The 67,132-nt window shown below is 62.0% G+C and overlaps 4 protein-coding genes, 1 long non-coding RNA gene and 1 other non-coding gene across 7 annotated transcripts; 5 read left to right on the top strand and 1 right to left on the bottom strand.

The window, feature by feature from the left end:
- The first annotated feature begins 1,572 nt into the window (after positions 1–1,572).
- On the top strand, positions 1,573–4,071 carry LOC122099889 (proline-rich extensin-like protein EPR1). The gene has a single exon (XM_042670387.1). The coding sequence runs from the start codon at positions 1,573–1,575 to the stop codon at positions 4,069–4,071; it is 2,499 nt and encodes an 832-aa protein (XP_042526321.1).
- Positions 4,072–7,214: 3,143 nt separating this feature from the next.
- On the top strand, positions 7,215–7,670 carry LOC122099888 (basic proline-rich protein-like). Its single transcript, XM_042670386.1, has one exon. The coding sequence runs from the start codon at positions 7,215–7,217 to the stop codon at positions 7,668–7,670; it is 456 nt and encodes a 151-aa protein (XP_042526320.1).
- A 2,359-nt stretch (positions 7,671–10,029) lies between these two features.
- Ccnd1 (cyclin D1) lies at positions 10,030–19,294 on the top strand. Its single transcript, XM_042670379.1, has 5 exons — positions 10,030–10,427; positions 11,751–11,966; positions 12,428–12,587; positions 15,358–15,506; positions 17,138–19,294. Exons 1-5 carry the CDS (start codon positions 10,230–10,232, stop codon positions 17,300–17,302), a joined length of 888 nt encoding a protein of 295 aa, XP_042526313.1. The 5' UTR covers positions 10,030–10,229; the 3' UTR covers positions 17,303–19,294.
- A 5,390-nt stretch (positions 19,295–24,684) lies between these two features.
- On the bottom strand, positions 24,685–30,322 carry Lto1 (LTO1 maturation factor of ABCE1). Of its 2 annotated transcripts, none has more exons than XM_042670372.1 (5): positions 30,170–30,322; positions 28,418–28,523; positions 27,076–27,146; positions 25,935–26,052; positions 24,685–25,741 (listed from the first exon to the last, which is right to left on the bottom strand). In XM_042670372.1, exons 1-5 carry the CDS (start codon positions 30,217–30,219, stop codon positions 25,673–25,675), a joined length of 414 nt encoding a protein of 137 aa, XP_042526306.1. In that variant the 5' UTR covers positions 30,220–30,322; the 3' UTR covers positions 24,685–25,672. The 2 variants fall into 2 exon arrangements, with proteins under 2 accessions (XP_042526306.1, XP_042526307.1); XM_042670373.1 differs by having other exon boundaries at positions 25,935–26,049.
- A 197-nt stretch (positions 30,323–30,519) lies between these two features.
- On the top strand, positions 30,520–35,082 carry LOC122099881. The gene is made up of 3 exons (XR_006146019.1): positions 30,520–30,659; positions 31,062–31,535; positions 33,035–35,082. It is a non-coding gene; the product is annotated as an uncharacterized LOC122099881 (long non-coding RNA).
- Trnaa-agc lies at positions 33,876–33,948 on the top strand. The gene has a single exon. It is a non-coding gene; the product is annotated as a tRNA-Ala (tRNA).
- Positions 35,083–67,132: the final 32,050 nt, after the last annotated feature.

Raw genomic sequence — 67,132 nt, 5'->3', positions numbered from 1 at the left:
TCCAGGGCCATGTTTCCCAAAGAATACTTCTGGAACATCTCCAAAGGCTGTTGTTAGCAGACAGTATATTAAAAGAATAATGGCTCATGCCTGGAATCCTAGCTAATCAAGGGGCTGAGACCTGAGGAAGGCTGTCCAAAGCCAGCCCGGGCAGGAAACTCAGCACCAGCCTGGAGGGGGTAACACTCAGGGTCAGTGCCCAGGCCCTGAGTTCAAGCCCCAGTGTAAAAAGAACAATGTGGGCTGGGAAGGTGGCTCAGTGGTAGTGTGCTTGCCGATGCCTCAGTACCACATACGCAGAAAAAGCCAGAAGTGGGGCTGTGGCTCAGTGGTAGTGTGCTAGCCTTGAGCAAAAGAAGCTCAAGGACAGCGCCCAGGCCCTGAGTTCAAGCCCCAGGACTGGCACACACACACACACACACACACACACACACACACAAAATATGTTGGAAATGAGCACTTTTACCTTTCGGGACTTCTCAGAGCCTGTGACGGGCAAAGGGGCATTGCAACTCTCCAAAAGCGCGTTACATGGCCATTACCAAATTAACCTAACCTTGGAATTTGTTTATGATAACCTTATTTATTAATAGCTCAGAGTGCTCAGACTGCTGACCATCGGACCGGAAAATAAGAGAAGTATTCTACTTGCGGCCGATCCTGGCTCTGAGTGTGTGCGGTGCACCTGTAATCCCAGCACTCGGGAGGCTGAGGCGGGAGCATCTCCACGTCTAGGCCAACTGCAATATATAGTAAGACTCTGCCTCAAAAAGCAGAGCAGAAGAAACAAAAGTTAGCTGGGCACCGGTGGCTCAACACCTGTCATCCTAGCTACTCAGGAGGCGGAGCTGAAATCCAGCCGCCCGGGCAGGAAAGTCTGTGAGGTTTTTTTTTCCTTTTGTCAGTCATGGCGTTTGAACTCAGGGCCTGGCCACTGTCCCTGAGCTTTTTCACTCAAGGCGAACACCCTACCACTTGAGCCACAGCGCCATTTATGGTTTTCTGGTGGTTAAGGGGTGCCTGGGCTGGCTCAGATCGCAGCTCCCGAGTAGCCAGGATTACAGGTGTGAGCACTCGTGCAGTGAGGACCAGGAACTGTGCCGGGTGAACTCGGTCACGCCACGTTCATGGCCCAGGCCCTCGGTGCGCTGTCCTGTGAGGTCACTCCTGTACCTTTGGGGTCAGAGGGCAGCCCCTCCACAGGGCAGAGGTAACCCCCTCTGCGAGGTCACGGGCGCCCCTCTGTCCCACTGGCTTGGGGGGAGCGAGCCAAAGCAACAGCAGAACAAAACCAGACCAGTGGTCACAAAACAACCTGGTGCAGAAGGGGGTGGCAAAGGACCCTCGGCCCCCAACGGGGCACCGCTGCCCACGGATCCGGCTAGCCTCGAACTCGGGGCCCAAGTCCAGGTATCTCCCCTTGAGGGTCCAAGGGCTGAGCTCTCCTCCTGCCTGCACACCGGCCACATTGCTCTCACCCTCAGCACGCTCAGCCCCCACTCGTGTAAGCTCAGCCTCCTGTGTACACTCAGCCCCCGTGTACACTAAGCCCTCCGTGTACGCTCAGCCCCCATGTACGCTCAGCCCCCGTGTACGCTCAGGTCCCCATGTACGCTCAGCCCCAGTGTACACTCAGCCCTCACCCGTGTAAGCTCAGCCCCCGTGTACACTCAGCCCTCACCCGTGTACGCTCAGATCCCGTGTACACTCAGCCCCCGTGTACGCTCAGCCCCCGTGTACGCTCAGCCCTCACCCGTGTACGCTCAGCCCCTGTGTACGCTCAGCCCCCGTGTACGCTCAGCCCCCGTGTACGCTCAGGTCCCGTGTACACTCAGCCCCCGTGTACACTCAGCCCCCGTGTACGCTCAGCCCCCGTGTACACTCAGCCCCCGTGTACACTCAGCCCCCCGTGTACACTCAGACCACGTGTACACTCAGCCCCCGTGTACGCTCAGCCCCCGTGTACGCTCAGATCCCGTGTACGCTCAGATCCCGTGTACGCTCAGCCCCCGTGTACGCTCAGCCCCCGTGTACGCTCAGGCCCCGTGTACGCTCAGATCCCATGTACGCTCAGGCCCCGTGTACGCTCAGCCCCCGTGTACGCTCAGGTCCCGTGTACACTCAGCCCCCGTGTACACTCAGCCCCCGTGTACGCTCAGCCCCCGTGTACACTCAGCCCCCGTGTACACTCAGGCCCCGTGTACGCTCAGGTCCCGTGTACGCTCAGCCCCCGTGTACACTCAGGTCCCGTGTACGCTCAGCCCCCGTGTACGCTCAGGTCCCGTGTACGCTCAGCCCCCGTGTACGCTCAGCCCCCGTGTACGCTCAGCCCCCGTGTACGCTCAGGCCCCGTGTACGCTCAGCCCCCGTGTACGCTCAGGTCCCGTGTACGCTCAGCCCCCGTGTACGCTCAGGTCCCGTGTACGCTCAGCCCCCGTGTACGCTCAGCCCCCGTGTACGCTCAGGCCCCGTGTACGCTCAGGCCCCGTGTACGCTCAGCCCCCGTGTACGCTCAGCCCCCCGTGTACACTCAGCCCCCGTGTACGCTCAGGTCCCGTGTACGCTCAGCCCCCGTGTACGCTCAGCCCCCGTGTACGCTCAGCCCCCGTGTACGCTCAGCCCCCATGTACACTCAGCCCCCGTGTACGCTCAGCCCTCACCCGTGTACACTCAGCCCCCGTGTACGCTCAGCCCCCCGTGTACACTCAGCCCCCCGTGTACGCTCAGGTCCCGTGTACGCTCAGCCTCCGTGGACACTCAGTCCCCGTGTACGCTCAGGTCCCGTGTACACTCAGCCCCCCGTGTACACTCAGCCCCCCGTGTACGCTCAGCCCCCGTGTACGCTCAGCCCCCCGTGTACGCTCAGTCCCCGTGTACGCTCAGTCCCCGTGTACGCTCAGATCCCGTGTACGCTCAGCCCCCGTGTACGCTCAGCCCCCGTGTACGCTCAGCCCCCGTGTACACTCAGCCCCCGTGTACACTCAGCCCCCGTGTACGCTCAGCCCCCCGTGGACGCTCAGCCCCCCCGTGTACACTCAGCCCCCGTGTACGCTCAGCCCCCGTGTACACTCAGCCCCCGTGTACGCTCAGCCCCCCGTGTACACTCAGCCCCCGTGGACGCTCAGCCCCCGTGTACACTCAGCCCCCGTATACGCTCAGCCCCCCGTGTACACTCAGGTCCCGTGTACGCTCAGCCCCCGTGTACACTCAGCCCCCCCGTGTACACTCAGATCCCGTGTACATTCAGATCCCGTGTACACTCAGCCCCCGTGTACGCTCAGCCCCCGTGTACGCTCAGCCCCCGTGTACGCTCAGCCCCCGTGTACGCTCAGCCCCCGTGTACGCTCAGCCCCCGTGTACGCTCAGCCCCCGTGTAAGCTCAGCCCCCGTGTACGCTCAGCCCCCGTGTACGCTCAGCCCCCGTGTACACTCAGATCCCGTGTACGCTCAGCCCCCGTGTACGCTCAGCCCCCGTGTACGCTCAGATCCCATGTACGCTCAGCCCCCGTGTACGCTCAGATCCCGTGTACACTCAGCCCCCGTGTACACTCAGCCCCCGTGTACGCTCAGCCCCCGTGTACGCTCAGCCCCGTGTACACTCAGGTCCCCGTGTACGCTCAGGTCCCGTGTACACTCAGGTCCCGTGTACACTCAGGTCCCGTGTACACTCAGATCCCGTGTACGCTCAGCCCCCCGTGTACGCTCAGCCCCCCGTGTACGCTCAGGTCCCGTGTACGCTCAGGTCCCGTGTACACTCAGGTCCCCGTGTACGCTCAGGTCCCGTGTACACTCAGCCCCCGTGTACGCTCAGGTCCCGTGTACGCTCAGGTCCCCGTGTACGCTCAGGTCCCCGTGTACGCTCAGCCCCCCGTGTACACTCAGCCCCCCGTGTACGCTCAGTCGCCCCCCTCCCCCCGTCCTGGATGCACTGGGTGGGAGGAGGGAGACGCCGCAGTGGCTGCCGCCAGGAACCAGGTCTTCTGCGCAGCAGTGCAGCGGCGCCCACGCGTGGTGAGCGGGTGGGCCCCGGCCAGCCCTGTGGAACGGCTTGGAGAAGACAGGACACAGTAGTTCTTGTGCTGAGGGGTCAAGGTGTGTGGCCGCGGGGCGGCGCCCGGCCTGTGAGCTGGGCTTTTTCCCTGGGAAGACTGACGGGCTGTGGAGGGTTTGGAGTCCCTGGCAGTGGTTTAGTCTTCAATGAGAGCCATTGAAGGTGCCTAAGCCGGGAGCGGCCACGCAGACCAACATGCAGACCTCAGCCCAGGATCCTCCACCCCAGCGGTGGGCCAGCGCCCAGCCCAGCCAGCGCGACGCCCGGACCAGGCCCTCCCAGCCGCCATCTGCCTCTACCCACAAGTAAGCAGGCTTCAAGGAGAAACCAAGTCGCCCAAGGCAGCACAACCCACAAGTAGAGAAGCCAAGACTTGGGCCCAAGATGGACCGATCCACGGTCTGCCTGTGAGACGGGGAGGCCTTAAGTTAGCATACCAAGCCCCAGCACACAGACACAAGAGGTGAGGAGGGGCAGAAGTGAAGCCACACCTCTCCTTTGTATTGCTCAGCTACCGCTGAGTAACAAAACCACCCTGAAAGCGGGAGGGGGGAGCAATGTAAAACACCATCCTCGTGTGTGGCACAGTGAATAAGGAAGGCGGGGAAACACAGCTCTGGTCTCTCGCGGCCATTAGGGTCTGTCTGGGGCTGAGCCACTGAAGGACGGGCCTGCGGGCTCATCCGCATGGCTGAAGGCCACAGGCATCCGTGACTTATCACTCCGTTTCTCCAGCGGCCACCAAAGCCCAGGCGTGCCTCCCCTTGTCTTTCTGACCTTGGTCCGCGGTTGACGTTTGTATTGAATCCATGTGCTTCTTTTAAAATCGACTTTTCCACCCTCCTTCGCAGGGAGAAGCGACGGAAGCGTCAGCGGAGGGAGAAAGCCGGTGGGGGGAAAGTAGCTGAACTTTTATTTTTCCTTCAGCAGTTGCTCCTCTCCCTCCAACCTCACACCCGTGAGCACCCCAGGAGTCAGCAGAGAAAAGCAAGTCGATTCATCATGAAGTCATCTAAACAGTTCTGTTTCTGAGCATAAACTGAAGCGCTTAATTAATTCCACATACGGCAGGAAGCGCAGGAAGCGCAGGGCCTTCGTGCTCCCCAGAAGAGGGAATCCATGAATGAACACATTGAGCCAGCCAGCCTCGCGCCAGCCCCGCACACATTACCTTAATTACTCTTGGCTGGGGCCTTGATGAGGACCCAGATTTCCTGGGGGTCTCCCAGCCTTATCAGAGGCCGGTCTGTCCGGAGCACACGTGCAGTGGCCAGAACAGGGTGGCCAACTTCCTGACTTTGTTCTATAATAAGCTTCTCTCTTTCCTGTTTTTGGTTTTTGTGTTTTGTTTTGTTTTTTTTTTTTTCCTTTTGGAGACAGTCTATGTAGCAGAGGCTGGTCTCAAACTCACAATCCTGCCTCAGCTCTGGAGGCATCTGAGGAGCCTGGATCTGTTCTGATAGCACCCCAGGCCCCACTGCCCACAACCGGGAGCCACTGCCAACCCTGAAAACGTGGCTTCTCCCTACCCCATTTCCCGACCTGTGAAATGCAGGAAAATGACGAGCTTGTCAAATACATGGCAAAAGCCAGGCACAGCGGCTCATGCGTGTAACCCTGGCTACTTGAGAGGCAGAGATGGGGGGATTGGAGTTCAAGGCGAGTCAGGGCATAAAACTCACAAGACTTCATCTCCACCCATGGCAGGCACCCCAGGGCAGGCCTGCCATCCTGCAGATTCACACCCACCCACAAATGGGAGGATCAAAGTCCAAGCTACCAAATGGAGACCCTATTCCAAAAATAACCAGTGCAAAGTGGAGCTGGATGTATGGCTCAAGTGCTAGTGCACCTGCCTAGCAAGCTCAAGGGTGCTGAGTTTAACCTGAGTACCGGGGGCCCATCGGAGAGATTCTGGGGACGCTGTATTTAAGGTGCACAGAAGCAGTTTGCCCTCACTGAGCGGCAGGAGCGGCACGGGTGGGGAGCTGGGGGTCATACCCCAGCCTGGCTCACCTCCTGGCCTGTGAACAGGTCAGCGATGCAGGCCTCTGGGGTGCTCTGACTGATCCTCAGATCCCGGCACCTGTAATCCCAGCTTACTCAGGAGGCTGAGTTCTGAGGATTCTGGTTTGAGACCAGACCATGCAGGAAAGTCCTGGAGACTCTTATCCCTAGTCAACTTCCCCAAACTCGGGAGAGGCGCTCGGGATCAATGGGGCTCAAGTGGCAGAGGTCTAGCCTGGGGCAGAAAATAAAAACAGAAAGCGTCTCCGTCTCAGAGCCAGCACCCAGACGCCCAGTTCCAGCCCAGGCCCAGTCCGAGGCCAGGCCCAGCAAGCGCGCAGGATCGTAGCCAGGTGGGGAACATCTTTCTGCTTTCCAAGCGCCTTCTCGACGCTCGGCAAACCGCAAGCTCCGGTGCTGGGGCTGCAGATCGGCGGAGCGACCCCTGGGCACCCCCGGGGGCCCGGCCTTCCCGGCGGGCCCGGGACTGCGTGCGCTCGGGAGCGGTCGTGCGCGTGCTCTCCGTTCTTTACGGTAACCGAAGCGCGCGCAGCGACCACGTGGCGGCGGCGGCACCCGGGCCGGGCGGGAATGCGCGGAATGCGCGGCCCCGCGGCGCGCCCCCCCCCCCCCCCCCGGCCCGGAGCCCCGGGGAACAGCTCTCGCAGGCGCCCCGCTCCCGGGGGCCCCCAGGGCCGCCGAGGGGTGCTGCCGACCCAGGGCTCTTCAGGAGGGGGGCGCGGGATGCGGGGTCCTCCCCGCAGACAGATCGAGAGAGGGGCCCCCGGGGGCCGGAAGGCCAAGGGGTCCCTAGCTCACTCTGGGGGAGGAGGGGGTCGCGCTGGGCAGCACCGAGCAGTGAGGGTTTGGGGGGACAGGCACCCCAGGCGGTTCCTGGGGTGTCACCGAGGCCGGGCCCCGCGGCCCGGGGAGTCGCGCTCGGCCGGGGTCGGGGCGGGACGAGCCGATCGGCGTTTAGCGGACATTAACCGATCCGGAGCAGAAACGCGGGGCCGGGGGCTCGGGGGTCCCCGCGGCCGGCGTCCCCACGCGGGGCTGCTCCGGTAGGCGGCCGGGCCCGGGGGGGCCGGGTCTGGGGCGCGGGAGATGGGCGCCGCGTGGCCAGGGCGGGGCCGCCGCCAGCACGTGGGCCGCCATGCGCGCCCCGAAGCACGCGGTGTGGGAGGAGGGGAGCCCGAGCGCCCCCGGAACCCCGGGCCCGCAGTCGGAAGCGTTTTCCAGGGAGACTACAGGGCTTAGCCGCGGCGCGCTCGCCGGGCGGGAGCGCGGCGCTTTCAAGTCGCCGCCAGGTATGCGGCTGCGTGACCCCACCTGGGCGCGCCCGCCCCGGGCCCGCCCCCGCCGCCCCCCCGGGGAGGCCCACGCCGGGGCCCGGCCGCCAGGGCCCCCCGACCCGGGGGCCGCGCGCCCCTCCCCGGGGCCCCCCACCCGGGGCCGCGCGCGCAGCCGCGCTGCGCCCCGCTCCCGGCTCCTGAATGAACGCGCTCCCCTCCCCCGCGGAGTGAAGTTCCCACCGCCAGGGACGGTGGCGAACTCGCGCTCCCGGGCCGGGCCCCGCTGGGGCGCAGGGACGCCGGGGACGGCGCGGTGACGTGGGGGCTTTTTGTGCTACACGTTTTTGTGCCGCCGAGGTGCTCCCCTTCGGATCGGGTCACTGGCCTTTGTTTCCCAAAGGTCACCGACGCCCACCTGGCAGGGCCGAGCGCTGTGGCCCCAGGTGCGCGGAAGGTCCCTGCCTCGGGGTGGTGTCCACAGACTGGCGGGAAGGTGGGCCAGAAAAGTTGTAAAAGTGGCTTTTTTCCTCTCTCTTGGGGCAGGGGGGCAAAGGGCCGCTTTGGCCCCGCACCCCCCCCCCCGCAAATGCCCCTCCCCAGGCCCGAAGGACGGCCGGGGCCCCGCGGGGCTCCACGCGGTCCGAGCAGGATTCCCAGGGTGGGGGCGGCGCAGCTGGCGCTTCCCGCCGGGCCCCAAATTCCAGCGCCTCCCCCGCGGGTTCCTGGACGGCGGTGCACGCCCGCCGGCCGGGCTTGCACTTTTGCGCCCGTCCCTGAGCGGGGAGATGAACGGAGCTCGGCGCCGAGATCTGCCCGGCCCGCCTAGTAACAGCGCGGCGCCCCCATTGGCTCATGCTAATTCCAGCCCCGCCGTCTTTCCCGCGGCTCGGGGCGGGGGCCCCCGGCTGCCGGGTGGGCGAGTGCTCCCCCTTATGCCCCGCCGCCCCTCGCCGGGGCGCACGCGGGGCCCGACCCCCCCCCCACTCCCCTCGGCCCCCGCGGGCGGCGGGAAACCGGGCCGGCGGCGACCGAGCGCGGCCCCGTAAATCATCTGGGCGGCCGCCCGGCCCGGATTTATGAATGAAAAAGCTGCCGGGCCGGCCTCGTGCGCCGGCGGATGCGGCGAGGCTCCGCGGGGCCCGCGGGCGTGGGCGCCCCGAGGGGACACGCGGGGGGGGGGACGTCCCTGTCGGGCCACCCACCGCCTCCCGCGCTCCGGGGAGGCGGGGGGGCCGCGCCCTCCGGGACCCGCGGTACGGGCACCCCACTTCCCCGCGGGGGTGGGGAGGGAGCGGGAGGAATGCGCCCCGAAAGAGAAGGGGGCTGTCACATCTTAGGGTGTGCAGCGTGGCGGGGGGGTCGCATCACCCCCCCTTGACTGTTGGGGGACCCGGTGGTTTGGTGACACCGAACTATCCGGGGGAAAGCAAGTGAAGCTTCCTAATTTGGGGACGGGCTTGTAAAAGATTAAATAGATACAGCGACGGAAAGCCGCGACGCTGGGCACCGCGTGCTTTTGTTTAAACGCTAAGAGGCACCCCGAGAACGGAGCCCCACGTCCCCCAGCGCCGTCCTCCGTGCCGCGCTCACTTCGCGGGATGTTGGGGGACCCCCTCCTGCCGCCCCGGCCGGTCCGCGGGGCTGCGGCGGGGCCTCAGCCGGGCGCCCGCGCCCGGGGTCGGGGTGGGGGCCCGCGCCCGCCCGCCACGCAGCCCCCGCGCGTCCTGAGGGTGGGGGCGGCCCCGACCCGCAACGTCTTCCCAACCTGTAAAGTTCTCCATTAAAAAGTGAGGGGCAGAGACGGCCTGCGTCCGCCGTGCCGCCGGGGAGGGGGTGGTGGGGAGCCCCCCCCCCGTGCGGTCCCGTCCAGGTGGGACGTAGATTCCCCCCCACACACCCCGGCCAGGACGGGGTGAAGGAAACGCCGGCCACCATCTTGAGCTGTTGCTGGAATTTTCGGGCATTTATCTAGTTTTCTGAGCGAGCACATGCCGGGCTGAAGTCCCCTTCGAGGTTCCCCGCTCTCCCCTCGGACGCAGGCCACGACCCCCCCTCCCCGCCGTCCCTGCGCACGCGGCGGGGCGCAGCCTGGACCCGGGCTGCGGGCTCGGCCCCGCCACCCCGCGCGCGAAACGCGTCCCAAGTGTCACACGTGTTCGAGGAAAAGAAAGGAGACGCGGGTGCCGCGTGGCCCCGCGCCTCCCCAGCTGGGGGGGGGGGTGCCCTCGTGGCGACGTCCGAGGACACGCGTCCGGTTCTCCCGGCTCGGATCGGGGGCGGCGCCGTACCCCCACATGGCCCACTCCTCAGCCTCCTCCGACTGCGTGTGGCCTGCCCGCCTTCCCAGTGGTCTGTCCACGAAGCCACCCCACCCCCCTCCAAGCCTGAGGGGGGCAGCCACACACACCCGCACCCCTTTCTTCCCCCCGCGGGGGGAGAAGGGCCCGCCGGGGCGATTTGCATTTCCATGCAACCCGCACTTCGGGGGCCCGGCGGGGGTGGGGGGCCCGGCGCGGCGCCCGCGGGATGGCTCCCGGGCTCCGGGCCTCGCGGCTGCCCGCGCGCGGCGCCCCGGCCCCCTCCCCCTGCGCGCGCCCCGCCCCGCCCCGCCCCCGCGCCGGTTTTCTGCCCGGCTTTGATCTCTGCTTAACAACAGTAACGTCACTCGGACGACAGGGGAGTTTTGTTGAAGTTGCAAAGTCCCGGAGCCTGCACAGGGCCGTCGGCGCCGCAGCAGCAGCGAGCAGCCGAGCGCGCATCTGCGGCCAAGGGACCCCGGGCGGCGGCGGCCAGAGCGGAGCGCGGCGCGGCGCACACCCAGCCCAGCCCGGACGCACGGCCCTCCCGCGCTCAGGCGCCCCGGCGGAGCCCCGGCCATGGACCACCAGCTCCTGTGCTGCGAGGTGGAGGCCATCCGCCGCGCGTACCGGGACACCAACCTCCTCAACGACCGTGTGTTGCGGGCCATGCTGAAGGCGGAGGAGACTTGCGCGCCCTCCGTGTCCTACTTCAAGTGCGTCCAGAAGGAGATCGTGCCGTCCATGCGCAAGATCGTGGCCACCTGGATGCTGGAGGTACCTGGGGCGCCCCTCGTGGGCCGAGCCCACCCTCCCTTCGCCCTCCACTCCTTCCCTTCCCTCCCTCTCCAACTTTGAACTTGGTTACTAGAAACCCGGGTTCTCAAAAGCGGTCGGCGCCGCAGGTATTTTTTGAACGAGAGAGGTGGGGGGGTGGGCGCTAGAAGTTCCTCCTCCCGGTGGGGGGTGGTCTGCCCTCGAGGCCCTCCGGTGGGCGCGGGGGGCGCCGGCGGGGACACCCTGCGCGGCCCCCGTTTGCGCCCCGGCCCCGCTGTGCCCGCTCTCCGGGCCGCCCGGAGCCGTCCGCTCTGGGGGGGGAGGGGGCCACAGATTTGATTTTTAAATTAATATCCATGGACACGTATGCAAGGGTTGCTCGTGCCAGTATTATGCGCCATCTTTGCTCTCTTATTCCGAAGCAAAAGTGTTTATTAATAATTGGGGCCTGGTGGGGGCGGGGAGCGGCCGGCGGGGCGCCGGGGACCCGCGCTCGGGGCCGCGCGGCCGCCGGGCACCGGAGGGAGGGGCGCGGGGGCCGTATCGGAGGGGGGGACCCCCGCTCGGGGTAGGAGGGGGGGCCCCTTTGTTCCCGCGGCGGGCCCCGGGACTCCCCGCACGGGGCACGGCCCGGCCCGGAGAGCACGCCGGGCGGCAAGGTCGCGTGGCCCCCGGGTCGCCGGGGGCTGACCCCGCTCCGCGCGGGTCCCCACGCCGGGGGGACCTGCCTGGGGCGAGCGGGGGGCCCGGGCCACGTTTTCCGGCTGTCGGCGGGTGGCTCGGGGCCCCGGAAGTATTTTTAAACCATTTTTGAAAGTGCGGCGCGGTGCCCTTGCGAGAGGAAAACGGCGCCCGCGCCCAGGGCCAGGGGGGCCCCGGAGTTTGAGTTCCTGGGGCTCCCCCCGAGGCCCAGACCGAGCCCCGGACCCCCGGTTCGGATCAAGGACCCCTCGAGGGTCATTTTCGGGGGCTTTCCGGGCCCCGGACTATTTTTTTGATATTTTTAAACATTTTTTGAAAAGATGACGTCTGGGAAATGCGGCGGGCGGCCGGGGACGCCACCTTTGTGTGCGGCGCGCGCGCGAGCGCCGAGCGCGGCCCCCGGCCGCCGGCCCCGCGGCGGGGGCTGCGGCGCGCGGGGTGCGGGGAGGGGGGCCCGCCGCCCCCCGCGCGGGGCCCCGCCCGCCACGACTTTCCCTTTCAGTTTCGGGGCGGCGCGGGGCTGCGGAAGCGCCCCCGGGGGGGAGGGGAGGGGGACGGGAAGGGGCGCGGGGCTGGGGCCGCGGGGCCGCGTGCGCCCCTCACCGCCCGCCTCGCCCGCAGGTCTGCGAGGAGCAGAAGTGCGAGGAGGAGGTCTTCCCGCTGGCCATGAACTACCTGGACCGCTTCCTGTCGCTGGAGCCCCTGAAGAAGAGCCGCCTGCAGCTGCTGGGGGCCACCTGCATGTTCGTGGCCTCCAAGATGAAGGAGACCGTGCCCCTGACGGCCGAGAAGCTGTGCATCTACACCGACAACTCCATCCGGCCGGAAGAGCTGCTGGTGACCGCGGGGCCCCGCACCCCACCCGGCCGCGCCGGGACCCCGGGGGGGAGGGGGAGAGGACGGGGAGGGGGGACAGCGGGCTCGGCCACCCCGGGCCGATCGGCCTGCCCGCGGGAGGCCCGGGAGGACCGCGGCGGGGGCCGGCGGCGGGGACCCCCGGCCCTGCCCCGCACCCGGCCGCCGGCTCCCGCCGAGCTGCGGGCCGCGCGCGCCCCCTGGCGGCGCGCGGGCGGCGGCGCGGGGCCTTTTTGTCCTCGCCGCCAGCCTGTCTGCCTCAGAACTTCTCCACTCTCCCCTTTTGTGCTTTGGTCTGGGGTCTCGGCGCACACCCCCCAAACACCGTCCATCCGGCCCTTCCCACTCCAAGACCACACCAAATGCAGGGGTTCGTGGCTGGTGTGTCAGGTCCCCCCCGGTCCTGATCTTACTCCCCATCTACCCCTGTCCCCCCCCCCCAGCAAATGGAGATGCTTCTGGTGAACAAACTCAAGTGGAACCTGGCCGCCATGACCCCCCACGACTTCATCGAGCACTTCCTCTCTAAAATGCCGGAGGAGGAGGAGAACAAGCATGTCATCCGCAAGCACGCACAGACCTTCGTGGCGCTCTGTGCCACAGGTAGGTTGGTGCCCACGCGGCGGGGAGGATCCTAGCCGGGCGCCCAGTCTCCTCCCTGGGCCCCTGGCCACCCCCACTGTGGGGGCCTGGAGCCCCGATGGGGAGAGCCATGCTCCTGAGCCTGCGGTCCCCTGCTGGCCGTCGGCACTCCACGCCGACAGGCTTCACCTTGGCAGCCTGGCCGCCTGCCCCGCCTGCGTCCTCGAGGAGCCTGTGCTGCTGGGCCCCCTCCTGGCCCCTCCCGGGCTGGGGCGCCTGCCAGGGGTGCCTGCACCACGTGCTCAGACGGCCTCAGTGCCCCAGTGCGGGGGCGGCCAGCGGAGGAGCCGGGCCTGAGGCCCTGCCGGGGCGCCTGTGGCCAGCTCCACTCAGCCCTGCCCTGGGAGGGCCTGGCCGGGCCCCGGGGTCCTCCCTGCAGTCTGTCCTCACTTGGTTTAGGCAGACACGTGTACATCGAGTCAGGCCCACGGGGGCCTGGGTAAGGGGGCTGTGTCTCAGCAAGCAAGGGCCACAGGGCAAAGTGGCACCAAACGGACCTCTAGCACCTGGCCGCAGGGACAGAGCCCCCCCACCATCTGACATCTCCACCCGCCCCCTGCTGTGTGGAGTCATCTCCCCCCCCACAGAGGGGACTCTGGTCTCTACCCTCCTCCACCTGCTTAAGGGGTGAGCCCCTCCCCCAAGGCCTGCCAAGCAAGGCATGGGGGGAGCGTGGGGCCTGGCGGGCAGCAAGGCGTCATCTGCCTGGGGCTCTTTCAGGGAGAGGAGAGCAGAGGGGAGGCCCAGGAGGCTCCGGGCAGCCTTTTATGGAGCTGAAAGTGGCTTCAGAGAAGCAGTCTCCTGGAGACAGCTCGAGGGACCCAGTACGGGGCCTCTGGGGAGGCTTGGGCCGCAGAGCCCCAGGCTGAGGGCAAATGCCCCGGGCTGCGCAAGGCTCCCCGAGCTGTCCACTCTAGGGCCGCTGGGAGCAGGTGGAGGAGGACACACGGCGTGGTGGCCCTGGCACCAACTGGTACCAACTGCAGGCCCTGGTACCAACTGTTACATGTACCACAGAGAGGAACATGGGGATGACGCGGAGGTGTGGGAGTCTGGGAAGACACTCTGGTCCCTGCAGGGGCAAGCACTCCACTGCGAGGAAACAGGAGGCTGGGTCTGAGGACCGCGGTTCAAAGCCAGCCCAGGCATCTCCAGTTAACCACCAAAAAGCCAGATGTAGAGCTGTGGCTCAAGGGATAGAGCATCAGTCTTGGATGAAAAAGCTAAGGGACAGGGCCCAGGTCCTGAGTTCAAGTCCCAGGACTGGCACCAGACAAATAAAGCGCACAGGAGGGCATCGCTCTTCTCCCTCCCTGACAGGGCCCCCAGACTTTCAGTTCCTGAGCATGTGGGTTCCCTGTTATATTAACTTGCCTATCCAAGTGTGCCCCGAGGCTGCTTCGGGAAGGCTGTGGAGGGGGGGGGTTGGTCAGCTGCCACCAAGTGCCATCGGCACTGGGTGATGGCTGAACATGCGTTGGGGTGAGAATTCCCTGTGGTGGCCACGCTCTGTCAGCACAGGGTGGGATGCTGCACCGAGGGGCGGGGAGGATGTGGCTGTGTCCCCCCCCCTTTAGTAACAGGCTTCTCTTTGGGTGAAGGATCCATCCCCAGGATTGTGTGGAGGCCTCTCTCTCTTTGTGGTTTCATTAAGCTCATTCCTGGACACTTGTTGGCATGGACTATAGCAGTGAGGGCTGACACACGTCCCTTCCCATGTCCATCCGCTCTGGCCGGGAAACCTCTGGTTCAAAACCTCCCATCATGGTGCAGCCACGTAGAGGGGAAGTAGGTGTGTCCTCTAGTTAGGGCCAGCACAGGAGACAGCCCCACAATGGCCTGGTGCAGCGCCCCCTAGCGGGCTGTTGCTTCTCCTACTTTGATGGTCTTCTGTGGGGAACCCATAGGGTTCACTGGGTCAAGATAACAGGAAAGGCCTTGGACTACTGAACAGAGAAGAGGTGTGGGGGGATCCTGGATTGGCTCTCAGTGAAGTCCAGTGGGAAAGGGGCGTGGCTGTGGAGAAGGCCTGGCACCCTGGAGGGCCCAGCCCAGGCCCACCACCCCGCCCCTCCCTCCCTGCCCTGCCCTGCAGTCCCTGCTGCTGGGCATTGGTTGCAGAGCAGCGTGTCCTTGTCCAATCCCTGTGGCCAGGCTTCTCGTTGCGGGGAGGACTGACTCCTCCTTTGCCCCATAGGGCTGGGATGAGGTGGGTGCTGTCTGCAGGGCTGAGGAAACCCAGGGCCTCAAACATGCTGGGCAAGTGTGCTCTCCCGCAGCTGCACCCAGCAGTTGGGAGGAGTGTGCTTGTAAGAGCCTGTCCTGGGGCTTGAACTCCATCTCTCATGCGTGCTTGGCTTTTTTCTCTCAAGGGTGTCTCTGCCACATAAGCCACAGCAGCTCTGTTTCTAGCATTTTTGGTGGTTAATTAGAAATAAGAGTCTCACAGACTTTCCTGCCTGGGTCGGCTTTGAACCATGATCCTCGGATCTCAGCCTCCCGAGTAGCTAGGATGACAGGCGTGAGCCAAGGTGTCAACCAAGTGGCAAGGCCCAGGGTTCCTTTCCCCAGCAGCCTTAGGCTGGCCTTGAACTACACATCCTCCTGCCTCAGCCCTCCATACTGGGGTCATAAGTTGTCCCTGGCACCCGGCACCGGGGCGGGGTGCACTGGGCATGGATGAAGTCCCCGGTTCCCTGCTCACGATCCCGTTTCTCCCTCTCTGCTGCAGACGTGAAGTTCATCTCCAACCCACCCTCCATGGTGGCCGCCGGGAGCGTGGTGGCAGCGATGCAGGGCCTGTACCTGGGCAGCCCCAACACCTTCCTGTCCTGTTACCGCATGACACACTTCCTCTCCAGGCTGATCAAGTGTGACCCTGTGAGTGGGGGCGGGGCGGCCGCCTGGGGTGCGGGCGGCCATGGGATACAACTGCGCTGGCTCCTCGGACCTCCCCCAGGGCCTCTGGTACCTGGCATTGGTGAGCTGAGGCCCAAGATCCAGACATTCAACCCCAAAGACGCCTCTTGGTGCTCAACTTATTATTGTCATTTTATTCTCAGCTCTTGTAAAGAACTCAAATAAGCCAGATGCCTGTGGCTCACGCCTGTCATCCCAGCTACTCAGGAGGCTGAGATCTGAGGATCGGGGTCCAAAGCCAGCTGGGACGGGAAAGTCCATGAAATTCTCATTTCCAATTAGCTATCAAAAAAGGCAAAAGTAGAGCTATAGCTAGCTCACAGGTAGAGCACCAGCCTTGAGCAAAAGAAGCTTAGGGACAACAGGCCCTGAGTTTATGCACAGCTGTAAATACACACAGCTGTGTATCTTGTGTTTTTGTTTTTATTTGGTGATAGTACTGGGGTTTGAACTCAGGACTCTGCTCTTTCTGGGTAGGTACTCAATGCTGCTTGAGCCACACTTCCAGCCACTTTGCTTTGAGTTCTTTTTGGTGTTTTTTATACAGATACTGGTACTTGAACTCAGCCTGGGCACTGTCCCGAAACTTTCCTTTTTTTGCTGAAGGCTGTGTTCTACTTGGATCACAGCTCTAGGTCTGGCTTTTTGGTGGTTAGCTGGAAATCGAGTCTCACAGACTTTCCTGCTCAATCTGGTCTTGAACTGCCATCCTCAGATCTCTCTTGGCCTCCTGAGTGGCTAGGATTAGAGATATGAGGCATTGGCGTCCAGCTGAGGTACTCACTGGGGGTAGCTGTCAGCCCCGGGTCCGAGGACAAGGCTGGGAGTCCCGAGTTGGGCCCCAGCTTGCACTTCTACCAGAGGACTCTAGAGTGGCTCAGAGCTGCCATTCCCTGGGAGCCGAACTGGGACTCCTAAGAGCTGTGGGTAGAGTTCATGGACAGCCTGAGGCGGTCCCCATCTGTGAAATGGGCTCATTTTTGCCAGCCTTACATATGGCTTGAGTCCTTGAGTTCCCCAGCCCATCCATGTGCATACTGCTGCTTGGGGGCGGGGCTAGCCCTGGGTGCTGGGCTGGGCCCACAGGCCAGGGCCGCTGGGAACCAGTTTGAGGCAGCTCGCAAATCTTCCTCCAGGATTTAGAGCGGCCTCAGAAAGGCTGGTTGTGGCCTTGCTCCTTACCAGAAAAATACCCAGGCAGCTGCCCATGTCTCATTCCTGTATTCCTAGATGCTCAGGAGGATGAGATGTGAGCATGGTGGGGTTTTTTGTTTTTGTTGGTCGTGGGGCCTGAACTCTGGGCCTGGGCGCTGTCCCTCAGCTCTCCAGCTCAAGGAAACGCTCTACCACTTGGGCCACAGCACCACTTCTAGTGGAGATAAAAATCTCAGACTTTCCTGCCCAGGCTGGCTTTGAACAGTGATCCTCAGATCTCAGCCTTCTGAGTGGCTGGGATGACTGGCATGAGCCACTGGCACCCAGTGAGGATGGTGGTTTGAAGCTGGGCCAGTCAGGAAAGTCAGTTCAGGTGTTGGTGGTGACACCTGGCGGTGGTAGGGGCTTTTGCTGAGATCCCTCCCCCTGCCCCCCAGGACTGCCTCCGTGCCTGCCAGGAGCAGATCGAGGCGCTGCTGGAAGCCAGCCTGCGCCAAGCCCAGCAGAACCTGGACCCCAAGGCCTCGGAGGAGGAGGAGGTGGAGGAGGAGGAGGTGGATCTGTCCTGCACACCCACGGATGTGCGCGACGTGGACGTCTGAGGGCCCCTCCGGGGCCGCAGAGCCAGGAGCCGCCCTGGGGCTCCTAACCGTCCCTCACAGGACATTTCGCTACACCAGAAAGGAGCGCTTCATTCTCCTTGCTGGTTTGGGTTTTTTGTTTTTGTTTTCTTCTGTATTCTTTGTCTTTTCTGTCTCTGACTTAAGCAAAAGGAAAAAAATTCCCTGAAAATGGTCTTTTAGAGGGAGAGAAAGAGAGAAATAGAATTTGCACAGCCTTCAGTGGCTTGTACTATATAGAGGATTTTTCTAGGCTGGTAATGAACTAGTTTTCGCTCGGTGTTGTTTGAGTTTTAAGAATAGTTGTTAACACACAAGATGTCTCTAGGGAAGACTAGAGTTGATTTGTGTGTGTGTGTGTGTGTGTTCAGGGAAAAAAAAGCATAAAAGACATTTTAAAAAGAAAAAAAACGCAAGAAACCTTTTTTTCTTCTTTCAAGTAGAGGAGGCTTTAGGTAGAGAAATGTATTCTGCTTTCCTGAGGAGTTGTCTTCCACACGGCCCTCGTCTCTACCTGCGCGCTCAAGTAGCCAGTCCCTAAGCAAGCGTCCTAGGCATATTGTAGTGGAGGCGACCTCTTTGCCTGGTCCACGGCTGGTTGGTCTCTGTCCGGGTGACCTGTGATGCCCCCGGGTACCAACCAGTGTCCCAGTGGTAGTGGGAAAAGCCATCTTACTCGGCCAGCATGCTCCGGCCGAGGCAGGCAGCAAGAGGGACAGAATATATTCTATTTTTATAATCTCGCTATTTTTGTAGTCACCCTGTTGATGAGATGCTGGTTCCCCCTTCCTCCCCCATCCCGTCCCCCACGGCCCTGGAGCCTGCCTACATCAGGTTAAACCCACAGCTACTTTTGTGTTGTTACTCCTTTTGTATGTTTTCCCTCCTGGGTATTCTAAAACCATTCCGTGTCAGAGCACTTTGGTCCGGTGGTGGGAGGCAGAATGGGATCTGCCACCTTGGCGGCAGGGGGCAGTGTTTGAATGGGATGGTTTGGGAATACAATCCTGCTTGTGCAGACGGGGCTGCACCCTGAGTTCGAGTCACTGTGCTGTTAGCCAGGGGTGGGGAGCTGTCTTGAAAGTCAGGAGAAAGTCCTTTTGTGTTGTGTAGAGAAGTTCAAGTCATAGGAGTCTTGGTGCCAGCTGGAGTTTGGAAGTAGGGACCTGGAAGGTACGTAGATACCCAGTAGTTTAAGGTTTACCTTTAGATGTTTCATGACGGAAGGTTTTTAAACACTAAAATATATAATTTATAGTTAAGGCTAAAAAGAATATTTATTGGAGACGATGTTGATAAGGCCAGTATGATTTATAAAGTAATGCAATCTCCCCGAGTTTAGACACAGACTTTTTTGCCCCCAAAGTTTTAGAACTGTTTACAAAAGATTGATCCTTTTATAAGTAAAGGGTTTCAAGGAAAACTATGCCAGAAAATGACAGATTTGGCCTGCTTGGAATTCCCCCAAAGTGGTTTGATCCAAGCATCAAGGAAATTAGGGTTCAGTTCTAGCACATTCTGCCCTCTCTGAAAAGAAAGATATATATATATATATTAGTGACAGGTAGATAATTTGCACATCTTGGCTCTTACCTTTTATTTGAGGGTGTGGAAGGGAGGTGTGGAGGGCTTGAGGCTGAGGCTGAGGGGATGGGGGGCGAGGGAGGGAGGACCGTCTCGAGGGGACGAGGAACAGGCTGTGGCTCCGTCTTACTTCGCTGCTACCGATGAATTCCTGCCCGGTTCCGAAGCAGATTTGCATAGCTTCTCTGAATCATCTTTCACGTTGTTTTGCTGCTATTGGAGGATCGGTTTGTTTCTGTTTTGTTTTGTTTTACGATGTCATATACTGCCATGTTCTCGTTTTGATTTCCTCATAGAAAATTGTATTGCATATGCCCTTTTTGTAGGTTTTTTTTTTAATGTGATCAGTTTTGACTTAATATGATTACTGCTCTATTCCAAAAACAAAAACAAAAAAAAGGTCTGTTCACAATACCTCATGCTTTCTTTAGCTATTGTGCAGGTCCAGTGGTCAGACTCTGTCTGGTCCTACAGACAGACACACGGACGGGATCCCAAACAGGCGTTCTGAGGCGTGGGAGGCCACGCGGCCCCGGGCGCCGGGCTGTGCCCTGCTGGGCCCTCCCTCCGTCTGAGCTGGGGCGTACCATCAGTAGTTGGGACAGCTGTATCATTCTGTATGTGTAGTTATGAACATTGCATTATTATTATATTATTATTATTATTTTAACAAGTCAGTCTTACGTGCCGGCGTGGTGCTGAGCCCCGGGACACCGTCCTTCGGGATGATAGAAATCGCTTCTGGAGCTTGTTCAAGTGTTGGGTGGTTTCATCTGTTGTTTCGGACTCCTGTTCTGTCGGTTGATGCTTTGTACATTACCATTTCAATGCCAGGTGCTCACGGGTCCCCTTTAGCCAGCTGCCCAGTCAAAAGGATTTGTGACTGCTGGTGCCCTGCCTGGGGTCAGCTGCGCCCCCAGGACGGTGCCTTCCCACCCCTCAGCTTACCTCAACCACCCTGCCTCGGGGTCCTGGGGGAGGGGCGGTCCACAGCGACAGACGGACACAGGCAGAAGCCTTGGATGCCGTGTGTGCCCAAAGGCCAAAGGCTGGTGGCAGGTCCACAGGGCACACGGAGTCGGTCCTGCGGCACGCCGGGCTTTGAGCGTCCAGTGGTGGGGACGGGTGGCAGTTTGGGGTCTGTGTGTTCCTGACAGCAGGGCACTTCTCAGCACAGACATGTAACCGGCACGTTTCCAGCAGAAAACAAAGGACAAATGTGGAAAGTCTAGAATAAAATCGATAAAATCCCACTGTGGCGTCGGGTTTTTTTTTGGGGGGGGGGCTGATGGGAAGACAGAAGAGGCTGGAGGGCCTGCCACCCGTCCACCGGGCTGTCCCAGAGCCCATCCTAAGGAGACACTGCAGTACGTCCCCTGGTGTTTGGGGGGAGGCAGGGAGAAGGAACCAGGGGCTGCCCCCCAGATGGGTAGGAGCCTGTGGGTTGCTTTTGCTGCCGGCCCAAGGGCAGGGTAGCCGAGGGAGGACAACAGGGCCAAATGTGTGCTGGGCACGGGGGGTGGGCCTAGGGCCCCTGGGAGGCGGGAGGCCGCAGGGGCACCTTGCGTGCACTGCTGTTCACTACCAGCTAGAGGTGGAAGGGTCAGTGGTGTCCCTTCAGCTTGGGGGCTGATGACTAGTCATTCTGGAAGGTTCTCAGCTTGGTTAGGCGATATTCTGCTAACCTTTACCAACCAGCTGTGCTTGGCACACAACACCCCTGGATGTGGTATTGGGGTCCCTGTTCTGATCAGGGGCAAAGCTGAGAGTCAGCTGACCTGCTACCCCATCTTGTAACCCTTTTCTTGCCCGCTGCTTAGGCAGGATCGCTGCGCAGTGAGTCTCGGCCTGTCATATCTCTGCCCACCACTGGGCATTCCTCTCCCAGCACTCAGCTCTGGGCCTGGCCTGCCTCTCCTCCCTCAGTTCTGGCACCCTGGCCACCAGCTGGAGGCTGGTGACCGCAGACTGCCCAGGCTCCCACTCCAGGTCTCCTGAGTGCAGGAGCTGCCCTGGCCATCGGCTCCTCCAGAGGGTGGGACTCAGTGAAGATGCCTCCGCTCTGGCCCAGCTCTGGCCCAGCTGCCGTTGTCTTCCCAGGCCTCGCCCTCGAGGGAGAGCGCGTGTGTGGGAGTGGGGGCGGGGAGAGTGTGCAGGAGGTGGGCAGTAGCACTGCCCAGAGCAGCACCCATGGTCATGAGGACAGCTGGGCCTGTGGGGTGTGGGAGGGGTGGAGTGTGTCTGCCCACAGGAGGGGCAGAGTGCCCCCCATGCTGCCCAACCTCTCCCCTAGGGCCTCCCTGTCACCCCAGGAATGCCTTTGATCTGGGGAAGGCAGCCTGGACCTCTAATCCCTTCCCACAGCCCCCTGGCCCGCCCGCAGGCCCCGCCGCCCGCAGGGCAGACAATAGCAGCTTGGGCCACGGGCCTTGGGGCCTGCATCCGGGGCCATTGTCACTGCCACTCACGGGGGCACACAAGGAGGACCGGGCCGTAGTGGGCCTCGAGCCCTTCAAAGGCAGTGGCGTCCATTAATCCTTTTGTCACCTGGTGACAGCTGAGCCAGCTGTCAGTCACTTCAGAGCTGGCCGAAGAGGCAGGCCCCGGGCTGGGGCCCCAGCCCACGTGGCCGGCGGAGACCCCGGCCCAGGGCGGGGCAGCCTTTGTTCCTTCTCAGCTTTCCTGGAGAACGCGCCCCTAGCAGCCTCTGCTCGGGAGACACCCGGCAGGCAGCGAGGACCCCACCCAACTCCTGCCAGGGGTCAGGGACTTCTTTATCCTTACCAGGCGGCTCCAAGCGGTTGGTCCCTCCGCAGGGACAGCGACACAGCCATGGGCACACCCGCCCTGTCCCCACTGCCATTTAAACCCACGGCCCGGGCTGGGCTGAAGCGCTGTCCACAGTGCCGCGTCCCCACCCATCACCAGGTCTCTATTTGGTGAACGAAACAAAGAACTCCTGGGGTTTGGAGCTGGGGTCCAGACACCACCTCCCTACCAGTAGGGAGGCGGGGAGGCTGAGACTCACGGCTCCTCGCGCTGGCTCCCCGCGCTGGCCCGTGGGTCCTCCATCTTCTGAGGCCTCCCCTGACAGGTAGCATGGGAAACACCCACTCTACCCTCTGGAGCCAGACAAGGACTGTTCAGGCTTTGTTGTATTTTGGTGAGAGCAGCCAGATGGTGAAATAAATGCACAAGAGAGGCTGTGTGGTCATAAAGCTTTATTTATAAAAACGGGCAAAAAGCTGGGCATCGGTGGCTCACACCCATCATCATCTAGCTACTCAGCAAGCTGAGATCTTAAGATCATAGCTCAAAGCCAGCCCAGGCAGAAAGGTGCATGAGACTCTCATCTCCAACAAGCCAGCAAAACCCTGGAAGTGGAAGTGTGGGCTCAAGTAGAACAGCAGCCAAAAGAGCTCAAGGACAGCACCCAGGCCCCAAGTTCAAGCCCCAACAGGAACACACTAACACAGTAAAGGAGGGACTAACAGCGTCGCAGCCTTGGGCACACTGCCAGCAAGGCCAGTTGTGTCCCGGGGCACAAACACACGGCCAGCCTGACCCCCAGCTTGCAGGGGGCTGTGGCTGGGGAGGCAACTAAGGAGAATGGGGGTCACTCATCAGGTGGCCCTAATCGCACTTGGCTGGGTCCTTACAGGAGGACTCAGGCTCACAGGACGCAGGACAGACGCCATCTTCAAGCCAGGGTGGACTTGGCTTGGGAGAGGCCAGCTTGGGACCCCTGGATCCCAGCCTCCAGCCTCCAGGGTATGGGAAGATGTCTGTCTGCCGTGGGAGCCACTCAGGGACGCATCACCTATGGACGGTGCAGGCAGACTCACAAACACCTGGAAAAAATGAGACCACCTGCATCTACAGTCCCTAAGAGCCAGCTTCTGGGGAGGCTGGGGATGGGAGGCCCATGGCGCCGCTCCAGCCAGGGAAGAAAGTCTGTGAGACTGCATCTCAATGAAGGACACTGGGCATGGCTGGTCGCACCTGTGATCCCGCCGTTTGGGATCAGAAAAGTTCCTGAAACTGGAATCCTAGCTACAGGGGAAGCTGGGATGGGAGGGCTGCAGTTCTAAGCCAGCCCCGGCAGAAAACTCCATAGAACTCCATCTCAACAGGGAGCAGCGGGCACCACCAACAGCTCAGCTAGGCCAGGACCCTGCACCCAGGGAGGAAGTGAGACCCTGTGCCAAAAACAATAGAGACATGCAGGACTGCAGGCAGGCATACTTACCTCAGAGGTAGAGCACCTGCCCAGGAAGCACAAGGCTGAGTTCAAAACCCCAGTACTGTCAGACAGGAAGGGACAGGGAAATAGCGAGGGAGCTGGGAAGACAGCACACAAAGGAAAGCCAAACCCAACAGTCCTGGGCCAGGGGAGCGCTGAGTGGGCCCCAGGGCACTGGAACACAGGGAGGGCCTGCGTGCAGGCTGGGGTGCAGCAGGCATAAGGACGCAGGTCCTGTCCGGTGCTGCGCTCTCAGCCCTCTGCTTGTGCGACGGCGGCTGGGCGGCTGGGCGGCTGGCAGGGGGCCGGCCAGGATCTCAACTCAAGGCTGTCCTGTCTGGAAGGGGACTGCCCTCCTCTTACGGTCACTATTTTTTGAAGTGCAAAGGGCTCAAGCGGTAGAGCCCTTTGCCTAGCAACCTCAAGGCCCTGGGCTCAAACCCCAGTATTGTCTAAAAAGTTGCACAGAGCAAAACAGCAAGAAAAAATACACTCAAATCAACAACATGAGTTTGGTGCAGGTGGCTCATGGCTACATCCTACTCAGGGGGCAGAGATCTGAGGATCACGGTTCCAAGCCAGCTCAGGGCAAAGTCGTCCCTGTGAGACTTCTCTCTAACCACCAGAAAACAAGAGGCACTGTGGCTCAAAGTGCTAGCCTTGACCAAGAAGAGCTCAGGGACAGCACCCAGGACCTGAGTTCAAGTCCCACAGCTGACAAAAAAATGAAACAGAAACAACAAAAAAACATGATAGTACCCTGGAAGTGTAATCAGAAAGTGAGCATCTAGAGTCTATATTATACATATTAATATGAATATAATGTAGCCTCAGGAGGCTAAACTCTGAGGATGAAGATTTGATGCCAGCCTGGGCAGACAAATCCAAGATTCTTATCTCCAATAAACCTGCAAAAAGCTAGAAGTTGAGCTGTGGCTCAGAAAAAGCTAAGACCTTGAGTTCAAGCCCCACTGTGGGTGGACACATGTGTGTGTGTGTGTGTGTGTGTGTGTATACACACATAGATGCACACATATACACATGTAAGTACAACATGCATATACTTCAGATACATTTATATATCACATTAATATATAAGTGTGTATATGACCACGTAGATGATTATGTGTTCATATACACTTCTGGCACTATCAAGCTGAGGATCAAATCAGGGCCTGTCACTCCAGGCCTCGTGTGTGCGGGTGCCAAGGGCCACAGCTATAGCCGTTTTCACTGGTCCCTTTCCCGAGGGCCTCCCTTCCACGTGGGCGCACACCTTAGCCAGGACCTGCCCACTCTGGGCTCCTGTGCTGGTGTGGGGTGTCTGCGCGAGGCCTCTCAGCTGGCGTGCGCTGGGCTGGCGCTCACTCTGGTCACTGTGTCTAACCCAGGACAGGCGCCAGACGCGGCGGTGGGATGAGCTGCGGGCCAGGGCGATGCCGGGGGAGCCCTCGTCTGCACCCACACGACACAATACGAGGCTGCAGCCAGGCAAGGCAGGCAGTGGCTGGAGGTCACTGATGGCCCCAGACAGGTGTGTGTGCGAAAGTCTGTTTATTTTTTCCTCGTTAGAAAACACACTACGCACACTAGTAACAGAACATACAAGAACACGCCAAGGAAAGCCACAGCCAAGAGCCCCTGGACACGCACACAGGGCATGTGGCCGGTGCTGGGGACCGGGGCACACCACCCTCTCCTGGCTCTCTGTGAGGGTGGTCTGGGCCTGGGGGAGGGTGGTCTCCCGCCCCCTGGACCCAGCTGCGGGCGTCCACCAAGATGTCCCGGAATCTTAAGAGCTGCTGTCTTGGTGGCTCCCGCCGCTCACCCCGCGGGTCCCAGAGGCGGTGGGAAGGTCACGAGTCCCAGGTGTTCTCTCAGAACAGAGCGGGCACGCGCGTGTGCAGCGGTGGCCAGCCACGTCGACACTGTCCAACAGGAAACACGGGCTGCACGGGCGCAGGGGCCCCACTGATGGGCCTCGCTGCGGCCCCAGAGAGCTTCAGACCGCAGCGGCCCGAAGGCGAGGCCCACGCACGGCCAGGATCCTTGCCCTGGCTGAGCCCGAGGCCAGGGCACACACAGGTGTCATCCGCGCTGGCTGGACGAGGCTCGTGGTGGACCCTCAGGGGCAGCTGGGCTCCACCACAGGGCCCTCACGGGCCAGCCCTGCCGTCCATCTCATCCGTCCCAGGCAACAGACATACCCACTGCTGTGCCAGTGGCCATGGACTGACCTCACCCTGTCCTGCCTCTCCTTTCCCCCCAACAGTGCTTCCCTAAGTAAGGCTTGGTCTCAGCCCGCCCGGCCCAGGGCCAGCTGAAGCTCCAGCTCTGGACAGACCCCAGCAGCCCGCAGGGGGCAGGCGGGAGGGGGCGTGGCCATCTCGGTGACCCAGGCAAAAGCTCAGGGAAGGAGGCCGGGCGGGGACCCTGGCCGCTTTGTTTGCCTTTAATCACGTCTGCGAACGCAGAACACACAGACATCTGTCCCTTGAGATTTCTTTTCTGCTCATCTGTCATTCTCAAAATGAAAGTCCAGAACCTTCCGTGGTGATTTTAAAGTCAGGCTGAACGTTGAGCAAGGAACAAAGCTGGAAAGAAAAGTTGGTTGAAACTCCCTTCTGTCTGCCTTACAGGCGTCCCCACCACACCCTCCCCTCCACGCTGCCCCGGGCCGTCCCGGGCCGTCCGGCTCAGGAGCAGTCTGTGAGGCGGCCGGAGCCCGACAGTCACCAAGCAAAGGGAGCCTGAGCCAGACCTGGAGCACAGGCCCAGCGGACGAACCTGTTTAAATTTCCCCCGGATGCAGTCCAAGTCCTCGTGCAGTTTATCGTACGTGGCATCCTCATAGGGAAAATTCTCTATCATTCCAATCAAGGCCTCCGCCACCTTCACCTTCCTGCTGCAAACAGAGACAGCCTTCCTCCTACACCGTACTCCACCCCCACTCGCCCACAGACACGGGGAGGCAGTACCCCCACCCCCCTGTCCACACTTCCGTGGACAGGAACCACCCAGCCAGAAGCCCAAAATCCAGCCCTTGAGTTAAATGCTACATGTTTGTGTAGCTACACGCGCAGACCTGGCCCACCCACGGCCTTCAACGCCGGCCTCCACCGCGCCATCAGACTTGGACCACAGGCCAGGCTCTGCTTGGAGTGAGTCAGCGGGGAGCACGCATGCTCACAGCCACAGGCTCAGCGACAGGGGACCTGGCCTCTCCCCACCAGGGTAGCACAGCACTGTCCCGGGGCCCGAGGCCAGGCCCCTCCGGGAGCAAGTTGAGTGTTGCAGAAAGGTGCACACAGGAGAGGCACGCAGCACCCTGCTCCAGCACAGGCGGTGACCAAGCCCCGGGTCTAGGGGCAAACCAGCTCTCAAACCACCCCACCTCCCCTTCCCTGAAAGTCAACTGAGGAAGGCGGAGGGATGCGGGTGATTCCTGAGGCTGGTGGGGGACCTCGGGGCCCACTGTGCTGCTCAGAAGGGGCTCCCCAGGCATGGGGCGCCCGAGCCCCATCCTGCCCAGCACACAGGGCAGGTGACTGGGCAGACCCGGCGCTCCCCAGGGGCCTCCAGCCATGCAAATGTCACGTCGCGCTGTGACAGCCAACTGCTCCCTGGCATGCGGGGAGCCACACCCACACCAAACTTCCAGCTCCCAGTTCCACAGACCCACCCGGCTCTGAAGGCGGGTGGACTGAGCTAGGGAGCACCCGCAAGAGGGCATCAGCCGATGAGTGCCTCCTCCGTCCCCCCCGAGGGCTGGAGGGGGCTGGACGCCCACTTGGCATGCTGGTGACGCGAGGAGAAGAGGGAGAAGTAGCCACGGCCCGCGCCCTCCGCCCAGCACCCCACGGCCGCACGCCTCCCAGCAGCACCCACGTGGGGACCCAGGCCGGGAAGGAGGGCGGCACAGCCTCACCTGTCTCTCCCGGCCCTGCCACTGTGTAAGAGACACTTCCACGCCAGAGCAAAGCCTTGGTAGCAACCAATCTGCAAGGTGAAGTTACGCACAGGTCCACGAAGGAGCCCAGCTCCCTGTCCACCAGCCACGCTTCTCCTGCTCCTGAAGGGCCTGCTGAGCCCCGGCCACGGGGCCTTGAAAGCTGCCTTCAGCCCAACACCCTCCTGGGTGGCTGGAACTGCCCACAGGCTGGGGGGGGGGGGAGCAGCAGCCCCTGAGTGAGGTCACTTCTGCCCTGCCCCTGGCGTCCCAGGTGGCCGCTGTCAGGCCAGTGCACCAGCCACAGGTGGCACCTATGATGGCAGCAGTGTGGGGGGACCCCACGGTGGAGCAGAAGCACCCTATCACGCAGCTCCAAACTGCTGAGCCCTGCAGCAGCGTGGGGACTCAGGGAAGCAGGGTTTGGTGGCCCGCTGCCTACGCCTGTCACGTGGGGTGCAGTATCAAGCATCTAATTGCCCACACAGGGTCTGGGACAAAGGGTAAGAATACCAGCGGAAACACAGGTGCTGGAATGAGGACTGGGGCAGCACATGACACCATGAAGCTCTGGTGACCACGAGGCTCCCTCACCTCTGGCTGCCTGGGCCTCTGCTCTCTACTGCTACCCCGGGTCAAGTCCTCGAGGCTCTCCAGTCTGTTTACTACACACAAAGGCTCACCATGTCTTTCTTTTTGTCTTATGGCAGTACTGGGACTTGAACTCTGACCGGGACGCTGTCCCTCAGCTTTACTGTTCAAGGCTGGCACTCCACCACTTGAACCACAGCGCCACTGCCAACTTTTTGGTGGTTAATTGAAGACAAAAGTCTCACAGATGGGCTGGGAAGGTGGCTCAGTGGTAGAGCACATGCCTTGCATGCCTGAGGCCCTGGGTTCGATTCCTCAGCACCACATAAGCAAAAAGAAAAAAGCCAGAAGTGGAGCTGTGGCTCAAGTGGTAGAGCGCTAGCCTTGAGCTGAAGAGCTGAGGGACAGCGCCCAGGCCCAGAGTTCAGGCCCCATGACCAGACCACCCCAAAAGAAATCACAAAAAATGTACCCATTACCTTGCTCATGTGATTGTAACCCCTCTATACCGTATTTTCACAATAAAAAAAAATAAAAATAAAAAAAAAAACTATAACCCTACCACTTGAGCTATAGCTTTTTGCTGGTTCACTGGAGATAAGAGTCTCGCAGACTTCCCTGCCTGGGCTATCTTCAAACTGTGGTCCTCAGGTCTCCGCTTGAGTGGCTAGGAACACAGGTGGGAGGCGCTGTGCCTGGGTCTCACTTCTGAATGGACGTTCCCACTTACCTCCGATCCCACTCTGGCCCCATGTACTGTGCCATACCGCCTTCCTTCAATTCTGCCCAAAGTGCTGCCTTCCTCATAGCCTTCCCGGAAGCCCTCGCCATGGAATCTGTGATGGAGAAGGAAGAGTCAGCCAACAAGGGAGAAGGCCAACTTTTCCTGCAAACCGTTGCCTTGGGGATCATGCACCCCTGTGTGACAGAGCACCTTACGTTGGGAAACATCTGAAGCTCAAGTCCGAGAATGGGAGCGCCAGGCCCAGGGAGCGCCTTCTCCTGAGCCTCCCACCAGGGCTGCACCTCCAGAAGCCAGTTTCTTCCACGGACACAGAGGGGGCTACATGAGAGACATCTGTCCCGTGGAGCAGCAGGGGCAAGCAGGGAAACTCAAATTCAGGGCTCCCTCCCCATAGTTAAATCCAGAATAGAAGGGGACTCTGGTGACCAAGGAAGCCAAGTTCTGAGTTTCCCAAAAACTCAGGCATGTGTCCCCAAAAGACTGTAATGCATTCAGGACGTTTCCTCGGTCAGCAGATGACGGTCTAACGGGACCTGTGGGATGAGGGTCGTGAACCGCCCCCCCTCCTGCCCAGGGCCCGTGTGCCCTGAGGGACGCAGACAGCAGAGCATCAGATCCCCGTCCACAGGACAGAGACCGGGGCGGGACTGAACTTTTCTTCCTGGAGTGTCCCTGAAAGAGCAGCCACAAGGCGACCACCCGGTCCCCGCCCGCGGCGCTCCCCAGGGGGCTCGAGAGAGAAAGGGGTGACCCGGGACCGCGGAGGGGCAGGCCCGGGAACGCCGCCGTCTGGCCCCGGACGTCCCACAATCAAAGAACGAGACAAAGTGGCGGCTCCCAGATGGCAGAAGCCCGTGCCACGGGCGGCTGGGGTCCCTGCGGGCCGCGGGCCGAGCAGATGCCGCAGGGGCGGGGCGGGGCGGCTGGCACGTGCCAGGGGGCGGGCGCGACCCACGGCGCCGGCTGCTCTCCCGCCCCCCTGCCCGCCCCCTCCTCCGCCCCAGCACCCCCCAACACCGCCCCCCACGCAGCCCCGCCACCGCCCCAGCACCCCAACACCGCCCCCACCGCCCCAGCACCCCCCAACACCGCCCCCACCGCCCCAGCACCCCCCAACACCGCCCCCACCGCCCCAGCACCCCCCACCGCCCCAGCACCCCAACACCGCCCCCACCGCCCCAGCACCCCCCAACACCGCCCCCACCGCCCCAGCACCCCCCACCGCCCCAGCACCCCAACACCGCCCCCACCGCCCCAGCACCCCAACACCGCCCCCCACGCAGCCCCCCACCGCCCCAGCACCCCCGAACGCCACGCCCCCGTCCCCCCACGCAGCCCCCAACCGACCCTGCAACCCCGAACGCCCCGCCCCCGCCCCCGCCCCCCACGCAGCCCCTCCCGCCCCGCCCCCCTCCCGCCCCGCCCCTCCCGCCCCGCCCCCTCCCGCCCCGCCCCCTCCCGCCCCGCCCCCCACGCAGCCCCTCCCGCCCCGCCCCCTCCCGCCCCGCCCCCAGCACCGGCCCCCACGCACCCCCTCCCGCCCCGCCCCCTCCCGCCCCGCCCCCTCCCGCCCCGCCCCCTCCCGCCCCGCCCCCCACGCAGCCCCTCCCGCCCCGCCCCCTCCCGCCCCGCCCCCTCCCGCCCCGCCCCCCACGCACCCCCTCCCGCCCCGCCCCCTCCCGCCCCGCCCCCAGCACCGGCCCCCTCCCCTCCCGCCTTCCCGCCCTCGTTACCCACCGCTCGTCCGCCATCACGATGGCGTCGAACATGTCCTGCCTCTCGGCCATGGCGCCGCGCCCCCTCCGCCTCCGCTGGGCTCCCGCTTCCCCGCGATGCGGCCCGCGGAGCCCAGCCGCCGAGAAGCGACGTTCTCCAAGAGGCCAAGTCCACTTCCGGGGGTAGCCGCGCGGAGCAGGCTGGGAAAGGACGGCCGGCGAGAAGGCCCAAAACGATGCCGTTACGCATGCGCTATTGCGGCATTGGCGAAGCTGGGTGGAGCGAGGCCACGCCCCCATGGATAGCCACGCCCCCTCTGGACCCCGCCCTCCTCGGTCCCCGCCCCGTCCGGTCCGCAGGGGCGCGGGGTCCACGCGGCGGGTCGGCCTGCGCGGGCAGCGGGAGCATCGGGGAGGTCCGCGGAGACCCCCGGGGCGCCCCGCACGCTGGCGGGGGCGTGGGGGACCCCGCGCGCCGCCCAGACTCCGGATCCGGATAATGAAGGGAAAAGGTGGTGTGTGCGCCGCGTGTGTGTGTGTGTCGGTGGAAAAGGTGTGCGCCCCGCGTGTGTGCTGTGTGTAAAAGGTTGTGTGGCCCCGCGTGTGTGTGTGTGTGTCGGTGGAAAAGGTTGTGTGGCCCGTGTGTGTGTTGTGTGTGTAAAAGGTTGTGTGCGCCGTGTGTGTGTGTGTCGCTGGAAAAAGTTGTGTGCGCCGTGTGTGTGAAAGGTTGTGTGTGCCGTGTGTGTCGGTGTAAAAGGTGTGCGCCCCGCGTGTGTGTTGTGTGTAAAAGGTGTGTGGCCCCGCCTGTGTGTGTTGTGTGTCGGTGGAAAAGGTTGTGTGTGTGCTGTTACCTTATTTTTTTTTGGTCTTTTGTAGCTTTATGTGTCTTTTTTTTTTTTTTTTTTTTAAACTAGGGCTGAGAGCCGAACCCACGGCCTTGGGCGCGCCAGACGGGCGCCCTTCCGCTGGGCTAAACCCCCATCCCCGAGCGCGGCCTCCGCTCGCGGCCTCTTAGAGCCAGAGCTGGGGGGCGGAGCCCGCGCGGGCCCCGCCCTCCGGAGCCGACCACCGCGAGCCGAGGACAGCCAGGCCGGGAGCTGCCGCCACCCAGCCAGCAAACACCAGCGAGAGAGCAGCCAGCCGCAACCGCAGCGCGCACCCACCGCCGAGCGACGGCAAACCGGGAGCAGCCACCGAGCACACCCACGACCAAGTAACCGCAAGCCAATAACAGCAACAAACCGGGAGCAGCCACCGAGCACACCCACGACCAAGTAATAGTAAATAAGAGCAACAAACCGGGAGCTGATTGTGATTCTTTTCTTGTCATTTCTGCCAAACAAGCTGTTGTTTAACTTTCTGTTATTGTAAAGGTGACAGACAATCAGGTAAGAGGACATTGCTTTCTAGACAGTGTCACCTTTCCTCCTCCTCTCCCAGTTTTCCCTCTTGTCCCCACCCACGAGTCGTGTGGCTCATTGCCCACGTCGTGTCCTGGGAGGGCCGCAGCTGCATTTGTGCACCCTTTGTCCCTCCATTCCTGGGTCCCAACCACAGGTATGGCAGCAAATAAGACAAAAAACAAAATAAAGTGAAAACAGCAACGACTAAAACCTCTGTTTCCCTTTCCTGGAGTTCATATCGGTAGGTGTCAGGCCTCGGTCAAACGGCTGCTCTGACGCGTCCGTTACAACCTGAGAGCCCCCAGAAATACCCCCATTCAAACAAGCAGGAAAGCCCAAAAGCCCACTCACACAGGTCAGTGGCCTGCATTCCATCACAGAGGGCAGGAAAGCCTCAGGGCTGTCTGCATGGCACCCAAATCAGCCTCTGAAAGCCAGCTCAGAGTTCCTAAAGGGGTCCCAATGTGGCCATCTCTGCACACCAGGCCTGGGCTGGCCAGGGCAGAACACAGTGTGTGATCAGCTGGAATGCCACACCAGAGCCAGTCTCCACGAATGACTGACCAACGGAAGAATCTTGGCTGCCTGGGAGAAGTCACATCTCACACCTTTACAAAGATCAGGCCACACCACATGCATGCACGTGTTAGCTCTAACACATGTGTGGCATTTCATATGTGACCAGTACCTTAAAGAAAGAAAAGAACCAGCAATGCAAATTGGGGACTTGGGGGGGGGGGGCAGCTGGAGTGAGATACATCTGTGTGTGAAAATAGAACAGAACGAAAACCTAAAAACTGTTACAAAAAGAGACGTGAAAGTATTAGAGGGTGAATTTGATTAAAGCAAATTGTATGTATGTATGAAACCGCCACAAAGAAACCTCCTTGTACATTAATAAATGCTAACCGAAAAAAGAAAAAGAGTTGGCTATGAGAGAGAAACAGAGAATAAGAATCTTAGGTGAGCAGAGCTATCATCCTAGCTGGTCTGGAGGCTGATTTGAGGGATGCAGTTCAGAACTAGCCTGGGCAGAAAAGTTTGTGAGACTCTTATATCCAAAATAACATAAAAGCCAGAATGGGAACTGTAGCTCAAGTGGTACAGCACTCAGGGACAGAGCCCAGGCTCTGAGTTCAAAGCCCTGGGATTGACATCCGTACATACATTCGTACATACATAAAACCATAGGTGGACCATTGTGGCCAACCCAGAGCCACTGGCATGTATGCTGGTCCTAAGGCTCGAACTCGGGGCCTTGGGCTCTCACGTGGGCTTTTCCACTCATGACTGGTGCTCTCTACCACTGTAGCCACAGTTCCAGCTGTTTGCTGGTTAATTGAAGATAAGAGATTTGTCAGACCAAGCAGGCGCCTCAGGTCTCAGCCTCCTGAGAAGCGGGGATTACAGGTGGCACAGGGAGCAATCAGGAGCATTGTTCGCCTTTTCTAATAGTTCTTTTTATTTTTTTCCTTCTTTTTGAGGACTGCCGGCCACGCTCATTACCCATGGGTATACAAACTTCAGCTTCTTTTGGCAGAGGAGGTTCAAGAAGAGAGGAAGAGACCTCTGGAAAATGCTCCATCTCAAGACAGCAGTGCAGAGGAAAAAGTTCATAGATAAGTAAACAGCTTCAAGTGACAAAATGGCAGGAGGAAGGGTAACAGCTTCTGAGCAGCATGGCCGAGGACAGCTGTGCGAAGGTGGCCCAGCGGACTTCTTTCATGTTATTTGGAGAATGTGTGCTCAACAAGCATAAGTAACTTTTGTAAGCATTAAAACAGAGGCAAAGCAAAAACCCCTAGTTATTTGGGAAGTAGAGATCAAGAGAATCAAGATTCCAGGTCAGCCCAGCCAAAAGTTCACAAGACCCATCCCGACCCATAAAGCTGTCTGTGACAGTGCACACCTATCAACCCACTGAAGTGGGAAGCGTAGATAGGAGTGGGTCCAAGCCGGCCTCAGCAAGAAGTGAGACCCTAGCTCAAAAATAACCAGTGGAAAAAGGGCTGGAGGTGTGGCTTGAGCAATAGAGCACCCACCTAGCAAGCGCAAAGCCCTGAGTTTAAACCCCAACGTTTGTAGTTCAGACAGGCACTCAATTAGATATTATATGCCACAGAAACAACAGTACAGACTGGCCCTTAGCCCGCAGTGTTGTTCTGCAGAGACACCTGCACACCTGGGATTTATCCCTAACCGTGTTGTCTCCACTCAAGACGAAGACCTTGAATTTTCCACGTTTTATTTACAAATTGCTGTGTTTTCCAACAAGGGCCAGACTTTAAAAATTAAGCCTTAAAGAGAGAAGGGGATAGGGGCACTGGGGATGTGGCTCAGTGGTAGAGCTTTTTGCCTAGCAGGCTTGAGGGCCTGGGTTCAAATCCCAGCACCCCCAAGAAGGAGGGGGAAAGACAATTTCTAATCTGATATTTGTTTTGGTAAGCAGGAAAATTCAAAACCTTTCCTCAGTATGTCAGTGTTTGAGAAAATAATCACGGCATCTGCCAAGTCTTGCATCGGAAAGTGGTAGATTTGTAGCCCAGGACAATTCGTTTACACACAGGATGAAAATGATCCAAAAAGGTTCTTGAAACCAAAGGCCTTTCTAAGCCTCAGTTTTTACTGTCTGAAAATTGTCTGGACTGCCTTTATTTGAGTGGTTTCAGAGCATTGCCACTGGTTGGGGCTGTAGCTCAGTGGCAGAGCATTTGTCTGCCATGTATGAGGTCCCCGGTTCTATTCCTAGTCCTGCAGAAAAGAAAGTTATCATTATTTATGTTTTAGCCAAAGACATAAAGGGGATGTTAGCATTAACTCTGACACCCTACCCACAAAGACAAGACATAGTTTTTAAATAGGAGAATGTTTCCTCTATTTTTACTCAAGTTCACACACCCAAAGAATAAAATACAAGAGAAAAGTAAACCCATCCAAGTTTGATATTGAAGCACTCCTAGCAGCAAAGGATGGTTTTTCTTAACTTATTTCATTTAAATCTGCAGCAAAAACACCAGGTGGCTAGCACACCCAGCTGGCCCCTGTACATCTAGACGGTTAACCTATAACGACATGCATTTTAGAAAGAAAAGCAAGCTAAATAGCAGTAACAAAGACCAAAAATGTGTCGTTGACTCCTATTATTGCTTTAATCATCTTTAAATAGTTGTAGGAAAAAAGAGTTACAATTTAATACATGAGTCAGCTTTTACTTTTTGGTTCAAGAAATACATCCAGAAACTTCTCTCCCCAGCCCTGTCTGTCTGCATAGAAACAACTAGAAAAGCAAGAGCCCTGAGCTCCCTGGGGTCAGTTTTAGGAGATGAGGTTTTCTTCCTTCACGTTTCCTATGCTTGTCTTCTCAGTCTTGTGACTTGAGCTGTGCTGTGATATGAAGTGAGGATGTGTTTCACAGTCTGGGAGATTACAAAGAAGTTGTTTTAGCTGGGCTGGTGGGCCTGTGATTCTAACTAGTCAGGAGGCTGAGATCTGAGGATCAGGGTTCAAAGCCAGCTTAGGCAGGAAAGTCATGAGACTCTGGTCTCCAATAAACCACCTGAAAAAGTTTAAAAAAAAAAAGAAGGCTGTGGCTCAAGTGATAAGGGTGCTAGCATTGAGGAAAAAGTAAAAACAAAGCTCAGGGACAGCACCCAGGTTCTGAGTGCAAGGCCCAGGCCCAGTTTTTATTTTAAGTATTTTCTGTTCTATTTTCTTTATATTTGTGTGTGTGTGTGTGTGTAAAACTCTTTAGAATTCTTAAAAGAAAGTAAATAACTTTAAGGAGCTAAGCCTATATCTTTCAAATTCAGCATAAATAAATGACATTACTTAGAAAAACAAGTCATTCAGGGGGTTTGAAACCCAAGCTTAACCCCCACAGGGTGAGGCCTAGGGATCCCACTCCCTGTCTTAGCTGAACAGCCTCTCCCTCCCTAAAGGAGATACTCGGAGGTTTGCCCAAGAAGTGCTATTTTCTACCTGCCTGCTGGGGAACTCCTCACAATCCACATTGCAGGAGGCCTGGGACAGGGAGTTGTTGGTAAGATCAGTGAGCAAGCGCCAGGCTCCCCTGGACAAGGCCAGCTGGGGTCAGCTCTGTCTGCATGCCCCCAAGGCAGCAGGGCCCTTGGGGCTGGATGGTCTAAGCCCGGGCTGGCAGGGAAAAGCCCGGGACTTGGGTCTTGGCTTCCCAATGCAGGGCCCCCCAGAATGCCTCAGCCAGGGTGGTCTGGTCTCACAAGCTGACACTGTCCAGAGATCTGGGGGGGGTTGCACAGCATCAGGAGGTGGAACTTCCACAGGAGGAGCTGAAATCTGAGGGGAGACAGAGCTCACTGAGTCCCCGCTTGTGAGCCAGGGGAGGCTGGCGGCTGGCGGTACCCCAGAGATAAGCCCTGACTCCGTGCGTGCAGGGAAGACCGCTTCCTGCACAAACTAGGCCCACCAAGGAAGGGCAGCTTTCCCTGCCTCATAGGAACAAGGGTGCCCCAGAGGTGAAGGAGGGCATCTAGAAGATGGTTCCTGATTGGCTTAGCCCAGAATTCTTTGCTTACTTCTTATTGGCCAGAGCAGGTAAGCTTACATTGCTATTGGCTAGGGCTAGTCTGCTTACATCCTATTGGCCAGAGTTACCAGGTTCTAGACTAGCGGCTTCAGCTGGCCCGCTTGCCTCCTATTGGGTAGAACTGGTCATTGCCCTCCCCAAACCCACAAGGGAGCCTGGGAATTGGCCGAGGCCAAGTCCCCCTGTCCTGGGTCAGCTCTGTCTGTCCTGAGATGCTTTTGTACCCTTTGGGTTTTTGTTGTTAAGTCCTCTTAGCCCCCACCGGCCCGGTCAGGGAAGCCTTTCCGCGTCAGGCCGCAGTAAAGCTCAGATTTCCCCCAGGCTGGGACTTAAGCACCCAGCAGAGCGGCCTCACAGGGCCCTCACGGGGCTCAGGAAACCCATGTGGACCAGCATGAGTGCGAGTGTGGGGACAGGGACAGGCTTGCTGGCCAGGACGTGTGCCCAGGACCTTTGGGGTGGGGTCACCTTGACGGAGAGGCCTCGGGCGTCCCGGCCTTCTTCCACATCACAGAGGCTCTCAGGGCACCTGGGCGAGTCCAGCGGTGGGGGGTTCCAGCACCGCCCCGTCCACAAACCTCCTCCTTCCGTGCAGGGGCTCTGCGGGGCCCCACGGTGTCGGTGGCTCCTCCCTGGCCTTTTCTCTTTCCCACTTGTCTCCCCAGGCGGCCACCCTCCCATCTCTCCCCCCTGAGTCGGGAAACACCCCGACCCTGTGCCCTGGACCCTCGGGAGCTGGAGCTGGCCACCTCGCTCACACAGCCCCGTTCCACGGGGGAAGAACATCTGGATGCCGGGGGAGGGGATCTTTCTGGACTCCACACCCCAGCAACCCGGGACAGGCTTCTCCCACTAGTGCGACAGCTTCATTCCTGACCAGCTCTGTCATGCCCTCCACCCTTGGCCCTGGAAGCCAGCCTCTAAGACAGTACAGGAAGAGCAAGGGAAAGAGTTCTGTGTGTGTGTGTGTGTGTGTGTGTGTGTGTGTGTGTAGGTCCTGGGGCTTGAACTCAGGACCTGAGTGCTGTCCCTGAGCCTTTTCTGCTCGACGCTGGCCCTTTACCACTTCAGCCACAACTCCACTTCTGGCTTTTGGCTGGCTCATTGGAGTTGAGAGTCTCTCAGACTTTCCTTCCTGGGCTGGCTCTGAACCATGATCCTCAGATCTCAGGTTGGGGAGTAGGTAGGATTACCGCGGTGAGCCGTGGGCATCCTGCAGGGTGGGTTTCTTGGATGGAGCAGTTGAATTTGCCTTCCACATCCAGTGGCCCCGGGCCCACGTGAAGATCACCTGCAGTATGAACATATGTAATGATATTTTAGAGTAAATGCTTGGTACTTCAGGGGTCAGGCGGTGGGAAGGACAGGGCCTCCTTTCTCCGCCCCAGTGGGGTCTAGGCACACAGTAGGGCTCGGCTGCTGCTCCCGGCTGTGGGGCCATCTTCACCCAGCAGGTGACGGGGTGCCCAGCTGGGCTGGACTCCTGCCTGCTAGAGAGGCCCCCACCCCAAGTCCCCATTCGGGCCAGAGCCTCCCATCCCGCGCTCCACCACCGGGGGGCAGCCACGCTCCGCGCTCCCGCTGGGGCCTCCACAGCCCGCCCAGGCTGCTCTGCTTGCTCTGGGACAGGGCAGGGAGGGGACGGTGCTGGAACCTTCTCCAAATCTGTGCTTACTTTCCCCAGCCCGGCATTAAGGAAGATCACACGGCCTGTGAGTGTCAGACCCATGTTCTGAGCGCCTTCCCTCCGAAGCCGGCGATGCTTTCATTTGGGGGTTTGGTTTTTCATTGCGTCTGAACACTGGGGTTTGAACGCAGGCTCTGGTCTGGCCCAGCAGGTGTTCGGCCGCTAGGCCACGCTTCCCGCTCTCTGCACGTGGGCCGTTGGGACAGGGCCTTGCTTCCACTCCAGGCGCCACGGACTGTACCACCAGGCCTTGTTGTTTTTAAATTGGTTGAGATGAGATCTTGAGAACTCTGCCAAGGCTAGCTTCAAACCTCAGTCCTCCTGATCTCTGACTCCCTGGTGACTGAAAAGAGATCTGTCTGCCTGCCTGTCTGTCTGTCTGTCTGTCTATCTATCTATCTATCTATCTATCTATCTATCTATCTATCTATCTATCTGTGTATCTTTTCAGTTAATAGGAAATCAGAGACCAGGAACACAGATGTTTGAGGCCAGCCTGAGTTAACAAGTTGAGTCCTCCATCTCTACCAACAAGCCAGGTGTTGGCAGTTCACACCTGTGATCCCAGCAAAAAGGGAGGTTGGGGGTAGGAGGATCACAGATTGACAAAAATCCAAAACTGTATCCCATAAGTAACTAAGGCAAAAGCACTGGAGGCGTGGCTTGAGTGGTTAGAGTGCTTGCCTAGCAAGCAAGACACTTCACGTTCAAACCTGAGACACCCCCCAAAGAAGAGAAGAGAAGGCTTCTGTGGTGTGCACGTGCTGCACACGTGTGTGGGGCCCTGCCGCACACGTGTGTGAGCCTGCCGCCACCCCCGGCAACAACAAAGTCTGAAGCCTCCTTTCCCAGCTGTTTGAATGCTGGAAACAAACGCGCTCCATTCATCACTGGGTGCGTGTCTCTTAGATCTTCGTCCTGGAGCAGGGCCAGGACACGGGGACAGATGGGAACAGAGATGGGGAGCCAGGACTGCAGGGGTGGAGATGGGAGCCTGGACTGCGGTATGGGGGGGGTGTGCAGCGCTGCTCACTTGGCTGGCCGGAATCCGAGCAGGATCTGCCTGGTCGTCCTTTAAGCCATAGGTTTGGGAGAGAGAAAGCAGAGCAGAGCAGGACTTCCAGGAGCCTGGTGCCAGGGGCCACCGGAGGCTCCCTCCTGTCATCCCAGCTACTCAGGAGGCTGAGATCTGAGAATCCTGGTTTGAAGCCAGCCCAGGCAGGAAAGTCCATAGGACTCTGGTCTCCAATAAACTACTCAGAAAAAGCTGGAATGGCGCTGTGATTCAAGTGATAGAGCACGTGCCTTGAGCCAGAGAAGCTCAGGGACAGTGCCCCGGCCTTAAATTCAAGCCCTGCCACTGACAACAATAATAATAACAATAACAAGAATTCCCTTGAAACAAAGGAAGATTGAAACCCTTGCAGACAACACTCATTGTTGTTAAAAAATAAAAACAACAGAGGCCGTATGGGGCCGGGCCCAGTGGTGTGGGCCTTCACCCCCCCTCATCGCCCCCCACCCCTGCCAGCCTCCACGGGCCCAGGCTACAGGATCCCCTGCCTGGAAAGAAGAAACAGGAAAATACAGGAACTCTGGCCGGGCCGCCGTGGGGGTGGGAGAAGTCTGAATCTCAGTTTCCCCCCCTGCCCCCTTCCTGTGCCCTCCCCAGGCTGCTCCCACCAGCATGCCGGCAGTTCCCATTCTCGCCTGCCGTCCACAGGTGGGGGCTCAGCCCCCAGCACCGCCCCACACTTTTGGGGTGTCATCCCGGGGGCCCAGAGCTAGGACCCCTGGGGTTCTCCGCCCTCCCCAACCACCCACTGCCAGCCATCTGGAAGCTTCCTCACTGGCCTCTGCCTCTGGCCTAGGTGGTCAATCAGCCTTCATCCCCAGGCTCCGTGGGGGATGAGCTAATCCTTCCCATTCTGGGGCACAGTGGGGCGCCTGCCCCTCATTTGCATGTAAAAACCACCCTGCTCCCAGATTCCAGGGTTTTTTTTGGAGTTAGGAGCCAGGAAATGGAGGCAAAGCTCCAATCCTCGCACAGCTGGGGGGTGGGGGGTGTCCCCTGCACCCCTTCCCTCCCCCTCCTTCCAGGTCATTCCTCATCCTCCTGGGTTTCTTCGGGCCACACGCAGCCCTGGGCAGGAGGGGCCTGAGGCTGGCGATCGTCAGTGGGGAACGGGGGGGGGGGGGGGGGGGGGTGCCCAGACCAGGCCTGCCCCAAGCGGGAGCCGCCGGGCTTTCCTGTGAGTGAAGCACCCAGTTCCTCACCCAAAGAAAGGAGTCAGTCCCCAGTATCTGGGGCCACCCCTCTTGTGAGCCCTTGGAGCCAGGTCCTGGGGTACCAGAGCGCTGGGCTGCAGCCCCTCCACAGCTCCCCATAGCCCCAAGGGTGCCTGTGGCCGCCCTGCCCACACCCTGCACCGTGTTTGCCTCTGGGGCCCTTTCTCTAACCCTTTGTGGGCACTATGGATCAAAAGGGAGACAAAGTAAACTCTGTGGTTCACACTTGTAATCCCGGTGGCTCTGGAGGCTGGGGATTGAGAGGATCATGCTTCTAGGCCAGGCCCGCCCCCCCCCCCAGGGTAGAAAGTTCTGGAGGCTAGATGTGGTAGTAGGGGTCCTCACCCAGTCTCAGGAGGGGCATAAGTAGGGGTATGGTTCAGACCAGCCTGGGGGAAGAAAAATGACACTCTCCCTGAAAGAACTAGTGCAGAAAGATCTAGAAATGTGGCTCTGGAGGCAAAGAACCTGCTTAGGAAATACAAAATAACAACACTGGGGCAGCCACACAAAACACGGTATGTGGCCACATTTAAATCTCAGGTAGGGCTGGGAAGGTGGCTCAGTGGTAGAGCGCTTGCCTTGCATGCCTGAGGCCCTGGGTTCCATTTCTCAGCACCACATAAGCAGAAAAGGCTGGAAGTGGCGCTGTGGCTCAGGTGGTAGAGCGCTGGCCTTGAGCTGAAGAGCTGAGGGACAGCGCCCAGGCCCAGAGTTCAAGCCCCACAACTGACCAAAAAACAAAAACAACAACAAACCCTCAGGTAAACAGAACATACTTTAAAGAAAGAAAGTGTATCTCAGCGCATGGGTTATATTTATACACAAAAAAGCTAGATGCTAGCGTGGCTAACCCTATAATCCTAGCCACACAGGAGGCTGAGGTCTGGAGGATGGAGGTTTGAGTCCAGCCTGGGAAGAAAATGAGAATCTTTCTTCAAAATAACCAGCATAAAAACAAAAAACAAGCGCATGATTAAAGTGGCATGCACGGGGGAGAGAGTTGTGTTCCAACTCCATCCAGTCAATGGGGTATTGTATGCAACACGGCTTAAACAGGCTTCAACAATTGGCCATGCTGGAGGCCCTCTCCGCCCCCCCCCCAATTTGGCACTCTTGTCAAAAGCCTGTCACCCAGCAACAGGGCAAAGCCAGCTTCAAAGGAGAAGCGGCTGGCTGGGGAGGGGCCAGGAGGGGGGAGGAGGGGGTCAGAAGCAAACCTTAACGTCCCTTCCCAGCCCCCACCAGAATGCCCAGAGTCCAGTGGGTGGGCAGCCAGACCAGGTCCAAGTGTGACATCCAGCATCACTCGAGCATGAATTAAGTCACCAAGTTCTACAAGGGCTCAGAAAGAAGTTTGAGAACCTGAAGGACTTCCTGTGGTGCCAGGCGCCATCCTGCAGGATGGGGGCCGAGAGGCGACCTGGGATCTACCCGCATCGCCCGCCAGCCGGCCCTCCTTCCTCTTGGCCATGGGCCTCAGGGCCAGCTCCAGGGGCTGTATGGTTTTCAGGCAGTGGGAGAACCGTCTTCTCTTTGAATCACCTCTAGTGGAACTGTACAGACAACAGAGGAGCCCAACGCGTGCTTTACCCTCTGTGCAGATTTGGGGTGCCCTGGGACTGGATGGAATCACGCCCTAGCTGCCCCGTTACCCCTCTGCCCCCTCCCACCTGACACTGACCCCAACCACCCTCATCTAGGGTTCTTCCTAGCCAAGGAAGCCCTCCACTTTGTGCTGGGGACACCCCTTCATAAATGGCAGCCCTGATCCTGGGGGGTGGGTCACAGGTAGAACACCCTTGGCCTTTCCTGCAGGATGCATGGTTCCCCGGCTCCAGCCCCCTGCACCCCCGCGTGGGGGCACAGGAAGGAGCGGGAGCCCCTCCGGGCCGTGGCCTTCCCCAAAGAAACCCTGCAAGTGGAGGTCACTGGTTTCTAGGAAAGGAGCCACTTGGACCCCAGATTCTGGAGATTTCCACAGCCCACGTGGTAACAGCGCCCATCCTGGGCCACCGTGTGGTCCCTGGCGGACAAGGGGGCTGCCCGGACCCCCGGTGTGGAGCGGCCAGTCCCTGCCCCCATTTGGAAAACAGAATCCACCTTCTGATAGAAAACACATGTTTTTACTGTACAAAATGCAATTCATGTACATAAATACAATTTGTATGTGTGTATGAACCAGACGGGGCTTGAACTCAGAGCCTGGGCGCCGCCCTTCAGCTTTTCCACTCACAGCTGCCACTTGAGCCACAGAGCCACGTCCGGCTTTTTGGTGGTTTATTGGAGATCAGAATCTCGAGCACTTTCCTGCCTGAATGGCTATAAGCCTCGATCCTCAGATCTCAGCCTCCTGAGTGGCTAGGATCTCAGGAATGGCCCACGGATGCCCAGCCATAAATATAATTTGGGGGCTATAAATAAAGTAAGAAAATAAGAGATGTACACGTCAAAATAAATTATTCATAAATAGCACACTGGGAAGCGCGGCCCTCTGGTCCTAGGCCAGACCCGGGCTGCCATGCCCCCCTCCCTGACCCCTCCCCACAGAGGCCCGGCCAAGGGGTGGCCTGGCTGCTCCTGCAACACCACCAGCTTTGAGCCGGGCATCTGGGGAAGAGGCAGGAAAACCAAGCACTGGAGTCTACCCAGAAGCTGTCTCAGGAAACGGCAGGCTTCCCCAGGGCTAGAGCAGGGTCACAGGTGGCTGTCTGTCCCTGTCTGGCCTCCCCAGACATTTCCCCTTTGGAAATGACGGCAAAGCATCCCACGGGGCCATTTCCAAAGGCAGCGAGATCCCATCCTGCAGGGATGTCCAAGCGGCGCCGCGCCCAGCCCCGCCTCCAACCAGACAGAGGCACAGGGCCAGAGAGCGTCCAAGGGGGTGGGAGGTGGGTGGAGGGCTTACAGCCGTCTGAGGGGCCTCCGGGCCCACACCAGCCTCGACTATGTACATGGAGGACGGTCCGTCCGCGGCTGGGCGGCTCTGGTGAGAAGCCCCGAGTCCCGGTCACTTCTGGAAGCTGGGACTCTTGATCAGGCCGAGTTCACTCGCCATCCCAAAGGGATCCATGCTGTCCGGCTCCAGGGGCAGCGCGGGCTCGGGCTCCAGGGGGTCCTTGTCCTCGGCCTGGGGCAGCAGCGGCAGGAAGTAGGAAGGCCACACCTGGGGTCTCTGCTTGGCGCTGCTCAGGCTCACGGGGCGCTGGTGCGTTGGGGACCAATACACGTTGTACCCGGAGTAGCTGATCTCCTCCTTAAAGGCACAGTCCTCCTCCAAGAAGTGAACCTGGGGGGTAGGGGGGGGCAGACAGGCCTGGCTGAGCTCGCGCCCCTGCCCACGCAGACAGCCGCCCACGACCATGTATCCCTGCTGTAGGCACCTGTACTGGACCGGGGCGCACGCTCTCCATGACAGAGTGCACAGCACATTCCACACTCAGAAACTTCACATCCCACTAAACGCCTCCCAGGAGATTACAGCTGCCGCCACTAAAAGCCCTTCCCACACTGGGGCTCAGGCTGTCAGCCTAGCTATGCAGGAGGCTGAGGTCGGAGGATCGTGCTTTGAAGCCAGCCCAGGCAGCAAAGTACAGGACTCATAGCTCCAATTAATTACCAAAAAGCTGGAAGTGGAGCTACAGCTCAAGTAGTAGAGTGTCATCCTTGAGCAAGGAAAATCTAAATGGCAGCCCATAAGCCCCGAGTTCAGACCCCAGGCCTGGCACACACATAAAAGCCTCTATCCTTTTTTTTTTCTGGTGTCAGTACTGGGCTTGAACTCAGGGCTCTTTCCTCTTGCTCAGCGGTAGCTCAAGGTACTGCCACTTGAGCCACACCTCCGCGGCTTGCTTTTTACTTGGTTAATTACAGTTAAGACTTTTCTGCTGGCTTTGAACCAAGATCCTCAGATCTCTAGAGTAACCCAGATTATTTTATTTTCAATTAAGAGTTAGCTGCACCCCTGGCCCCCCAACCTGGGCCCCAGATTAAAGCAAGCATTCCCAGCCTTTCTCATGGGAGGATCACCCCATCTCTTGCTCCTCCCTCCCCCCAGCCCCTCCCCCAGGCCCATGCCTGTGCCCCCCAGCAGGTGGCCAGAAATGCCAGTGTGCGGTGGGATGGTGTGGGATGGTGGGATGCTAGCGCAGGCCTTAGCAGATTCCTCCTCCTGGGCCCTACCCCAAAAGGTGAGTCCCCTAACCAGCCCTCCCCAAACCCAGGCATGCGCCGGGAGGCAGGCTGCCTGCCCATAAACCCGAGGCCCATTTCCGCTTGAGTGCGCCCAGGTCACTGAACTGCACAGTGGGTGAGTGGCCTGCAGATAGGCGGCGGCACCCCAGTGTCTGATGACAGCACCCGACAGCAGCCAGCTGCCGAAGCAGCTACTCCAGGAGGGAGGCGCTGCCCAGGCACCGGGAGACGCTCCCTGCTGCGTGAGCAGAGGGGTGCCGGACACCCCACGTCTCCATGCAGAAAGCCAGATGAAGTCCAGTTTCTGGAAGCATGTGGAGTCTCAACTTTCAAGAAGGGATGGAGAGGAGGAGACTCTTGAATTGGCAGCCGGAAAGGGGACAGAAGGTGCAACTCCTCCCAGCCCTCCCACCCCCAGTCTGAGGGGAGCGAGGGGCTCAGTCCCGGCCCCCCTCTGCCCGCCCCCCCTGCAGTCCCCCTCTTCAGGAAAAGTCAAATTAACAAAAGTTACAACGCAGGTGGGCAGCTCGGTGGCGGCTTTCCCGGGGCTGACCCTCTTTTTTATTAGCATCCTTTCATGGAGATAAGTGGAATAAACGGATTTCAGAGCCACAAAAACAACCTGGAGCCTCCAAACATGCCAAGCCCAGCAGCCATCTGCATCTCTGGGGACGGGGGGAGGACACCCCCACTGCCCCCAGCAGGAGCCCGGGGCTGTGTGGTGGGCCCAGGCCCAAAGACCTCACACAGCTTTCTGTGAGCTCAGGAGAGGAGGGGAGAGGAAGGAGGGGAGAGGAAGGGGGAGAGGAGGGGAGAGGAGGAGGGAGGGCTGTTCCTTTGAACTCCCAGCCTTTGTTCCCTCCCTGGGGGGAGCCCCAGCTTCCACTCTCCCGGCCTCCCCTCGTGTGGAGGGGTCACCTGGGCCTGGCCAGCCTCCCTCCCAGCCCCCCACCCGAGGGCAGGCAGGCAAGTGCGTCAGACCCCCATGGCAAGGAACCTGGCCCGTCCCAAGCCGTTGGCCTCCTGACTAATCTGTCTTTTCTTCTTCATTTTGCTTTCTTGTGGCTTGAGCTGGGGCCTGGGCGCCGTCCCCGAGCTCGTGGGGCTCCGGGCTGGCGCTCTACCACTTGAGCCACAGCTCCACTTGTGGCTTTCGCCGGGGACTTGGCTGCGTGCGCCGCGCGGGGCCGGGGTGGCAGGCGGGAGCCGCCAGGCGGGCCGCGGAGGGGCCCGGCCGCCGGGCACGCCCCACAGGCGGGGCCGGTGTCAGGACGGGGCCTCGGGTCTGCCACCGCCCCCGGCCACAAGCGCGCCCCCGCCCCGCGCCCCTTACCAGCCCCTGCGTCCGGCCGTCGTCGCCCATGCACAGGTAGCGCGCGCTGCGGACGTCTTTGATGGACACCGTCTGCAGGGACACCGCGCGGATCTCCAGCAGGCCTGGGGCGAGGGGAGCGAGAGGCTGTCGGGGGCCGCGGCGGCGGGCGGGCGGGAGGCGCGGGGCGGGGCTGCGGGGCGGCGCGGGCCGGGGCCGGGGGCCGGGAGCCGCGCGCACTCACCGTGGTGGCCGCGGTGCCGGTCGCAGAGCACCGAGCCGTCGCCGAGGATGCGCAGGAAGCAGTGGGACCGGCCGTGGGGGCCGGCGGCGTACAGGTGCCGCAGGCGGACCGGCTGGTCCCAGCGGTAGTACAGGTGCGGGCCCTGGTCCGACGCGGGGGCCGGCGGGCGCCCGGCCGCGGCCAGCCACAGGCCGGCCAGGACCAGGGCGCGGGCCGCGCTCCGCATCGCGCCGCGCAGGGGCTGCAGGGCGGCGGCCCGGGGTGCGCGGTGGGACCGGCCGCTGCCTGCCCGCCGGCCGCACTGGCGCTCAGGGGCGCACGGGTCCGATCGCGCGCCGCCTCCGAGCCCGCGGCCTCCGACTCCCGGCGCGCCCGACCGGCCCCGCGGCGTGCGCCGGGGCTCCCAGCATATCTTAAGCGCGTGGCGACCGGCCTCCGCCCCCCGCACACCCACACCCCGCCTCCCGCCCCGCAGGCGGGCGGCTCCAGGCCCCGCCCGCGACCCCGCCCCGGCCGCCCGGGGCCCGGGGCGGCGGGTCCTCGGGAACGCGTGCCCGGCGCCGCGGGTAGTTTTTAATGGAACAATGAGCCCTGCTCCGGACCACCGGCTCCCGCAGGGACGCGCCGAGGACGCGGGAGGGGGACCGGGGGTCAGGGGGCCCTGGGCGTGGGCTCCCGGGGCTCCCGCCCCGTCCCGCAGCCCTCCGGGCCGGGCGCACCCCCGGCGCCCCAGCCGCGCGGTCCGGACGCGTCCCGGCCGCCCGGCTGGAGATTCCGGCCCCGCCCCTCCTCCACACCCCCCGACCTCGGTCCTAGCATCCCGGTCAACCGCGCCCCGACGGTGCCCCAGGCGCGACCTTCGGCGTCGCAGACAATGGCGCGCGGCGCGGACACCAGGCGGCGCTGCGGCCCCGGCTTCGGCCGCGCTGCGCCCCGCACCGCGCGCTCCGCGCCGCGCGCGCCGAGCGGGGAGGACGGAACCCGGGAGCCGGGCTGTGTGGAAGGCCGCCGGGTCGGGCTGGAGCCCCGGCTCCGAGGTGCCTCGGGTGGGGGCCAGCCGGGATCCCTGGGCCGAGGCCGGGCGGGCGGGCGGCGCGCTCCGGGGTGGTGTGCACGGGCGGCGCTGCGCCCGCCCGGCCCCGGGAGGAGGAGAGACCAGGCGGCTTGGAAGAAAGCGATTCCGGCGCCGTGAGGGCGAGGCCCGGGAGCGTGTCCCGGCCGGGAAGAAAGGGTCCCGCGGGCTGGCGGGGCGCCCCGGACCGGCGTGGACGGCGGGGCGCGCGGAACGAATCGACCGCGCCCCGGAGGCTCCGCGGCGCTCCGGTGGCGTCCCCCCCCCCCCGCGGCTTCCCGTCGACGGCGGCTCCCGTTGAACCCAGCTGCCCTCCCCGCGATAACAGCGGGTGCGCGGGGGACGCCTCGGCCGCCCCATCCCTGCCTTCCGCGGACAGGGGTCGCGTGCAGATTGGGGGGGCCAGGGAAATGCCCCCAGGCTTCCTGCGCCCCAAACGTTCTCTGTGCCGGTGTGTTCTCCTCCACGCGCCCCCCCACCGCTGGGCGGGTGGCAGTGGGGCCGGAGAGTGGCCGTGACCGAGTCACGCCTGTGGTGGTGACGCTGGAATTTGAACCCAGATATTCGGGCTTGTAAACCCAGGCTGGGCGGAGTCTGCCCGGGGGTGGGGCCTTGCCTGGGGGCGGGCACACCGCAGAGCACGCCCACTTACAACCACGCCCACCGCGGCGGCGCGCCACGCCCACACACAGAGGCCACGCCCACGGCCGGCCTTGCCCGGCAGGTCGGGACCCCGCGGACTTGTAACCTCTGCCGGCCCCTCGGGGCGGCCGAGTGCCCGCTATCGTACAAGGTGGACCTGGTGAGGGTAATGGCGCTTTCCCGGGCCGGCAGGGGCCGGGCATTTCCAGATGGCAGCGGTGTCCTGAAGATGGGCCGAAGGACCCAGGCCCGGCGTTTGTCGGATCCCCGGTGGAGGAAGGGGACGGAGTCGGCCAGCAGGGGCCGCTGTGGCCACTTCCAGGTTCACCAGGTGAGGGCCTGCTGCCCGCACACCTGGGCCCCTGCAGACCCCCGGAGCCCCTGCAGATCCCCGGAGCCCCTGCAGATCCCCAGAACCCCTGCAGATCCCCGGAGCTCCTGCAGATTCCCGGAACCCCTGCAGATCCCCGAAAAGCTTGCAGATCCCCGGAGCCCCTGAAGATCCCCAGAAACCCTGCAGATCCCCCGAGCCCCTGCAGATCCCCGGAGTCCCTGCAGATCCCTGGAACCCCTGGAGATCCCCGGAGCCCCTGCAGATCCCTGGAACCCCTGCAGATTCCTGAAGCCCCTTCAGATCCCCGGAACCCCTGCAGCTTCCCGGAGCCCCTGCAGACCCCCGGAACCCCTGCAGATCCCCGGAGTCCCTGCAGATCCCCGGAACCCCTGCAGACCCCCGGAACCCCTGCAGACCCCCGGAGCCCCTGAAGATCCCCAGAAACCCTGCAGATCCCCTGAGCCCCTGCAGATCCCCGGAGTCCCTGCAGATCCCTGGAACCCCTGGAGATCCCCGGAGCCCCTGCAGATCCCTGGAACCCCTGCAGATTCCTGAAGCCCCTTCAGATCCCCGGAACCCCTGCAGCTTCCCGGAGCCCCTGCAGACCCCCGGAACCCCTGCAGATCCCCGGAGTCCCTGCAGATCCCCGGAACCCCTGCAGATCCCCGGAACCCCTGCAGATCCCCGGAGTCCCTGCAGATCCCCGGAACCCCTGCAGACCCCCGGAACCCCTGCAGATCCCCGGAGTCCCTGCAGATCCCCGGAACCCCTGCAGATCCCCGGAGTCCCTGCAGACCCCCGGAGCCCCTGAAGATCCCCAGAAACCCTGCAGATCCCCCGAGCCCCTGCAGATCCCCCGAGCCCCTGCAGATTCCCGGAACCCCTGCAGATCCCCGAAAAGCTTGCAGATCCTCGGAGCCCCTGAAGACCCCCGGAGCCCCCTGAAGATCCCCAGAAACCCTGCAGATCCCCGGAGCCCCTGCAGATCCCTGGAACCCCTGCAGATCCCCGGAACCCCTGCAGATTCCTGAAGCCCCTTCAGATCCCCGGAGCCCCTGAAGATCCCCAGAAACCCTGCAAATCCCCCGAGCCCCTGCAGATCCCCGGAGTCCCTGCAGATCCCTGGAACCCCTGCAGATTCCTGAAGCCCCTTCAGATCCCCGGAACCCCTGCAGCTTCCCGGAGCCCCTGCAGACCCCCGGAACCCCTGCAGATCCCCGGAGTCCCTGCAGATCCCCGGAACCCCTGCAGATCCCCGGAGCTCCTGCAGCTTCCCGGAACCCCTGCAGATCCCCGGAACCCCTGCAGATCCCCGGAACCCCTGCAGACCCCCGGAGCCCCTGAAGATCCCCAGAAACCCTGCAGATCCCCCGAGCCCCTGCAGATCCCCGGAGCTCCTGCAGATTCCCGGAACCCCTGCAGATCCCCGGAACCCCTGCAGATCCCCGGAGTCCCTGCAGACCCCCGGAGCCCCTGAAGATCCCCAGAAACCCTGCAGATCCCCCGAGCCCCTGCAGATCCCCCGAGCCCCTGCAGATCCCTGGAACCCCTGCAGACCCCCGGAACCCCTGGAGATCCCCGGAACCCCTGCAGATCCCTGGAACCCCTGCAGACCCCCGGAACCCCTGCAGATCCCCGGAACCCCTGCAGATCCCCTGAATCCCTGCAGCTCCCCGGAGCCCCTGAAGATCCCCAAAAACCCTGCAGGTCCCCGGAGCCCCTGCATATCCCCGGAGCCCTTGGGGTGTTGGGTTGGGTTGTCTAGAGACTTGAACTGCTGAGCGGTGTGGAGGTTCTCAGGGCTTCTCCATCCCTGGGATGAGACCTGTTTCTGTTTCTTGCTGCCTCCACGTGAGGAAATAATACTTTTTTTTGGGGGGGGGGTCTGATCGTGGGCCTGAACTCTGTGCCTGGGTGCTGTCCCTCAGCTCCTCAGCTCAAGACTAGCGCTCTATTACTTGAGCCACAGTGCCACTTCTGGCTTTTTTTTCCTGCTTTTGTGGTGCTGAGGAATCAAACCCAGGGCCTCAAGCATGCGAGGCAAGCGCTCTACCACTGAGCCACCTTCCCAGCCCCTGAGGAAATAATACTTTGTCCTCCTCTGTGGTCAGCTCACACAGCTTTGTGCTCCTGAGAGCCTGGCCCTGGCCCGCTTCGTGTGTTGAAGATGACGGGGCATCTGAGAGTTTCAGGGTGCTGGTGAAACCCCATGCCAGAAAATAAGGAAAGCCACAGGGGTGGGGGTACATCTGAAAGGCAGCCCAAGAACGGGCTGCAACTGAGAACCTGCTAGAACCAGAACTCCCTCCCCCAAGGCCTTCCTTTTGATGATGGTCATTACTAACTGAGCCACCCAGCTATTGCAGAAGCTGGCATGGCAGAGTGGAAAAGGTTCCTCTGAGCCTCAGTTTCCCCCCCTTATAAAGCAGCAAGAGGCTGGCCTGATTCTCCGGACCCACAACCCTGTCTGTGGGTCAGTCGGAGTCTTCCTTGAGATGGCCTGTGCAGGTGTTTGCTAGAACTAGTGATGATTATTAGACTAGTAATTGTTATTTACTAATTTTTGTACCTGTACTGGGGCTTGAACTCAGGGCCCCCTGCTCTCCTACCACTGGAGCCAGAGCTCCAGTTCTGGTTTTTGGTGGTTCATTGGAGATAAGAGTCTCACAGACTTTCCTGCCTGGGCTGGCTTTGAACCACGATCCTCAGATCTCAGCCGCCTGTGTCTGGCTCCCTTCTCCAACTCTTAAAGCAGAGTTACAAGACTATATGGGGTCTGCCCTGTGAACAGTTTGGGGGCCCAGCACTCTCCACGGGGTGCAGCCAGGGTCATCACAGGATCCTTTCGTCTCACAAAACTGAACCCACACAGGGTCTGGTTTATTTTCAGTTGAACGTTCTAATCGCCAAAGTACTACTTGCCCATGGTTGAAGTTGGGGTCAATCCAGAGGGGTGCATAGAAAGGCTGCTAGCACATCTCATGTCACTCCTGCAGTGTTTCTTGTTTTTTTGTTAGCTGTTTTGTGGTGGTTTTTTTTTTTTTTTGTCAGTTGTGAGGTTTGAACTCAGGGCCTGGGCACTGTCCCTGAGCCTCTTTGTACTCAAGGCTAGCACTCTACCACTTGAGCCAAATTGGAGCTCAGAGTCTCATGGGGACTGTTCTGCCCGAGCTGGTTTTGAACCACGATCCTCAGATCTCAGCCTCCTGAGTAGCTAGGATGACAGGCGTGAGCCACGGGCAGACACAAGGTACCATGGGGTGGAGGGAGATGAGCATGGTGGCACACACCTGACATTCAAATTGTAAACCTAGCTTGGACTTGGTTCAGACCTGTCCCCTTCCTACCTGAAGATGGCTGCCGGCACTGTGGGCTCCCTCCCTCCCTCCCCTCCCCTCCCCTCCCCTCCCCTCCCCTCCACCATGGTCCCCCTTCTGACTTCAGACACACAGCTGGCTCCGGCGCTCTTGGAAGAGGAACACTGGGGACTCTCCCCCAGGGGGCGCTGTCCCTCTGCCAGCACCACCATGGAAAGACATGGCCAGGAGCTCTAGAAGCTTCCCTGCCAGCTCCATCCTCAGGCCTCCACCTGTGTCCAGGACCATCGGAGCCCCGGCCAGCCTTAGCTGCAGGTGGCAGGGGCGTTGGGGTCCCGACCGCCCTTGCTGCCAGCTGAGAAGCCAGGCCTGTGCCCCGCGCTGCTGGGCTCCCGGGCAGGGCGTGGGTATAGGGGGAGCTGTAGGTCATCTGGGGGCGACAGGAGTCCCCGGACGGCCGAGCAGAGAGCGGCCCCCCCTGCCCTCGGAGCCCCATCTTGAATGCAGAGCTGGCTTCCAGGAGGGACGTTTTGATGACCAGGACTTCCTGTCTTCACTGGGGTGCGCAAGACACCGCAGGAGAGAAAATGCCAATGGGGAAGATACTGACTGCAGAAGAATCCGTTTTGGTTTTGTTATCTTGGCTGGGCTTGACCTCAGGACTTCACGCACTCAGTTGGCTCCTCCACTCAGGGCTGGTGCGCTCCCCCTTTAGCCACAGCTTCAATTCCAGCTTTCTTCTGGTTCCTTGGAGATAAAAGGCTCACAGATTTTTCTGCCCGGGCTGGCTTTGAACCCCAATCCTCAGATCTCAGCCACCTCCTGAGTAGCTAGGATGACAGGTGTGAGCCACTGTGCCCAACCTATGTGAAAAATGTCAACCATCACCAGCTCTGGCTGGCTGGGGACTGGGGGGGGGGGACACTCCCAGATCGGGGTTCCCAGCTGTGTTTCCATAATGCTCACCTCCCCCCAGAATCTGGTCAGCCCTGAACTGCTTCCGGTCTTCTTCAGGGAGAGTTTCCCAGGCAGCCATTCCCTGGGGAGCGGCCCGGAACTCTCGGGGCTCCTGTGCCCTCCGGCCCTCCATGTGTGTGTGTGTGTGTGTGTGTTGTGGGGGGCTCTCCTGCACCCCGCCGGCCCTCCGTGTGTGTGTGTGTGTGTGTGTGTTGTGGGGGGCTCTCCTGCACCCCGCCGGCCCTCCGTGTGTGTGTGTGTGTGTGTGTGTGTGTTGTGGGGGGCTCTCCTGCACCCCGCCTGCCCTCCGTGTGTGTGTGTGTGTGTGTGTGTGTTGTGGGGGGCTCTCCTGCACCCCGCCGGCCCTCCGTGTGTGTGTGTGTGTGTGCTGTGGGGGGCTCTCCTGCACCCCGCCGGCCCTCCGTGTGTGTGTGTGTGTGTGTGTTGTGGGGGGCTCTCCTGCACCCCGCCTGCCCTCCGTGTGTGTGTGTGTGTGCTGTGGGGGGCTCTCCTGCGCCCCGCCGGCCCTCCGTGTGTGTGTGTGCTGTGGGGGGCTCTCCTGCACCCCGCCGGCCCTCCGTGTGTGTGGGGGGGGGGTGTGTGTGTGCTGTGGGGGGCTCTCCTGCACCCCGCCTGCCCTCCGTGTGTGTGTGTGTGTGTGTGTGTTGTGGGGGGCTCTCCTGCACCCCGCCGGCCCTCCGTGTGTGTGTGTGTGTGTGTGTGTTGTGGGGGGCTCTCCTGCACCCCGCCTGCCCTCTGTGTGTGTGTGTGTGTGTGTGTGTTGTGGGGGGCTCTCCTGCACCCCGCCGGCCCTCCGTGTGTGTGTGTGTGTGTGCTGTGGGGGGCTCTCCTGCACCCCGCCGGCCCTCCGTGTGTGTGTGTGTGTGTGCTGTGGGGGGCTCTCCTGCACCCCGCCGGCCCTCCGTGTGTGTGTGTGTGTGTTGTGGGGGGCTCTCCTGCACCCCGCCGGCCCTCTGTGTGTGTGTGGGGGTGTGTGTGTGTGCTGTGGGGGGCTCTCCTGCGCCCCGCCGGCCCTCCGTGTGTGTGTGTGTGTGTGTGCTGTGGGGGGCTCTCCTGCACCCCGCCGGCCCTCCGTGTGTGTGTGTGTGTTGTGGGGGGCTCTCCTGCACCCCGCCGGCCCTCCGTGTGTGTGTGTGTGCTGTGGGGGGCTCTCCTGCACCCCGCCGGCCCTCCGTGTGTGTGTGTGTGCTGTGGGGGGCTCTCCTGCACCCCGCCGGCCCTCCGTGTGTGTGTGTGTGTGTGTGTGTGTGTGCTGTGGGGGGCTCTCCTGCACCCCGCCGGCCCTCCGTGTGTGTGTGTGTGTGTGTGTGTTGTGGGGGGCTCTCCTGCACCCCGCCGGCCCTCCGTGTGTGTGTGTGTGTGTGCTGTGGGGGGGCTCTCCTGCACCCCGCCGGCCCTCCGTGTGTGTGTGTGTGTGTGTGTGTGTTGTGGGGGGCTCTCCTGCACCCCGCCGGCCCTCCGTGTGTGTGTGGGGGGGGGGTGTGTGCTGTGGGGGGCTCTCCTGCACCCCGCCGGCCCTCCGTGTGTGTGTGTGCTGTGGGGGGCTCTCCTGCACCCCGCCGGCCCTCCGTGTGTGTGTGTGTGTTGTGGGGGGCTCTCCTGCGCCCCGCTGGCCCTCTGCAAGCTCAGGGGTCTCTCTTCTCACAGGATGGGGTTCAGCAGATGCTGTTGTATGAAGGGGGGCTCTTGGCAGCCTCACTGGGGCGTTGGAAGCAGGGAGCCTGCGGGTTCCTCACTTTCATGCCGGCCCCCGAAAAAAGCCCTTCTGGGTCAAGTCCTGGACACCAAGCCTCTGTCCAGCATTCCAGAACATTTGGCGCTGTGTGTTTGGGCCACACTGGAGTAGAGGGTGTACATGGGGCTACCATGGAGGTGTGTGTGTGTGTGTGAACACGGAATCACAGTGGAGGTGCGTATGTGTGTACATAGTCACTGTGGAGGGGTGTGTGTGTACACGGGGTCACTGTGGAGGTGTGTGTGTGTACACAGGGTCACTCTGGAGAGTGTGTGTACACGGGGTCACTCTGGAGGTGTGTATGTGTGTACACGGGGTCACTCTGGAGGTGTATGTGTGTGCACAGAGTCACAGTGGAGTGAGTCTCCACGCGTGTGTACCGGGTGTGGAGGGCGTGTCTGCTCGCGTGTGTAGCGGGTGTGGAGGGTGTGTCTGCACGCGTGTGTACCAGGTGTGCCCCGGGTGTGGAGGGCGTGTCTGCACGTGTGTGTAGCGGGTGTGCCCCGGGTGTGGAGGGCGTGTCTACACACGTGTGTAGCAGGTGTGGAGGGCATGTCTGCTTGCGTGTGTAGCGGGTGTGGAGGGCGTGTCTGCACGCGTGTGTAGCGGGTGTGGAGGGCGTGTCTGCACGCGTGTGTACCGGGTGTGCCCCGGGTGTGGAGGGCGTGTCTGCTCGCGTGTGTAGCGGGTGTGGAGGGCGTGTCTGCTCGCGTGTGTAGCGGGTGTGGAGGGCGTGTCTGCACGCGTGTGTACCGGGTGTGCCCCGGGTGTGGAGGGCGTGTCTGCTCGCGTGTGCCCCGGGTGTGGAGGGCGTGTCTGCTCGCGTGTGTAGCGGGTGTGGAGGGCGTGTCTGCTCGCGTGTGTAGCGGGTGTGGAGGGCGTGTCTGCTCGCGTGTGTACCGGGTGTGGAGGGCGTGTCTGCTCGCGTGTGTACCGGGTGTGGAGGGTGTGTCTGCACGCGTGTGTACCGGGTGTGGAGGGTGTGTCTGCTCGCCTGTATCACGGGTGTGGAGGGCGTGTCTGCTCGCGTGTGTACCGGGTGTGGAGGGCGTGTCTGCTCGCGTGTGTACCGGGTGTGGAGGGTGTGTCTGCACCCCTGTGTACCGGGTGTGGAGGGTGTGTCTGCTCGCCTGTATCACGGGTGTGGAGGGCGTGTCTGCTCACGTGTGTACCAGGTGTGCCCCGGGTGTGGAGGGTGTGTCTGCACGCGTGTGCCCCGGGTGTGGAGGGCGTGTCTGCACGCGTGTGTACCGGGTGTGGAGGGCGTGTCTGCTCGCGTGTGTAGCGGGTGTGCCCCGGGTGTGGAGGGTGTGTCTGCACGCGTGTGCCCCGGGTGTGGAGGGCGTGTCTGCACGCGTGTGTAGCGGGTGTGCCCCGGGTGTGGAGGGCGTGTCTGCACGCGTGTGTAGCGGGTGTGCCCCGGGTGTGGAGGGCGTGTCTGCACGCGTGTGTACCGGGTGTGGAGGGCGTGTCTGCACGCGTGTGTACGGGGTGTGGAGGGCGTGTCTGCACACGTGTGTACCGGGTGTGGAGGGCGTGTCTGCACGCGTGTGTACCTGGTGTGGAGGGCGTGTCTGCACGCGTGTGTCCCGGGTGTGTAGGGTGTGCCTGCACGCGTGTGTACCTGGTGTGGAGGGCTTGTCTGCACGTGTGTGTACCTGGTGTGGCGGGCGTGTCTGCACACGTGTGTACCGGGTGTGGAGGGCGTGTCTGCACGCGTGTGTACCGGGTGTGGAGGGCGTGTCTGCACGCGTGTGTCCCGGGTGTGGAGGGCGTGTCTGCACGCGTGTGTACCTGGTGTGGAGGGCGTGTCTGCTCGCGTGTGTCCCGGGTGTGGAGGGCGTGTCTGCACGCGTGTGTCCCGGGTGTGGAGGGCGTGTCTGCACGCGTGTGTACCTGGTGTGGAGGGCGTGTCTGCACGCGTGTGTACCTGGTGTGGAGGGCGTGTCTGCACACGTGTGTACCGGGTGTGGAGGGCGTGTCTGCTCGCGTGTGTACCAGGTGTGCCCTGGGTGTGTAGGGTGTGTCTGCACGCGTGTGCCCCCGGGTGTGGAGGGCGTGTCTGCTCGCGTGTGTAGCGGGTGTGGAGGGTGTGTCTGCTCGCGTGTGTACCGGGTGTGGAGGGCGTGTCTGCACGCGTATGTACCGGGTGTGGAGGGCGTGTCTGCACGCGTGTGTACGGGGTGTGGAGGGCGTGTCTGGTCGCGTGTGTACGGGGTGTGGAGGGCGTGTCTGCACGCGTGTGTCCCGGGTGTGGAGGGCGTGTCTGGTCGCGTGTGTAGCGGGTGTGGAGGGCGTGTCTGGTCGCGTGTGTAGCGGGTGTGGAGGGCGTGTCTGCTCGCGTGTGTAGCGGGTGTGGAGGGCGTGTCTGGTCGCGTGTGTACGGGGTGTGGAGGGCGTGTCTGCTCGCGTGTGTAGCGGGTGTGGAGGGCGTGTCTGCTCGCGTGTGTCCCGGGTGTGGAGGGCGTGTCTGCTCGCGTGTGTCCCGGGTGTGGAGGGCGTGTCTGCACGCGTGTGTACCGGGTGTGGAGGGCGTGTCTGCACGCGTGTGTAGCGGGTGTGGAGGGCGTGTCTGCTCGCGTGTGTACCAGGTGTGCCCCGGGTGTGGAGGGCGTGTCTGCTCGCGTGTGTAGGGGGTGTGGAGGGCGTGTCTGCTCGGGTGTGTACGGGGTGTGGAGGGCGTGTCTGCTCGCGTGTGTACGGGGTGTGGAGGGCGTGTCTGCTCGCGTGTGTAGCGGGTGTGGAGGGCGTGTCTGCTCGCGTGTGTAGCGGGTGTGGAGGGCGTGTCTGCTCGCGTGTGTACCAGGTGTGCCCCGGGTGTGGAGGGCGTGTCTGCTCGCGTGTGTAGGGGGTGTGGAGGGCGTGTCTGCTCGGGTGTGTACCGGGTGTGGAGGGCGTGTCTGCTCGCGTGTGCCCCGGGTGTGGAGGGCGTGTCTGCTCGCGTGTGTAGCGGGTGTGGAGGGCGTGTCTGCTCGCGTGTGTACGGGGTGTGTCCCGGGTGTGGAGGGTGTGTCTGCTCGCGTGTGTACCGGGTGTGGAGGGCGTGTCTGCTCGCGTGTGTACGGGGTGTGGAGGGCGTGTCTGCTCGGGTGTGCCCCGGGTGTGGAGGGCGTGTCTGCTCGCGTGTGCCCCGGGTGTGGAGGGTGTGTCTGCTCGCGTGTGCCCCGGGTGTGGAGGGCGTGTCTGCTCGCGTGTGCCCCGGGTGTGGAGGGCGTGTCTGCACGCGTGTGTACCGGGTGTGGAGGGCGTGTCTGCTCGCGTGTGTACCGGGTGTGGAGGGCGTGTCTGCTCGCGTGTGTAGCGGGTGTGGAGGGCGTGTCTGCTCGCGTGTGTAGCGGGTGTGGAGGGTGTGTCTGCACGCGTGTGTAGCGGGTGTGGAGGGCGTGTCTGCTCGCGTGTGTAGCGGGTGTGGAGGGCGTGTCTGCTCGCGTGTGTAGCGGGTGTGGAGGGTGTGTCTGCACGCGTGTGTAGCGGGTGTGGAGGGCGTGTCTGCTCGCGTGTGCCCCGGGTGTGGAGGGCGTGTCTGCCCGCGTGTGTAGCGGGTGTGGAGGGCGTGTCTGCTCGCGTGTGTACGGGGTGTGGAGGGCGTGTCTGCTCGCGTGTGTACGGGGTGTGGAGGGCGTGTCTGCTCGCGTGTGTACGGGGTGTGGAGGGCGTGTCTGCTCGCGTGTGTCCCGGGTGTGGAGGGCGTGTCTGCTCGCGTGTGTCCGGGGTGTGGAGGGCGTGTCTGGTCGCGTGTGTAGCGGGTGTGGAGGGCGTGTCTGCTCGCGTGTGTAGCGGGTGTGGAGGGCGTGTCTGCTCGCGTGTGTAGCGGGTGTGGAGGGCGTGTCTGCACGCGTGTGTAGCGGGTGTGGAGGGCGTGTCTGCTCGCGTGTGCCCCGGGTGTGGAGGGCGTGTCTGCACGCGTGTGTACCGGGTGTGCCCCGGGTGTGCTCTCTTCCAGGCTGGGATGGAAGGGGCGCCCCGCGTCTGCCGAGGGAAGGGCACCGGCCCCCGGCCTGGGGTCTTGGGGGCACATCCGGGGCAGGAAGGAGAGGACCGTCCCAATCTGCTACCACAGGGCGCCGCCGTGCCTGGCCTTGCCCCCAGCGCGGTGTCACCGCCCACAGCTGTCCCCCGGCCCCACCGCGGCCAGCAGAGGCCTGAGACGGCACAGTGACCGCCGTGGCCGCCGCTGTGCAGAGACCGCGCGGGCGAGACAGAGCCAAGAGGTCCCGCGTCACAGGGGCCGCGGGGCGGCCCACGGGTCCTGCGTCTCCTCCCGTCCCCTCCGCGCCTCCTCCTGTCTCCTCTGCCTCTCCTCCCATGCCCCCCTGCGTCTCCTCCCATGCCCCCCTCCGTCTCCTCCCATGCCCCCCTCCGTCTCCTCCCATGCCCCCCCGCGTCTCCTCCCATGCCCCCCCTGCGTCTCCTCCCATGCCCCCCCGCCTCTCCTCCCATGCCCCCCTGCCTCTCCTCCCATGCCCCCCTGCGTCTCCTCCCATGCCCCCCCTGCGTCTCCTCCCATGCCCCCCTGCGTCTCCTCCCATGCCCCCCCGCGTCTCCTCCCATGCCCCCCTGCGTCTCCTCCCATGCCCCCCCGCGTCTCCTCCCATGCCCCCCCGCCTCTCCTCCCATGCCCCCCTGCGTCTCCTCCCATGCCCCCCCGCGTCTCCTCCCATGCCCCCCTGCGTCTCCTCCCATGCCCCCCTGCATCTCCTCCCATGCCCCCCTGCGTCTCCTCCCATGCCCCCCTGCGTCTCCTCCCATGCCCCCCTGCGTCTCCTCCCATGCCCCCCTGCGTCTCCTCCCATGTCCCCCTGCGTCTCCTCCCATGTCCCCCTGCGTCTCCTCCCATGTCCCCCTGCGTCTCCTCCCATGCCCCCCTCCGTCTCCTCCCATGCCCCCCTGCGTCTCCTCCCATGCCCCCCTCCGTCTCCTCCCATGCCCCCCTGCGTCTCCTCCCATGCCCCCCTGCGTCTCCTCCCATGCCCCCCCTGCGTCTCCTCCCATGCCCCCCTGCGTCTCCTCCCATGCCCCCCCTGCGTCTCCTCCCATGCCCCCCTGCGTCTCCTCCCATGCCCCCCCTGCGTCTCCTCCCATGCCCCCCCTGCGTCTCCTCCCATGCCCCCCCTGCGTCTCCTCCCATGCCCCCCTGCGTCTCCTCCCATGCCCCCCTGCATCTCCTCCCATGCCCCCCTGCGTCTCCTCCCATGCCCCCCCCGCCTCTCCTCCCATGCCCCCCTGCGTCTCCTCCCATGCCCCCCTGCGTCTCCTCCCATGCCCCCCTGCGTCTCCTCCCATGGCCCTCTGTAGGCCTTCCCTGGGGTCCAGCTTGTTCTTGTGGTCACCAGCCCCTGGCTGACAGAGGTCATTCCCATCCCCTGCGTGGCCACCAGGAGGACCCAGCACGCTCTGCCGCGCACTCCCCAGGTAGAAACCCCCACCCGACGGGCGTGTCTCCTCTGTCTTCTGGTGGTTCCCATGGTTTCCTTCTGGAAGCTTCCTCGGAGGCGGATGGCGTCACAGTCTCAGCGCCACTTGAAGGCGAGCCTGGTGACCACAGTGGTCATGCGACGTCCCTGGGGAGTTGGGCTCCGCTGGCTTCTCCTGCGGGGATGGGGATGCTGGGCCCCCTGCAGCTCGGGCTGTGGGGCTGGGGCTGCCTCCTCCCGCACTCCTGGGGCTCCCCAACACCCCGTCCACCCTGGCCAGGTCTGTGTCACCAGCCAGTCTGTCTGTCTGTCCCGTGGCTCTGCCTGGCCGGCCGCTGCGGGCCGCACCGTGCGGGGGTGCGCGTGCACGGTGGGCGCTGAGACGCGGCACACACTTCCTGCTGGGAAACGTCGTCCTCCGCTTTCTACTTACTTCATTTATTTTCTCTAACTAGTTAAACTCTGAAAAGCAGCCTTAGTTCAATGGCTGCATAGACTGGGCAGGAGGGCCTGGGCCAGAGGCTCACGCCTGTAATCCTAGCTACTCAGGCATTCAAAGTCAGCCAGGCAGGAAAGGCTGTGAGACCCTTATCTCCATTAAACGTTAAAAAAAAAAAAGCTAGAAATGGAGCTGTGGTTCAAGTGGTAGAGCACCAGCCTGGAACACAAAAGCTCAGGGACAGCACCCAGGTCCTGAGTTCATGCTTCAAGACTGGCTTAAAAAAAAAAAGTAAGACTGCTAATTAATTCTATTCCATTCTCCCTCTCTCTCTCTCCCTCCCTCTCTCTCCCCCCCTCCCCCTTCTCTCCCCCCCCCAGTCTCTCCTCCCCTACATTTCCCCTTGGGAAATGCAGATCTCCTCTGGTCTCCCTGAAGTCCAATGCTACTCATCATTTCTCTATGGTGCCAGCAAAGGTCTGGCTGTGTAGCCCCACTGCATGCCCCACAGTCCATCCTGGGGTTCACGGGGGGGGGGGGGGGGCTGGCTGTCCACACAGCTCCCCTGGTCCACAATGACCTTGCTCTTCCGGTCCACCAGCCAGAACCTTCCGTGTGGGCCAGGGTGAGGAATGCGCCCGGCCACCCCTGTGCCCAGCTGGCCACCTAGTGAAGGGGACGCGTTTAATCCAGTCCCGAGGTGGAGCTCTGGACCAGGCAGGGCTGGGGGGAGGGGGGAGCACTTTGATTTTCCAGGCAGATGGTCCCCACCCACCACTTGCAGGACCCCCGGGGGAGGTGGGCGGGGTTAAAGGAGAACAGGGGCTTGGTCCCCAAAAGGTGGCATCTCTGCCTGACTCCTCACGCTGGCGGGAACAAACTGGGGTTGCCACCTGTGGCTCAGCCAGCAGGGGTGAGGAGGGGGAGGGGGAGGGGCTGGAGGGATGGAGCAGGGGGGTGTGGAGCAGGTGGGGGGAGAGCCGCTGCTCTGCCTGACATCTGACACTGACCCGCGGCTGCCCTAGCTTCCGTCCCCACGCTGCAGAGAGAAGAGAACGAGGCACAGAACATTCTAGTGTGTTTATTTCTTGAGGTGCCTTAGGGGCCGTCACTCTTGAGCCGCTGCTATGAGGCGGGGAGCGGCTGTGTGCTGGCCTCTGGGGGCTGGGGAGCCAGGGGCCGGGGGTGGGGGGCCCAGGTTCCGGGCCACACGCACAGCGGTGCTGGCTGGGTACTGCTGGGCACTGCGCACATCCACGCTTGGTGGGTGGAAGGACGTGGCTGCCCGGGGCCGGCCAGAGGGTGGGTGAGGAGGGACCAGACAGCAGGGTGCCACCTGACTCCCAGCCCCCCCAGGCCCCGGTCTTGCTCATCTCCTCCCTGGCTTCTGGCCTCCCCGTGGCGTGGAGGGCAGGGGCTCCCCAGCCGCACCCGCGCCCCGCACCCGCGCCCCGCACCCGCGCCCCGCACCCGCGCCCCGCACCCGCGCCCCGCACCCGCGCCCCGCACCCGCGCCCTGCCCGCTCTCAGGGCGGGGCTGGGGTGTCCGGTCAGGACTTGTGGATGAAGGAAGTGGGGAGGACCATGCTGGGGGCTGGGGGGGGCTTTGGCGAGGGCACACAGGTGAGGACCGAGTCCCATACCGCCGGCATGACAGTCGAGTCGCAAGGGATCTCCAGAGCACGTGCCAGTGCTGACACGGGGGAGCCCTGGGCCCAGTGCGGTGCTGGGTGCTGGGGACGGGGTGCTGCTGGGGGGGGAACGGGGGGGGGGACGGGGGGTGCACAGGTGAAGCCAGCAGGGGGCCGTTTCTCTCTCTTGTCGGCTATAGTGCAAAGAGGACCCCACCTGGATGTCCAGCCTTGGAGATGGGGGGACCCCAGCATGGTGGCCAGGCCGGGCCAGGAACCATTTGCTGGTCCAGATGGAAGACAAGTGCTCCCCAAAGCTGTCTTTGTAGGAGCCTGTTTAATGCTGAGAGAGGGGAGGGGAAGAGAGAGGGAGAGGGGGAGGGAGCACATGGCGGGCCGGTGGCTCTCGCCTGTCATCCACTCAGGAGGCTGAGAGCGGAGGACCGCGGTTTGAAGCCTTCCCAAGTAGAAAAGTCCCCATGAGACTCCGATCTCCAATGAATCACTCAAAAACCAGAAGTGGTGCTGTGGCTCAAGTGGTAGAGCGCTAGCCTTGAGCACAAAGGGGCTCAGGGACAAGCGTCCTGGCCGAGTTCAAGCCCCAGGACCGGCAAAAAAAGAGAAAAGATAGAGCACTAAGTAAAGTAGAATGTCGTATAGCAAGCAGCCTCCGCAAGGCTCGGGGTCATGGGTTCCCGGCCGCGTGGAGCACACTGGTACGTCCCAAACCCCTTTGCGCACGTGCAGAGCCAGCAGTGTGGGCAGGACAGCGGGGCGAGGGTGGGCCATGGCAGGGCCCCGAGGCCCCCGCTCGCCGGGAGGCAGAAGTGGGAGGAGAGCCTGCTCCACTGGACTCAGAGGACTTTATCTGAAACATAAGAAAAGCACAAGAGACTCAGCATGTGGCTCAAATGGTAGAGAACCTGCCTGGCCGGCCCGAAGCCCTGGGTTCAAGTCAAGGGGTAGAGAAGATTGAACCAGCAAGGCTTCCAGGAGGTTGAGACACACACAAACATCTCCCTCGTGACCAGAGACCCAGAGCGGTGTCATGTCTGTCCCCGTGGCCCTGGACTGAAGCAGCCAGTCTAGAGGGGCAGATAAATAAACAGTGAACATGTGTACCATGAAATATTAGACAGCAAAGAAAAATGGAACCGGCTTCAAGTTCCTGCACCCACATGAACAGATCTGGGGGGCAGGGGAAGGCCTGACACAGGCAGAGAAGATGAAAGGGAATTCCCTGGAGAGTGTCCAGGCTGTAAAACAACAAAGAACACAGAGAAAGGTCAGAGCATTGACGCCGAGGTCACGGGCGGGGGGGGGGGGGGGGGGGTCCAACCCAGTCTGACTCTGTGTGGCCCCCGACCCTGTGGGCATCTAATTTTAAATGACTGGTTGTCAAGTGCTGATGACTCATGCCTGTAATCCTTGCTACTCAGGAGGTTGAGATCTGAGTTCAAAGCCAGCCTGGGCAGGAAAGTCCTTGAGACTCTTATCTCCAATTAACCACCAAAAAGCTGGAGGTGGAGTTGCGGCTCACATGGTGGAGAGCCCCCCTTGAGTGAGGATGGCCGGCCCTGAGCTCAAGCCCCAGGACTGGCACGCACACACATACACAGACTTGTGGGATGTGGTTTCGGTGGCGCTGTGGATGGGGAGGGAAGATGGAAAGAGGGGGGGGTCTCCCTGGGGTCCCTAGAAGGTGAGAGGGTCAGCCCAGCTTTGATGTTGACACAATTGAAGCAGCCTTTGTGTTAGGCCCTCATTTGACAATTGCCATCTAATTCCAGCCTCAGGATGGTTCTGGAAGGGAGACTTTATTGTCACTTTCACACCTGGGGCCTCAGCTGCCAGCTCTGAAGAGCCTGCTGCTCCCAGTTCACCCTGAGGGCCAGCGGGCCCATCCTGCAGGGGAGGCTGGCTCTGGGCAGCTCCCTTGCCCAACCTGGGCGCCAAATGGCCAGGCCACCAGGACTGTGGGCCGTCCCTTTCCCGGCTACGGGCTGGTTGTAAAGCACTGGAGACCAATTGGCACCCAGACAAGGAATTGCACGGCCGTCATAAACGGTGCCGCGGACACAGGCATCTGGGGGCTGCGGTGGGGGCTGCTGTTGCTCAGAGGGGCGCAGGACAGGAAAAATGGCCCTTGTCCTCCACAGAGGAGGGGACCTGGAGCAGAGGCGGCCTTGGGACGGAGCCTGGCGGAGCGGAAGGGTGTCCGGTGTCCTGGGGTCCCTGCCCCGGGGCGGTGGGGTGTCTCCCATCCGGTTGGGCTCTGGCCGCCTGTGGCCAAGGCAGAGTTCGATTCCCCAGCAGAATGAGAAAGGCCACACAAAGGCCGGGAACCTTCCAGCCATAAGCAAGCCCGTGGGGGCGGGGAGGGGGGAGGGAGCTGGGTGTGGGCCTGGGGTGTCTTGAATTCTGCCACCTGCTCACTGTACATGCCAGGGGCACGGAGACCCCCCTCACCACCTCATCCCGTGGGCAGAGCAGGCCCACAAGTCACCGGCTTACAGAGGGGAGACCCCTGTGTGTGCCCAGCCTGGAGCCATGGCTCGGGCCCAGCACTGAACGTGCAGACGGGCCAGTGGCCACAGAGCTGCGATCCTCCTTCCCTCCTTCCTCCCAGCCGCGGCGGGCGCCCTGGGTTGCAGGCCGGCTGGGCAGGGCTAGGCCGCGAAGAAGGACAAGTCTCCCTAGGGCAGGGAGTCCAGCCTGGAGAGAATCCGGAATCAGCACGAAGATGGGGTTCCAGCTGGTGGCGACAAGCCAAGCCCATGCCGTGGGGCCGTGGTGGGGGCGGGAGGGGTGTCCGCATCTGGAGCGGCAGGTGCGGGTGCGGGCGTGTGGTAGGCTGGGGGGCTGCGGGAGGGCTGCGGGGCCTGCAGGTCTGGCTGCTCCCCCCGTGTTTTTGTGCAACCCAGAAAGAGGCGTCTCTCGCTCTGGGCGCACGGTGCAGCGGGCGCTGGACACCAGCCAGGGAAGAGCTTGCTGCAGAGCAATCTGTGCAGCCACGCTGCCTCTGTGGTGTGCAGGATCTCGTCTGTGTGTGTGTGTGTGCACACTCACAGGTGCACCCCTCAAATGTGCCCATGCATGCGCCGGCCCTCCAGCGTGGACAGACAGCGGGAGTCTCGAAGGCCCCGGGAGTCTCTACCGCTGGCGGTTGGGCCCGGGACTCCCGGGGAGGGAGGACGCGCTGCCCTGTGCGGCCTGGCGCAGCACTGAGGCCCGGGGGCTTGGAGAGGTTGGCTGCCTTGCCCGGGCTGGCTGGGCACCGTGCCCTGACCTCCGTCCTGTTTGTGAACCTGGAGCTGCGGAAGCTGATGGCGTCCGGCTGCGTCTGGCTGCCAGGGCTCTGAAGTCCTGGGCATGGGTGGGACGGGGGCTGACACCCCAACCAGGCGAGCAGAGTCCCCTGGGCCTGGGGGTCGGAGGTCACTCAGGGCCCCTGGGGCCAAGCCAGAGGCCACCATGTTGAAGCACCCCCCAGTGAGGATGTCCACGTCCGACCCTGGCTGCCATCTGGGGTGCCGCTCCGAGGTTCATCCTCATGACCTCTGGTTCAGGGTCCAAATGACCCAGCAGAGGCCCGGCTGAGAGGCAGAGAAGCTGACGGTGAACCCAGACAAGCCACAGCCGGTCCCCCATGCTGGGCACCAACAAGGGGTGCCCCTCACCCAGCGCCAAGGGCCAGCGGCTGGAAGCCGGGCTCCTGAGCCCTGAAGACCGCACTGCGGACACACAGCTCCTGCCACCGCGGGCAGGCAGGGCCTCGCTGCCCAACAGACTTCCCAGGGACCTGTCCTGGAGGGAGAGGGTGGGGGTGGGCCTCCCCTGTCCCAGGGACCTGTCCTGGAGGGGGGGCGGGGGGGCGGTGGTTGTCCACAGTGGGGTCTGGTAAGAGCCAGGCTGGACCGGGAGGCCTATGGTGCGGGGGGGGGGGGGGCGGTGTGGATCAGCCCTTTTCTGATTGGAATAGCAAGTGCATCTACCAAGGGCAATGGGAAAGAGCCTTCTAGCGGGTTCTAGAGGCCTAGACACATGGCCAGAGAGATTAGATCCCTGAGATCACATGGAGTGAAAGGGGTAGCGGGCGTGTGTGCGGGCCTGCGGGGGTGTCCAGGGCAGGGGTAGCGGATGACCGCAGCAGCCCTTTTTGGGGTGTCCTGGAGAGCAGAGCTGCCTCGGGCCCTGTGGTCCCCTCGCAGACTCTGTGACTGTCCTGTAGCAGCTGACCTCTGACCTGAGAGCCCCCAAGCTTGGGTCACGGGGGGCACTCTCATGAGCCCTTCCTGTTCTTGGGCCACTCCTGCCCCTCACTGAGCTCTGGGGGATGGATGACAGGCCCTGTGCCCACTGCTTGTCCAGAGACCTGGTGTGGTGGACACGGTGTGGGGCACATGGCATGGGGGACGTGGTGTGTGGGGACGTGGTGTGTGGGGACACAGGGTGTGGGGACGTGGTGTGGGGACGTGGTGTGTGGGGACGTGGTGGGGGGGACACAGGGTGTGGGGAGGTGTGTGGGGACGTGGTGTGTGGGGATGTGGTGTGGGGACGTGGTGTGTGGACGTGGTGTGTGTGGACGTGGTGTGGGGGGACGTGGTGTGGGGGGGCACAGGGTGTGTGGACGTGGTGTGGGGGGACGTGTGTGGGGGGGACGTGGTGTGTGGGGACGTGGTGTGTGGGGACGTGGTGTGTGGGGACGTGGTGTGGGGACGTGGTGTGTGGGGACACAGGGTGTGGGGACGTGGTGTGGGGACGTGGTGTGTGGGGACGTGGTGGGGGGGACACAGGGTGTGGGGAGGTGTGTGGGGACGTGGTGTGTGGGGACGTGGTGTGGGGACGTGGTGTGTGGACGTGGTGTGTGTGGACGTGGTGTGGGGGGACGTGGTGTGGGGGGGCACAGGGTGTGTGGACGTGATGTGTGGGGACGTGGTGTGTGGGGACGTGGTGTGGGAGGACGTGGTGTGTGGGGACGTGGTGTGTGGGGACGTGGTGTGGGGACGTGGTGTGTGGGGACACAGGGTGTGGGGATGTGGTGTGGGGACGTGGTGTGTGGGGACGTGGTGGGGGGGACACAGGGTGTGGGGAGGTGTGTGGGGACGTGGTGTGTGGGGACGTGGTGTGTGGACGTGGTGTGTGTGGACGTGGTGTGGGGGGACGTGGTGTGGGGGGGCACAGGGTGTGTGGACGTGGTATGTGGGGACGTGGTGTGTGGGGATGTGGTGTGTGGGGACGTGTGTGGGGGGGGACGTGGTGTGTGGGGACGTGGTGTGGGGACGTGGTGTGGGGATGTGGTGTGGGGACGTGTGTGTGGGGGGACGTGGTGTGTGGGGACGTGGTGTGTGGACGTGGTGTGTGGGGACGTGGTGTGTGGGGACGTGGTGTGGGGACGTGGTGTGTGGGGACGTGGTGTGTGGACATGGTGTGGGGGACGTGGTGTGTGGACATGGTGTGGGGGACGTGGTGTGGGGACGTGGTGTGTGGGGACGTGGTGTGGGGGGACGTGGTGTGTGTGGGGACGTGGTGTGTGTGGGGACGTGGTATGTGGGGACGTGGTGTGTGGGGACGTGGTGTGTGGGGACGTGGTGTGTGTGGGGACGTGGTGTGTGTGGGGACGTGGTGTGTGGGGACGTGGTGTGTGGGGACGTGGTGTGTGGGGACGTGGTGTGTGGGGACGTGGTGTGGGGACGTGGTGTGGGGATGTGGTGTGGGGACGTGGTGTGG

The sequence above is a fragment of the Dipodomys spectabilis genome, unplaced genomic scaffold, assembly GCF_019054845.1.
Source record: "Dipodomys spectabilis isolate Male_0828 unplaced genomic scaffold, ASM1905484v1 ptg000544l, whole genome shotgun sequence".
Lineage (NCBI taxonomy): Eukaryota > Metazoa > Chordata > Mammalia > Rodentia > Heteromyidae > Dipodomys > Dipodomys spectabilis.
The sequence above is the reverse complement of the archived record's forward strand: the minus strand, read 5'-3'. Positions and strand labels throughout refer to the sequence as shown.

Excerpts from the sequence above, each read along its gene's own strand:
- LOC122099889 (XM_042670387.1), top strand. The coding sequence starts at position 1,573 with ATGTACGCTCAGCCCCCGTGTACGCTCAGGTCCCCATGTACGCTCAGC.
- LOC122099888 (XM_042670386.1), top strand. The coding sequence starts at position 7,215 with ATGCGCGCCCCGAAGCACGCGGTGTGGGAGGAGGGGAGCCCGAGCGCC.
- Ccnd1 (XM_042670379.1), top strand. The coding sequence starts at position 10,230 with ATGGACCACCAGCTCCTGTGCTGCGAGGTGGAGGCCATCCGCCGCGCG. Across the intron at positions 11,967-12,427 it reads TCCGGCCGGAAGAGCTGCTG|CAAATGGAGATGCTTCTGGT; the intron begins GTGACCGCGGGG and ends CCCCCCCCCCAG. Across the intron at positions 15,507-17,137 it reads GGCTGATCAAGTGTGACCCT|GACTGCCTCCGTGCCTGCCA; the intron begins GTGAGTGGGGGC and ends CCTGCCCCCCAG.
- Lto1 (XM_042670372.1), bottom strand. The coding sequence starts at position 30,219 with ATGGCCGAGAGGCAGGACATGTTCGACGCCATCGTGATGGCGGACGAG. Across the intron at positions 28,524-30,169 it reads ATCGTGATGGCGGACGAGCG|ATTCCATGGCGAGGGCTTCC; the intron begins GTGGGTAACGAG and ends TCTCCATCACAG. Across the intron at positions 25,742-25,934 it reads TCCGGGGGAAATTTAAACAG|CTTTGTTCCTTGCTCAACGT; the intron begins GTTCGTCCGCTG and ends TTTTCTTTCCAG.